The following is a 72,089-nucleotide window of genomic DNA, read 5'->3' as shown; positions in this document are numbered from 1 at the left end:
GAGCATTGGAATCCACGCAGGCACTTAATATGTCGGTGAAATCCACGTTGTATATATACAGTAATGATGTAGTTGAATTTCCAAGCTTCTTCAGAATTTTGTGAATTCTTTATAGTATGAAATTATTATTTAGAGCTGGCATTGCAATATTTTCTTGTAATAGACAGAGGGCAGTCTTGCTTCAGAAATGTTTTAAATAAGAAAATAGTTATTCTGTTAATTCTAAAGGTCTGGTTACACTAATTGCATAATTTCATCAGGACAGCTTAAAAAAATTATGATTTTACCATGTAATATACATTTCGACACCTTGACTGTATGATTGTTGACAAATATTTTACCAGTGTCTTAGAAGTGTGGTGCCAATGAGTGCACTTAAGATGTTGCCGCTTGACTGACTGAGAAATACAATTATAAAGGGCTCAAGGTATTAAAGCCTGTCATGGGAGACCAGGTTATTTACAACTTTTTATAGTGGATATTTGATGGTCCCACTCAAACCTATCCTGTGAAGACTATGTGCTGCCTGGGAGAATTGCGTACAAGAGAAAATTAGTGCAGCGATGCCCTAGAGACAGAGCTCCCTATTTGGCGCACCAAAATCAAGTAAATTGTATCATGTAAATAATTTAAAACATAATATTTAATCTAATTTAATTAAAAGTAATTGGCACTTAAGGTAAAGCAAGTGGGGGAAAAAAACCTAATAAAAATACCAGTTCTAGGTGTTTAACCAATTGACCTGTCTGGTCATTAATTCAAAGTGAGGGATAACCAATCATATTAAGTTAATTAAATAATCCATAATAATACACACAACCAGAGTTAATGTGGGTGTTTCATATGTCTGAGTTAGACCCTATTGAATTGGTAGTTTCCTTTGATATGCACAGGATTAATAGTTCAGGATGATGCTTGGTATGTATAAGCCCGTTAGATGTTAATGAGTCCTGAGTAGACTCAGTGAGGTAAAACACTTTAAGGCAACGCATACAAGTGGGTTTGAAACAGGTGTGACAATCTATAAAACAGTAGCAAGTTTGTATATCAATTGTGTGGCTTGCATAAATGTCTCATTTACGGCATCTCACTCTCTTTAAGTTCTTGCCACATAGATAGTACCATGTATCACTTTAATCCTACGATTTCAACAATAATAGTAACTCTTGTAATTTGTTGAACCCGTATATGTAAAACCCCCCAAGGTAACCATAACAAAAAAGCATTGAACACTCAGTACAGATACACGTGACACAATGGGAGACAAGGTTTAGCAAACCTGCCCCAATAATTGATGTATGCAAAATCTGTTGTGCAATCACAAAAAAATGTCCAGATATACGTACAGTATATGATCTACAAGGAAGATGATTAATCAAGCTATATATCTAAGCATGTCTAATCCCTGCAGCTAATCATCTGTGATGGTATGCAAATGTAACAATAGCAGTGCCACAGAGTCCTGTGTAATCAGCCTTACAAAATGCCACGTTTAAGGCATATCATGACACAACAACAAAATTGTCGGAACCAATATGCCTATTTTGGGGTAAAATACTCGAAGGGCTGAATGATCTAGCTGGATAACATAGCAGGTCTATTCCCTGCAAATAATCATCTGTAGAAGTGTGCAGATATAGTAATAACAATGGCATAAAGTTGCTATGACAACCCGTTTTTTTTTTGTGTATATAGGGGCGGATGCTAGCGCTGATACGCTCACCACAGGAAGAAGGCGTGTCCCATGCCGAAACGTACATAGGGGATAGCGTTCGCGTGAGCCAGTGGAGCAGCACAGAGCTCTGTAATTACTAAGCCAGCTGAAGCACGGTCAGGGCCGTCAACAGAAATCATGGGTCCCAGGACAAATTAAAGGAGCAGGCCCCCCCAACCCATAGTGCACCTACCATGTAAAAAAAAAATTTAGTGCGCAACTTTTACTTAACTGTGTTCTTCTTATTGTAATATGGAAAAAAACATTACAATGCAATCTGTTCATTTTAATATTTTCAACAAAAGACAAAGGGGGCTTTGCACTAAGCACCGCGTTTTTGCAACTGATTGGAAAATGTGTGCTCAGCTGATAAAAAGTGAAGCCAAAAGCGGGATTCACTAACAAGTTCAAGGCATTTTGGCCCGGCCGAGCAAAAATATGCCCGATTGCGCGAACTTCCCCCCTCACCCCCCCTGCTATCGTGCTTAAACTTGTAAAGTGCGATAGCTGATAGGGAAAAAAGCCGCCTGTAAGAACTGCATGAAGATGCTGCGTCTCCATGCACGGCTCTTACAGGCGACCGTAAAGCATAAATACACATTTTAATAATGGTGTACATTTATAGGGGGTGTACATTTATAGGGGGTCTCCTGAGCTGAACCGCATTGGTTTGAGCCTCGGGGACCCCCTGCTTCATGAGATGCAGGCCCTGTTATGGGATGCCGGTATCCCCTGTGCTTTTAAAGCTGCCGCGTCACGTGACCGGGGGATTAAAATCCTGCAGAGGGATACCGGCTATCCGCTAAGGCAATGAAGGGGTAAAGGCACAAAAGCATATTTATTGGGGACAATTGTCCCCAATAAACATTGCAATACACACCCACTGCCTGTGCCCCCAACAACCCTTATACCCCCCTAACATACATTAAATATCTTAATTATTTTTTTTTGCACAGAATTATACTATGGGCTGGCAGTGGCCCTCAGGTAGACTACTAATGATTTGAACTCAGCTGCTCATGGAGTAATACGCTCTATTTTAAAGTTTTTCAAAGTGAAGGGCAACCTTTCGGAGCAAATTGCGGAGTTGACACTGTGGGGCCTATGCTGTAAACAATGATAAGCCCTATCTCGCCAGTTTTTTGGCAAATATGCCTACTGCGATTTAGTAAGGGCCGAAAAGCTGGCGAGATTAGGAAAATCCGCCGGTTTGTTTTGGCGTAAAATAAAATCCGTTGCACGCTTGGCGATAAGCCCTATCTTGCCGCTTCTCACCAGCTTTTCAAACCTGCTGTTCGCCACTCTAGAATGGAAACATTTTCTCAAAAATCGCTCCGCCACAAAAAGTTGGCAAGAAGCAAGGGCTGACTGGTGGGACATAGAAAAAATCAGGCCCTTTCCCTGCCTGGGATTGATGCCGGGGGTCTCTGGAGCTGATAGCCATTAATACCAGCACCGGAGCCCACCAGCATGAATCCGATGCAGGTTAAACGCTTTTACAGGCCACTTCATTACTTTAGCGACTAACCGCTAAGGCAATTAAGGGGTTAACCACCCGTGCAAGTCATTTTGTAGGTAGCGGGGGTGGGTGAAGGGGGTATTTGGCCCTTTGTGGATTTTTAGGCTTTGCGGGCGGGTTGCGGGTGGACTTAACCCCTTCATTACCTTTGCGGGTAATACCGCAACAGTAATGAAGGGTTTAACCCCTCCCGCTACCCACCCGCAAGGTCTAAACACCCACCCTTGGGGCCAATACCCCCTTCACCCACCCCCGATACCCACACTATAAACAATATACACAGTACAGCCCCACTGCCCACCTCCTTGCCCCTCAATAAACATTACTATATCTAATACACTACCCACCTCCTGTGCCCCCAACAACCCCGATATCCCCCTAACATACATTACATATATTTATTTATTTTTAGGCACAGGAATGATACTATAGGCCGGCGGTGGCCCTCGGGTGGTCCTGCAACCTCCCCAACTACCCACCCCGTGAGGCCTAACCACCCTGAACCCTACCCAATGGGAGGCCTACCCAACCTCCCTTGGGGACAATACCCCCAACCTTCACTACCCACAATCAAAACAATACACAACCCCACAATAAACATTACTATATATAATAAACAATACATAACCCACCCACCCCCTGTGCCCCTCCATAAAACATGATTTATTATTTGACATACAGGATTAATACCTCAGGCCCACGGGAGTCCTCGGTGGTCCAACGGGTGTCCGCAGGCCCCACAGTATACCAGTACTCCAGGGTCTGGAGGCCTCCTGGTGGTCCCCGCCAGGTGCCTTGGACCTCCAGGTAGTCCCCGCGGGTCACCGTGGCTCCAAATGGGGTCCACGGGTTGGCCCGCAGGTGTCTGGGGGTCCCCGGGACAGCCCCACAGGTGTCTGAGGCCCTCGGTTGGTTCCCACAGGGGTCTGGGGCCCTTGGGTGGTCCATGCGGGTCTGCGGGGGCCCCACAGCTGTTAGGCCCCCGGTTCTTCCCCGCAGGTGTCCCCCATTTGTGGGTCTGCAGGTGGTACCCGTGGGCGTCCGGGGGTCTTCAGGTGGTCTCCAGAGGTCCCCGCAGACCTAAGGTACCAATCCTGTATGTCAAAAAAATAAACATGGTCCTACATTAAAATAAATCAACCCCCCCCCCCCCCCGCACCATCAAACACACATACAGTACAGTAATGGGCAAAATAACTATTATCCAGATATATGGATAATAGATTATTTGTCCATTATTAAACACATTAATTAGCATAATAAAATGAATACAGTTCTTCTTACCTCAGCAATATGAATTCCCTCTGTCCTCCATTTCCACAAAAATACATTGCAAATAAATTCTGATATCACTTAACCCCTTAATCACCTTATCGGTAAATAACCGCAAAAATAATTAAGGGGTTAAGCCACCCTGCACCCATTCATTTGTACAGTGGCTTCATCATGCATATATATACACACACACACACAAAGAAATGGTTAAGGATATAAATGCACAAATAAAAATATCACATCTCCAAATGACAACATGATGGAAGCCAATCTCAATGCTCTCAACCAAAATAGAGATGAGATGTTGGACGGTAGTCAGGTTTCTTTAAAACGAGGTAAACAAGATAGAATTAAATATGACCTGGATTCCCCTTATTTTATCACTACTTTTAGTAACCAAGCTTATGCGATTAAACGTATAATTAACAAATTTTGGTCCATTCTCAATGTTGATCCTCTTTTGAGAGAGATAACAACAATGACTCCCAAATTTGTCTTTAAAAAACTACCAACATTGGGTAATATCATCTCTCCGAGTGTAATTAAAGTAGACAAAACTCGTTCCAAAAGAGAATTTTTTCCAAAATTGACAGGATCCTATCCTTGCAATCGATGTAAAATATGTCCATATGTAATCAAGACAAGAATTTTTTCTGATATGGAGAATACCAGGTCATATAACATAACTACTTTTAACAATTGCAACACAGATTTTGTTATCTACATCTACATACATAGCCTGCACTCATGGCTATTATTTCACACACAGTCACTCCTACCAAACCCATTGTGGCCAAGCACTGCCATCTACAGCACTTATTCACTCACCTGCTAACTCTGTAAATTTCCCTTAAACCTTAGATTGTAAGCTCTTAAGGGCAGGGATTTCCTTTCCTATTGTCTGATTTTGCTGCACTTATTATTCTATTATAATTCCCTCTACTGTATTCTTTATGAAGTGCTGAGTACATTTTTGACGCTATACATAAATTCATACACTACAATACACTACTATCCAAAGTCATGGACAAAAATGTGTTCACTCCCAATTAAACAATTCCTATACTAAGACAAATGCCCCTAGCCAATTCCAGTCAGGCCTCCACCCCAAACACTATTCTGCTAAAAATATGAAATGCCTTGCATATAATATATACCCTGCTCACTTATGTAACTGTATTTGCAACTATATATCACCTGTCCTTTAACTCCTGTTAGAACATATCCAAAAACGAGAGGTGACTCCCAATGCACCACTTTGGCAAAACATTCTACAAATATTTTAACAATAACTACTGCTTATAATAAAATAGAACACCTATGGAAAAAATAAATGGTTAGAAGTTATAAAATACATCACATATTCATATAATAGTCAAATGCTTTTGTATAGGACTTCACACTAAATTTCTTGTAATATAATCTCTTTGCACAGTGCCGAACACACTGACGGCATTATTTTTTTTTTAAAGACACTCAGAGAAAAATTTCAGAGCTTGTTTATCTTGGGCAATTTGCCAGCCCGGGCGTTTCGCCAAAAAAAAGACCTTGAGTGCAAAGCAGATAACAAAACAGTTTCTCCGTCTTCTAAATATTAATTACTGGATTGAAACTTCAGCTCAAAGTTAAAAATGGAGCTCTCTCCACGGCAATAAAACCGAAAAAATTTATGGCCTCTCAAAAATAAAAATATGGCCTCTCAAAAATAAAAAATATGACCTTTCAAAAATAAAAATATGGCCTCTCAAAAATAAAAATATGACCTTTCAAAAATAAAAATGGGACAATTAACTAAACTGAGGTTAGATCAACTTATGAACACACCCTATATAATTTAAACAATACGTGCGAGCTTAAAATCTCTCCAACATATCCTAATCCTATAGAAATGCAATTGACATGTTTTTACTGGTTTACACACAATACAGAAACCACAATACAGACACACAAAGGACATAAACACAAACTTCTCTCCTACACAGCGAATCAGCTTCTCATATAAATAACCTGCTTTTAAAAGGATTTTTTTTTTAATGCTCCGCAGCTTTTGAGTTTTGAGTTAACTTTTCGTATCTTTTGCACATTCCTTTGGAGAAAAAGGTTTTTTTTTGGCGCGGTCTGTGCTGCTGTAATTCTGATTCTCTTTCTAGTTGTGCCATTAGAACAGAAGGAAAAAGAATATTTTCTGGTTTAAAAGACCCATTCGTGTGGCCAGTACGAACAAACCTTTTAAATTCCATTCTTTTCCGTTCTCTTCTCTCTCTTAGGGCTGCTCTGCAATTACTGGCAACATGTCCTACCTTTTTACACTTATAACACTTTCTGTCCCTTCCAAACACTTTCTGTCCCTTCCAAACAATATATACAGTCTCTAATTGTATCCCAATTTCTGCATATAAACCTTTCATAAAAATAACACTCAATATCTACTTCCTCAACACCATCGTATGCCTTGATTATCTATCGGCAAATTCACTTGCTATTTCTTTATTATTCACTTTCTTTTTCACTTGTTATTATATTAACTTCTGTCCTGGCAATGGTAAAAATTTAATGCAACGGGACCCTTCTGTCCCTCAACATAATTCTTTTGACCCATATTAACGTAAGGTATGTTTCCCTGTGGGATTCAAAAACACACGAGACGGCGCTCCCTGAGCTTATCCATCCCACTGAAAAAGACCCCTCTTTCATTTAAACATTTGCGCAATTAGTTGATAATAGTACAAACAGTGCCATTCACTGGCCAACAAAACATATTTATATTGTCTCTTTTCGTTCTCTGTATTCATTCTTTATTATTTTCGTCTGCAGACACAATCCTTGGAGAATTTTTGGTTTCCCATTATTCCCCTCTTACAGAAATCAAATTTAATTGACCTGTACAATACTTCTTCGGTTACAGAAATCAAATTTAATTGACCTGTACAATACTTCGGCTACAGCAATCAACTGTTAATTGACCTGTACAATTTAGCGTTACAATAATCAGCGCAAGCTATTTACGTACAACTCTTTTGGCATGTTATTGTTCTGAATAGTGTAAATATGCAAATAAGGACCTGTCACAAGACTGTTCCCCAATCACATTTTCTCACCATAACTATACCAAAGAAAAACTTGAATCACTTCAGCGGGTCCAACCCAGTCCTGATAAACCTTATACTTTTATAACATGGATACAGATAAGACTTTCTAACCAGATCTCCATGAATAACTCACTTGGTATGTAAATGACAAAACAGAGCAAATGTACAATCAGGGTCCCGTCCTGCTCAGACAACAAAAATATTTATCACAACCCAGGACGGTCTGAAAACAATCCCTTTAAGCACACAAACACTCACCTTCATCACCAAAACACCAAAACTTTTAACGGGACTCTTACCTTAGCCCCTAACAACTCTTAACAACTCTTATACTTTAAAATGAATACAGGAACAGAGAATAATAAATTCACGTGAAACTGCTAGGGATTCTTACTCGTCACATCAGATAAGACACCGTTCAAAAATCAGCTCCACGCACCACTCAAAACAATTTAATCAGGCTGTTTGTCTAAAAATGCAGGTAGCCTTACCTTGATTCATATGAGCGCTCAGGTTTGAGTGATGGAGGAGTGATTCATCCGGGTGCTCGATTCCGATGATATTGAGTCCCTATTCGGGTGCCATCTGAGAAAAGCGTAAATAAAAAACAGTCTGAGGTTATTTTGAAACAGAATAACACGTGAATTTATTCAAGTCAAGTGCACAACGGAGACAGCTTCAAAACAAAAGCTCTCTACACAATAAACATGGTATGCCATATATTTATACCCTAAATCCTAAAGCTCCACCCCTTTATGGGGGGGGCTTGCACGTCACTAAACATTACCTCATTTTGTAATACATAACAATACTAAAGCTGATGTGATTTTGTAATACATAATAATATTGTATAACTGCCTGTCAGCTAGAAACCATTATGGGGTTAAATGGGATGTGCCTATCCTATCACCTGGCATTTGTGTGAGAACTAGTTTCACTGCAAGAATCTAATTTATCTCATGGGTTCTCATAACCTTTAGCCTGTTTACACTTTCAATTTGAAGCTGATTGGATGAGGAGGGGTCAATAAATTCAGCTAAGAGCGATAACATTCCATTCTCTGCTTCACACATTTGTTTATACAGAAATGTAACACAGAAATTAAGACTCACAAAGACAAGACAAGATGGCGGATTGAAATATTCACACAAAATGGCTTCATCCTAAATGCTGTTATGTTGTTATGCCAGACCCCTAATGTCTCAACTTTGTCAAGGGGGAAGTCTGCCAAGCCGCATCAAAACCGAGAGAATCAAAGAACAAGCACTGTGAAACACCCATATAAAAACTATGACAAGCGAGGAAGCACAGGACAGAGAGGGTATATAAAGCTGGAACAGCCAACCAGGAGAGGGGCGTGCCTGGAGGAGCCCAGGGAGCTTCAGCGCATTGGATGCTGTTCTTAGAGCCCAGATAGAACTCAGCAAGAGTTATGAATCCCAGTGACTTAGAACGGCGCTAGACAACAGTGATAGTGCAAATAATTAATAAAGTGAATTATAAGGTGTAACTGAAATGATTCTCAACCTTACAGGGAATATGTACCATCGCTCCCTTCCTACCGTTGATGCTATAGAACTCAGCAAGAGCCATATTATAACCTTGCGGTGTTTGGGGGCCGAGCCTGAGCAGGGATAAATTCAGGGGCTTTTGTGTGTGCACTGTAAGTCCGAAGTGCGCATGAGAGGAAGCAACGTAGGGTGCGCACATGCGTGCGGAGCGGCGATTCCGCGCCGACAGCATCGGCATAGAGCGTGGAGAAAGTACCTCGTGGAGCGTCCAACAATGCCGAGGGGTAAGTGATGCAGCTGAAGAGGGCTTGCGTGGTTGTAGTGGAAGGGTCTGAGCAGTGTAAAGAGAGAGCCGTGAGCTCCGCCAGTGGCGCTATGTTATCACATTTCTACCACGGCAAATGGAGAACTCCTGGCTATCAAGATGACTTTACAGGAGTGGCGACACCTCCTGGAAGGCTCCCGCGAACCAATTGCTATTTTGACAGATCATAAGAATCTTCTCTATATCGAAGGTGCATGTCGTCTAGGATCTCGTCAAGCCCGTTGGGCACTTTTTTTTCCAAGATTTAATTATACTCTATCGTAAATCCCCGGAACGAAGAACATAAAAGCTGATGCCTTGTCCAGACAATTTTCCCCTGAGGAAAAATCCGAAGAAATCCCAGAAACAATTGTACCTTCGAAATACATAGTCTCCGCCAATTCTTTTGATATTCTTGAAAAGATCGTAGAAGCAGAGTCACAGATTCCGAGTGGTCTAGAGGTACCGGAAGGAACTCTTTATGCCGCCCCCAAGTTTCGTCAGCCGACCATCCCGGCTTCAAGAGAACTTTGGATCTCATTAAGATCACCTTTTCGTGGCCTAATATGGCAAAACTCATTCACGAATTTACACACGCTTGTCCAGTTTGTGCACAGAACAAGACTCTTCATCAAAAACCTTCTGGGTTACTCATGCCTCTTCCAGTACCTGATCGTCCATTGTCACATATTTCAATGGATTTTATTGTAGATCTTCTGCCCTCCAGAGGTATGACTACCATTTTGGCCATAGTAGACCGATTTTCGAAACAGGCCCATTTTGTTCCCCTCAAGGGTCTTCCCTCCTCTCCCACCCTGGCAAATATTTTTACCAAAGAAGTATTTCGTATCCACGGGATCCCTACGTCCATAGTTTCTGACCGAGGATCGCAATTCATATCAAGGTTTTGGCGTGCTTTCTCCAAGAGACTTGGAATGGCCTTATCCTTCTCTTCAGGCTATCACCCCCAAACTAATGGGCAAACTGAGAGATTTAATCAAAGCCTTGAACAGTATCTACGATGCTTTATTTCTGCTACCCAAGATAATTGGGTTGATCTGTTACCATGGGCGGAATTGGCTTCCAATTCTCTCCGTAATGAATCTACGCAAGAATCTCTGTTTTTCGTGAATTTACGACTTTCATCCAAGATGGCTTCCAATCTCCAACACTCCCTCAGGAGTGCCAGCAGCCAATGAACGGGTAACCACGTTACAGAACTCATGGATCAAGATCCAATCCGCACTCCTTAGGGCAGCTCAAAGGTTCAAATCTCAAGCAGATCTTCATCGTCAAAAAGCTCCCAATTACAAGCCAGGGGACCGAGTCTGGCTTTCAGCAAAGAATATAAGACTGAAGACTCCTACACCGAAATTGGCGACTAGGTTTTTGGGGCCTTTCTTGATTCAGGAACAAATTAATCCTGTCACGTTCCGCTTACAGTTGCCTTCATCCATGAACATTCCCAATGCATTCCATATATCCCTGCTCAAGCCTTTCATTCAGAGCAATCGCTACCCTGCAAAATCCCGTAAACCCAACCCTGTTATGGTCCAAGGACACTCTGAATTCGAGGTAAAATCCATTGTGGATTCCCGTATATCCAGGGGAAAAGTACAGTTCCTTGTACATTGGAAGGGCTATGGACCAGAAGAGCATTCCTGGATATCAAGGGAAGACATTCATGCTCCAGCTCTACTCAATCGCTTCCACAAGAAATTTCCACAGAAGCCTTGGATGGATCGTCCTGAGGTTGATCCTGAAGGGGGGGGGGGGGTACTGTAAGGATTCGGGGGCCACGTCCCTTGCGGCGTGACCCCTCTTTACCCACTACCAGTACTGCAGCGGCTGCTGCCCCTGCCCCGTCGCTACCCATGCCGCCGCCCAGTGCATACCTTGAACTCTGCCGCCGCCATCTTGGATTCTGGCACTGGTGTTACAGACTCTCAGCTGTGCTCTACTACTTCCTGGTCTCTCAGCCACTCACGAGCAGCTCCTCGACACGCCTCCGCCATGCCCTTCGTCCGGATTGGTCACTGTCGCTTTAAATATCCTGCTTTGCCTTCACTTCCTTGCTCTGCATAGCTCCTTGCTACCTGTGTTGCCTGGAACCTGTGTCGTGCTCTCTTGTGTTTATTCCTTACAGCTACTGACCCGGCTCGTCTGAATACCCCCTCTGGCTCCTGAACTTGCCTTTCTCACAGACTACTCTAACCTCTAAGACCCTCGGACTCTGCTACGGATTTTGACTACAGAACTTTCTATATCCTCGGACTCGGCAATTACTTGACCATTCTTTATCTACATCCAGGTCTGGTTATGCTACTACGCCACATCCCAGACACGCCCCCTCTGCTGTCGGTGCGTATGCTCTACATCCCACCTCAGTACAGGGGACTGGTCTGGTCTGCGGGCTGCACAGCGTGACAGGTACATGCCTATAACACAAGACAGTCCTTTTTATTAACAATCCCAACAATGATATACAGTTTACTAATGTTCATGTACACAATTATTAACATTTTACTTTGAATTATATGAAATAAAAGAATATAGTATTTTCTTACAAGATGAGAGTCCTTTTGATACATTTACAGCCCAAACACAGAACATTTGGTATTTTAGTTGTATTTGTTCAGTTATAGGCACGTGGTGAACGTATCGGCCTCATTTTCTGAAAGTAAATTGTGAGTCATCTCTGATAAAGGGTTTTAAATTCTCATCTAACATAAGAATAGTCCAATGTTATTGAATAATCTGTGTAATGTCAGAAATACTTTCATTGTAATCCAGAATTAATCTGAAATAATCTTGCATATCTTAATTGGGATAAAAACTGTTAACTTTATTTTGATTACATCTTTAAATTCTTCTTATACTTTATATCAAATAACTCTGAACAGAATTGAATTTGAGGGAAAAGAGGGTGGCAACCTTGCTCAGCTAAAATGATTAGTAGTGAAGGTGGTTCTGCCTAGGATAAGCGTATTGAATGCAAATAGTGTGATTTGTGCAAGCACAATAGGGGAAAATCCTATGATGGTGCACACCTCTAAATTATGAATGACTAGAATATAAAAAGTAACCTTTACTATGTAACATAATGTAGCACTGTCTCCCGCCCCCCGCCCCCTCTGGGAGATTTTGCCTAGGCTACAGGTGCGTGTGGTGCTGGTTACCTGTGAGGGTCCAGGAGAGACGAGCTTCCGCAATGCTGTGGGGAACAGGACAGGCTTTAGGTGATCCTCAGGTTCTTTTCATTTGGTGACAGAGCCTCCAGTCACTGTAGGCTAAAGCAGAACTGCAGGCAGTCCCTATCATTACAGTTCTTTTCTCCTATACTTCTGTCCAGAAGTATATAAAAGGGGTCTTTATTTGATGCAGCCACTGCAGATGGTATAACAGCGTTTGCATATATTGGAGAATGGGTATCAGGCCCTTGGATTGTGCTGGCCAGCACATAATGTTGAGGCCTTGTGCTATGCATAGATCTTGGTTAATCAACCCCAGGAGGGGCTGAACTCCTCTCCCTTCCCCGGGTGGAAAGGCGCTGACTATAATTCGGAAGGCATCCTCCCTAATGCAAAAGGGGAGGGCACAGGGTCTGCACCATTATTGGCTGCAACTCTGACCTAGTGTCACTTCCTCTCTTGCCACTCAAGGAGGCTGTGTGAGGGGGTAAACCCCACAGGATAGCCTGTCACTGCCTGTAGGTACTAGGACTTAAGTGACAGGAGGGCAGAAAGATAGTCTGGACCAGCAATGGCTATACTCTCCCCTAGGTAAGAAAATTGCCATGTCCTCACTGGGATCCAATTTCGTCCCCATCTAGTAACCTGAAGCCTGCAAAACAGAACAGGTTAACATAACCATATACAGCTACACAGACAATTACCTAAATCATCCACTGGTTTACAGCAATGACGAATACGTAGCTTTTCTTCAAACGAGAAGAAAAAGAAAACCCTCACTTATAATATTTAGGGTTGGGGTTCTTTACTACCCACCCATCAAATAACTTGGTCCAGATGTAATACACCTTGGGAGGACTAGGGCACTACCTGTGATGAGTGCTCACCACAAACAAGGCGGGACCGCGAGGCTGAGGTGGGGATGTTGAAAAACCACCGACCAGCAACCGAGCAGCCATGTCTGGTGTGCAGAGTGGAGGTGATGTAGCCAGGTCAGGGTAGGAGAAGTCAGGAAGGTCGGAGGTATTTGCCATAGTCTGGGGTTGGAGAGTGTAGAATCTGTAGCCGTGGTCGAGGAGAGAGTGGAAGTCCAGTAACGAGCTGAGGTCAAGGAAGCCGAGAAGACAGGAGTCCACGAACGAGCTGAGGTCACAACAGGAAGGCAAGACAAGACAAGGCAAAAATCCAATGAGTAGCTTGAGATAAGAACAAGACACATAGACCAATGTTTATGCTCAGTCAGTTTGAGGACTGGCTGGGCATATATAGGACAGGCAGCCAACGATGATGAGGGAGTTGTGACGTCATCAGATGTATGCCGTATGCTGAGAGGCTGGAACGAGATGTGCAGCAGATGAGGAACAGCTGATGTGGATTTTCTCATTGTTGCTGCCCGCGCGGTGTGCGGGTAGTGTGCGACATGCATCACCTTCGCCGCTATGGGATGTGTCATGGGGGTGGAGCCTGGAGTCCGTCCCGCTGGGTTTTCGCTCCATGGTGTGCCCACTGATCCTGATCAACCGCAGCTCCATTTGTTTGTTCTTAAGGCATGAAAACCTTTTAAACCATGTGAGTGTATTTTCCCTTTTGCGTGAGTGATAAACATTTTTTATCAGTATACACTATGTTGTATTTGTCTACTTACCTAAGGAAGGTGACCCGACTCCTGAAGTGCACCATAGATTGAAACAGAGACCAAAAGACAGCACATTACCAATTTTATTGGGACACGCCTATTATTGGTTGGAAATTTGTGAGTACGCACTGCACAGAATACAAGACTCACCCCATGTTCACTGTGTTAACATATTACACTATATTTTGTATGTTTTTTATTTTGCATACACCTGCGCTCCCCATATTTCCTGGACTATTGAGGGGTTATGTAGCTGAAGCCAGGGGAGTCCCAAAATGACGTAGACTGACGGTGTATGAATGGCGTCCAGTTGAATCTTCTCGGTGTGGTTTTCGCCAGTCTGTAGTGTGAAAGGTATGTTTTGCAGGGAAATAAAGGCAGGTTGTAAGGGACAACCATCAATGGCTTCAAGCCTTATGGGGCGATCCTTGTATATCAAGGGAATCTTGTTTCTTTCAGCGAACAAGGTTGTGTAGAAAGCCAGTGCATCAGAAAAAACAAGTCCTGTTTGGCATAATAAACTGAGGTTTAGGATAAACTCCTTCAATGTATGCATATAGCATAACGAAGCCCTAATAGGGTTAGGGGACTAGTACCTAATGCCAGTGGCACCATAAATAAATAGTACAGACCAACGTCCCATATATCAGAGAAAAAAGGGGTACAGCGAACCACAAACTGAACTCACTCAGTTTCTCCTGGAGTATCCAATCTCAGAATCTTCATAGGCGTGCAATCTCCCAGGTGATGGCAGGAACAAGTAGAAAAATAAGGCAGTGCACTGCCCAAAGTAACAGAAGGAGGCTCACGGTTTTAAGCAACAAAAAATAGAGTTATTACATAAAAAGTGGACAAAAGGGTCCCCCCTAGGCCGCAGCAGGGGTCCACCAACTAGTTTCAGGCAAAAATGCCCTTTATCAAGGTGTTCAGAACAACCCAAAAAGCCCCAATTTATAATACAGCACTGATCGTGCTATCACGTGACGTCACGACCAATCAGAAAGCAGCACCTATTAGATGTGTCACATCAATACATTAAACTTTATTAGACCTCACATGTCTGCAAATACAAGGAAATGAGTATGGGCAAACAGGTAGTGCGCTCTGATTGGTGCACTGACTTCTGGAACAATTGTAACTTTATTAAACTGACATTTAAAAACGTCACGTGCATTGTACGATCCAGGACCCAAGTGGGACAACATTGGCAGTTGCTGTGGTTTATTTACACAGATGCCATGCTTCCCCTGGTGTACCTCTGCGCAATGACGTCACGCGCCGGTAGGGGCTATGCATTACTACTGCGCTCACCGATGGGATGACGTCGCAGGTCATGGGTTAAGTGCCCGTGGCACGTGATGTACCCGGAAGTTACCGCAACTGGTCCACGCGGCTCCTGGGTAAGTATAAATCGCACTCCTTTTAGAATTTGTATATTCACCTTGATAAAGGACTGTCTAAGTCCGAAACGCGTTGGTGTGTTTTGTACCATATATTTCTGATCCAATAAATAGCTTTATTTTTGGGAACGTACACCTGGTGGTTTCATTAGCTGTCATTACAGCATTGGATACAGTGCTTCGTTTTTTCTCCCTCCTTTCTCTGAAGATTCTCTATCATCGGATGCACATTCAACCTGGAGGTGCTGGATCCATTGGACTTGCTGTTTATCGTGGATCAAGTTTCCCAAGTGAGTCCGTTCCAGCTTTACCTCTATTATTGTCCAGTATTTAAAGGATCGTTTATCTTCTGGTCATCAACTGGTAATTATCCTTACCTCCGTGCCGATAGCTTATTACCTGACTGATCCATTAGGACATTCATATGCTGAAAGGTTGTCTTCCAATTATATTCACTACTGCCTTACACCTCAGTTTTGTCTTTAGAGCATCACACATTTTTTCTATTGCCCATACTCATTGCCTTGTATTTGCAGACATGTGAGGTCTAATAAAGTTTAGTGTATTGATGTGACACATCTAATAGGTGCTGCTTTCTGATTGGTCGTGACGTCACGTGATAGCTGCGGCCTAGGGGGGACCCTTTTGTCCACTTTTTATGTAATAAATCTATTTTTTGTTGCTAAAAACCATGAGCCTCCTTCTGTTACTTTGGGCAGTGCACTGCCTTATTTTTCTACTTGTTCTTTCAGCGAACCCCTGATGAATGAAGTTCCCATCTGAGCCGGAGTCCAGAAAGGCCCGTGTAGCGGTCCTGAAGGTGTCTCCAAGTAGTGTGACGGGGACAAGCATCCTGGTTGAAAGTTTGGGAGGAGAAGAAGATGTAGTTCCCAGCGTGATCCTCCCGGCTCTCACTGGGATTTGGCAATTCCCGACTTAAGAGTACAAGCGATTACCAGGTGTCTGGAGTTACCGCAGTAAAGACAGAGACTTGCGTGGCGTTTGCGCTGTTTCTCGCCGGCTGGTAATCTGGTGCCTGGCAGCTGCATAGGTTCCTCTACGGCCAGAAAAGGGAGCTCAAAAACTCCTGCAGGGCGAGTAAGAAGCTGTTGTGTACCTTGTTGGCGTCGATTTCTCTCAGTTCTTCTCTCCAGAAGTCTTTGGTCCATCTGGATGCATAAAGCAACGAGCTGTTCTAATGCTGTGGGATGTTCCTGTGCCGCGAGTTCATCTTTGAAGTTTTCCGACAACCCTTGCCAGAATGCTGCAGTCAAGGCCTCGTCATTCCAGCCGGTCTCGAAATTCGACCGCGTACGGGGCCATAGGACGGTTACCCTGGGAAATATTCAGAAGAGAGGAGGCAGCTGTTACCTTGTGTCCTGGGGTATCAAACACTATCTGGAATTCTTGGTGAAGCATATGATGTCGCTGGTAAGGTCCGGCCTTTGTTCCCAGATGGGTGAGACCCATGCCAAAGCATCATCCGTCAGCAAGGACACAATGTATGCTACCTTAGAGCATTGATAGAGAAAGCGGGATGGCAACAGTTACAAGTGAATAGGACCCTTGTTCAAAAAACCCAGAAAGCCCAAGGAGTCCCCTCCAGAGCAGGGTAGGTAGTCATGGCTCTGAAGCTGCAGTCAACGGAATGGGTGTTGGGACAGAAGCCGCTGGTGAATCAGTGTGAGGGGGGTCACGTTGGTTCTGTTCATTAATGGTTTGTACCGAGCGTTGGAGCAGTTCCATTAGCTGGTCATTTTGTGCCAGGTATTTCTCCACTTTGTCGAACATACTGGCGTGTGCATTCAGCAGTCGACTCACCTCAGCAGGGTCTATGTTTGTGGGGCTGAGCATACTGTGATGAGTTCTCACCACAAACAAGGCAGGCTTGAGGTGGGGATGTTGATAGCCACCGACCAGCAACCGAGCAGCCACGTCTGGTGTGCAGAGTGGAGGTGATATAGCCAGGTCAGGATAGGAGAGGTCAGGTAGGTCGAAGGTACTTGCTGTAGTCTGGGGTTGGAGAGTGTAGAACCGTCGTATATCCATAGCCGGGGTCCAGGAGAGGAGAGAGTGGAAGTCCAGTAACGAGCCGAGGTCAAATAAGCCGAGAAGACAGGAGTTCAAGAACGAGCTCAGGTCACAGCAGGAAGGCAAGACAAGACAAGGCAAAAACCAATGAGTAGTTCAGGTAAGCACAAGACACATAAACCAATGTTTATGCTCAGCCAGTTTGAGAGAGGACTGGCTGGGCATATATAGGACAGGCAGCTAATGATGATGAGTGAGTAGTGACGTCATCAGACGTATGCCATACAGTATGCTGATAGGCTGGGACGAGATGTGCAGCAGGTGAGGAACAGCTGATGGGGATTTTCCCATTGTTGGTGCCAACGCGGCGTGCGCGTGCAGGTAGTACTTCGCCCGCGCCGCTAAGGGAGATGTCACGGGGCGGAGCCTGGAGTCCGTCCCCGCTGGGTTCTCCCTCCATGGTGTGCGGCGCCTGCACGTTGGAAGCCGCGTGATGTCACACGGGGGCGGGGCCTAAGCCCGACCCTGACACTACCTAACTTCTACCCTATCCTTGTAGATACATGTACCCTCTAGCCATTCGGCCATAACAGAACATATTTTGGAGTCAGATATAAATCTGTCATCAGAAGTTTTGGTCTTAATGTTTTCTACAACAGCCTGTGTGAGCCACTCCTGACGGTTGTTGTCTATCTCATCCATAAGTAGTTCAGTTACACATGGAAAGGTATATCCATGAGATTGACGGTACCAGTTAAAGATAGCCCTGTCAACTATGCTGAACTTCAGGATTTTACAGTTAGCTCCCTGACCAGGCAGTCCCAAAATTTAGGCTCACCTCCTGATATAATACAGAGGGTCCCTTACGGATTCTCACCCCTAAATTAATCTCACCCACAATCTTACGAAGGGCTTCAGGTATTTCCTCCTGGGACAGTTGACCTTCTTCCCACCAGTGGTCCACGATAGGACCATCATTCAGCAGTAGCCGTGTTCTATTTAATCTGGCAGTAGTAGTAGCCCTGAAACATTGGGTCCCACCACTTAAGGGGTTCCCTGAACTAATGTTCTACGTGTGGACTACTGAACCTTGTGTCCATCTGAGAGGACACACCAGACGTAGCTGCCTGCTGGGACCATGATGATTCCAAAAACGACCTGAATGACCCAGGGGACTTAGCTACCGGTATCCGGTTTGCATAGGGTATTTCTCCCTCAGACTCATCCTCTGACAACCCATCTTTTCCACTAAAGTCCCAGTCCCTCAAGTCCATTGACATACCAGGGGACATGTTATCACTAGGGAACTTCGTTAACACAAAGTGAATGGTAACAGGGGCCGAAATATTGGGATTAGGAGCTAAGGGTCGAGGCCTAGGATGATCCCGGACATAACGGATGGGGTTGGCCTTACACTTACTCCCAGAGGATGGTTTAAAACCAGAGACATAACATAAAACACAGACAAAGCTCAGTTTTTAGCACATCTAGTGAGACTCATACACGGTACAGTGCCTAAATATATATGGATAAATATCTAATAAGTAAATGGTCTTTTAGTTTGACATTTTTGGCCAAAATTGTTGTAAGCCCCTGAGCCAACGCCAAGGCAGACCACATATCAGGGGTCCCTAACGCTAATATAAATTCTTAATAACCTGTTTAATAACAGGAAGAATGATTTATAGTAAATCTGTCAATATTAGCTGCAAAGTTCTGTCTGACTGAAGCTTTTATTAACCTGTACATTACCAGGAAAAGCACTCTGTATTAGAGATGTCACAGCCAAACTGCAAGCAGGCAAGTTCCCCTGAGTGGAAGATGCTATGGAGTGAGCCCATAACCATTTAAATGTGGGAGGGGGTGAGCTTAAATTAAGTAGGAGGTTGCCAACCTCCAATCAGCCATGACTAGCTGGACAAGAATTGCAAAACATACTGGACACCTAACAAGCTCCTATTAAACCCCCAAAATACCCACATACCAGGGGACATGTTATCACTAGGGAACTTCGTTAACACAAAGTGAATGGTAACAGGGGCCGAAATATTGGGATTAGGAGCTAAGGGTTGAGGCCTAGGATGATCCCGGACATAACGGATGGGGTTGGCCTTACACTTACTCCCAGAGGATGGTGTTGGACTGGGTGCAGGGGTTAGTGATGGGGCATGGACAACTGGGGCTGGGGCTGGTGAACTGGTCCTAGCAATGTCCATGACCATGACCAGTCCAGTATGTGTACATTTAGGTCAGCCATGACCTCTAGGGGATGGTACAGGGGCCACGTTGAATGAGCCTCGGATCCGATGACCTCTTCCCCGGAGTGGGATCTGTGGTGGGGCAAAGGCAGAGGAGCACTGTCGGCACTCACCCTAGTCTTTGAGTCAGGTTCCACAGTGGAAACAGTGGCCTTCTTGTTGACATCATCTGAGAGGGCCAAACTCGCGAGAGCCTCAAGCAGGCACAAGTTCGGCAGCAGCGATGACGTCACATACGGCTGCGATAGAAATGCATCACCCCACAGCAAAGCAAACAAGGCTCGGCCTGGCTCCTTGTCTGGCAAGACCGCAGCGGACTCTTGTTGGGCGGAAGAAGATGGCGCCTCACCCAACTGAAGGTAAGAGATGTCATCTGGCTCCACAGCGGGTGGGTCTTTAGCAGAGTCGATATCTTTCTCGGGCGCGGGGCTCTGGCAGCACCACGGCATTCAGGAAGGACGTCACTGATTGGGACTCGACCGCTACATTCTTCAGAAGTGGGACTTCTAGAGTCAAAATCTTTGAAGCCGGCTCGAACCTATTCAGCACAGAGCATCTTTGAATTTGCCAATGTTGGGTTGCTGCTTGGAATCTTCACTTCTGATTGGCTGCAAGGCTCCTTATGGGTTTCAATGTCCCATTCACAAACATCTACAGTCTAAAAGAGCGTGGGAATTCTCCTGCCAGCCAATCACCAATTTTCTGGTATTGTAAAGCCGGATGGGCACTGTAAGGAATCGGTGAGCACGTCTCCCGCTGTGTGCTCCCTCCTTATCTGCTGCTTCGCAGCCTCCCGCGTACCTTACTGTAAGGAATCGGGGAGCGCATCCCCCACAGCATGCTTCCTCCTTATCTGCCGCTTCAAAGCCTCCCACGCACCTTACAGAGTGCGTGCACCCACGGAGGGTTTTCAAAGTTCCTACGGAGCTTGGCTCTGCCCCCGCTTGCGACGCATGGCCGCTCCACGCATCGCGCACAAGTGACGCACGTGCACCGCTCCCCAGCTAAGTGTCAAGACTCATTATCTTGCTCACCTATCTCCTGCACCTCACAGCCTATCCCTGCCTCCGCAGAGGACACTCCTCGCTCAACCCGCTGTCTCATTGGACTCTCTCACACATATATGCTCAGCTCTCTCACTCCTTTGGCTGAGCATAATTCATTGTAGCCTTGCTGTTCCCACGTCCCTGTTCCTGCTGTTTTGCCTTGCCTTGCCTGCCTCTGTGTTTGATCTCTTGTGTACTGACCCAGCAAGTCTTTGGACCCTTCTCTGGATATCAATCCCGGTTTGCCTTTTACCTTCCATTTCTCTCCATCTCTGACCACGGCACACGAACAATGACTATCCTACTGGCTCCAACCTCCTTGACCACAGCACCTGGCTACCGACTACTCTCCTGGCTCCTACCTCTGACCTCGGCAAGTGGCAAGACCATTCTACTATCTCCAACCCTGACCTGGCTAATCTTGAATATCCACTCTCCAGACGTGCCTCCGCTGCTGTGGGTGGTGTGTTCTATACTCTCCCACCACAGTAACGGGGTCCTGCATTGTTCATGGTGAGCGCAACCATTACAGTATGCTCAGCCCAATGAACGTGGACCCCACTAAATGGGGGGCCAAGCCCTGTCTGCCATTGGTGATTGTTTCCATGCCTCCCTACTCCCAACCACTTTTCTGGCGATCCCCATTGGTGTAGAGGTTTTCTCAATCAGTGCAAAATTCAATTTGAACTAACTCCTTCTTGTTTCTCCTCTGCAAGGTCCAAGGTGGCATATATTATCGCTCTTCTTACTGGTGATGCTCTGGCGTGGGCATCTCCCATCTGGGAACAAAGGCCAGATCTTACCCAGGATTTTGCACACTTCGCAAAGGAATTCAAACAAGTCTTTAATACCCCCGGACCATAAGGTTACTGCAGCATCTTCTTTGTTTCATCTTTCTCAGGGGCATCGGCCAGTCGCAAGGTATGCTCTTGAGTTCCGGACCATCGCAGCAAAGACGGGCTGGAATAATGAGGACTTGTCGGCCGCCTTCTTGCAGGGCTTATCGTAGTCCCTCAAGGACGAGCTGGCAGCGCAGGAACGACCTAGCGAGCTAGAAGACCTTATCACGGTATGCATTCGGGTCGACCAGCAGCTCCAGGAGAGAAAAGCCGGACGCTCTCACTGTTGGCTACCTCCAGCCAGAACCCCCACTTTCAATCTTATCTCCACAGATTCCCCGACTCCAGACGATCCTGAACCCATTTAACTGGGAGGTCACTGACTCTCCTTCTCTGAGAGACAACGCCGGAGGGATAGCGGTCTCTGTCTTTACTGTGACCATCCCGGACACCAGGTGCTTCGCTGCCCAATCAAGCCGGGAAATGCCAATGCCCAATGAGGTATAAGGGGATCACATTGGACACAATCTGTCCTTCCCCTTCTACCCAGGAAATCTTACCTACTCGGATCTTGCTTCTGATATTTCTCAAGGGTCCTGACTTCCAAACTGCAGCATCCGCCTTCATTGACTCCAGGTCTGGAGGGAACGTTATAGACCAAGATTTCGCTTTAAGGAACACTATTCCTCTCATTCAAAAGCCTGTGCATGTCGGGCTAGAAGCCATTGATGAACGCCCTCTTCAGCCGGCCCTCATTTCACTGGAGACCTACGTGCTCTCTCTCTCAACGAAGGACGGACACAAGGAGGAGATTTCTCTGGGCGTTATTCATTCACCATCCATAAAGGTAATCTTGGGTCTTCCCCGTCTCCAATGACACAATCGACACTTGTATTGGACTGACAAAAGACCCATACAATGGAGTCCCCTATGTGCTAAATCTTGTATCAAGCCTGTACAGCAGGTCTGTGGTCTAGAAATTACAACGCCAGACAAATCTGTTTTACCCGAAGTTTATGCTGAATTCCAAGATGTCTTTGACAAGGTACGCTCAGAGGTTCTTCCCCCTCATCGCCCTTTTGATTGCCCTATTGACCTCCTGCCTGGTGCTGTTCTCCCTAGAACCATATCTTCCCCTCTTTCTCTTCCTGAGACCAAAGCGATGTCAGAAAATATTCAAGAAAATCTGAAGAAGGGATTTATTCAGAACTCTTCATCCCCAGCTGGGGCAGGTTTTTTCTTTGTCAAGAAGAAGGACGGCTCTCTCCACCCCTGCATAGATTACAGAGGGCTCAATAAGATCACTCTGAAGAACCGTTATCCTCTACCACTCATCTCTGAGCTTTTAATCGCTTGCAAGGGTCCACTATTTATAATAGTCTTATAATCTATTTTATAATCTGATTTTATAATCTGATACGTATACGTCCGGGCGACGAATGAAAGACGGCCTTCAACACACGCGATGGTCATTACGAATATTTAGTCATGCCATTTGGCCTGTGTAACACCCCGGCCGTGTTCCAAGAATTTGTGAATGAGATTTTTCGAGACCTTCTTAATTTGTCATAGTCTATCTTTACGACATCCTTATCTTTTCTAAATCTCTTTCTGAACATATTCATCACACCAAACTGGTCCTGTCTCATCTACGGGAGAACCATCTTTTTGCTAAACTGGAGAAATGCCAGTTTCACCAAACTTCTACATCATTCCTGGTCTATATTATATCGGACTCTGGATTCTCCATGGACCCTGAAAAACTCAAGGCAGTGTTGGAATGGCCACAGCCTACATCTTTTAAAGCGATTCAACGTTTTTTAGGGTTCGCTAATAATTATCGTAAATTTATTCGAAACTTTTCCTCTACAGTAGCTCCGATCACTGTTTTAACTGAGAAAGGAGCAGGTGCTTCTACCTGGCCACCTGCGGCACTTTAAGCCTTCGATTCACTCAAGAAAGCTTTTGTATCTGCCCCTATCTTACACCACCCAGACCCCAAACTACTTTTCACTCTGGAGGTAGATGCTTCTGACGTTGGGGCTGGGGCTATATTGTCTCAGAGGCAATCACCTCAAGCCAAGCTACGCCCTTGTGGTTTTTTCTCTAAAAAAAATTCTTCGGCAGAGCAGAACTATGATGTTGGCAACCGGGAGCTTCTAGCTATCAAGCTTGCACTACAAGAATGGAGACACCTTTTGGAAGGTACCGAAAACCCTATCACAATCCTCACTGATAATAAAAATTTGCTCTATATAGAAAGCACTCGACGCCTTGGTGCCCGTCAGGCCCGTTGTTTTTTTCTCTAGATTCAATTATCTTCTCTTATATTCCTGGGTCAAAAAACCTGAAAGCTGACGCATTGTCCTGCCAATTCGTGGTAGAAGACAAATCTGAAGACATACTGTATCAGAGACTAAAGAAAACAATCCAGAGATTGGAGAGGAGCACAGCTGCGAAAGATGGGGCTAAGTGGGATCATCTATAAGAATGTGAGTATGATCAGACGCAAACCCACTCTTTGATAAAGGACGTTTGCCTGAAACGCGTCAGAGTGTTTACCTGATGTTCTCCGTATACCATGATTATTAAAATATAACTTTTTAATTGTTTTTTGTTGGTCGCCGCAAGGCACCCAACTTCATACCAGGAGACTGAGTGTGGCTTTCTTCAAAAAATATCAGGTTTAAGACACCGACTCTCAAATTGGTTCCAAGATTCCTGGGTCCATTTCCTATCCTGGAGTGAGTCAATCCGGTAGCGTACCGTCTTAAACTTCCTTCTTCCATGAGGATATCTTTTGTCATGTGTCTCTTTTGAAGCCAGTTTTTCAAAGTTCTCAATTTACAGATTCCTCATCACCTTTAATCGGACAAGGACAGGAGGAGTACTACGAGATACAATCCATCATTGACTCCAGATGATCTAGAGGGGCTCTCCAATACTTGGTCCATTGGAAGGGGTTTGGACCAGAAGAGAGTTCCTGGATACCCTACCATCAAGTACATGCCCCCAGTCTTCTAAGGCGGTTTCATGCTAAAAAAAACCTCAAACCATATTGGAATTGTCCCGAGGCCGCTCCTCAAGAGGTGGGTACTGTAAGGAATTGGGGAGCACGTCCCCCGCGGCATGCTCCCTCCTTACCTGCTGCTTCACAGTCTCCTGCACACCTTACTGTAAGGAATCGGAGAGCGCGTCCCCGGTGGCATGCTTCCTCCTTATATGCTGCTTCACAGCCTCTCTCGCGCCTTAAAGAGCGTGCGCACCCATGGAGGGTTTTCAAGGTTCCTACTGAGCTTGGCTCTGCCCCCCGCTTGTGACACACGGCCGCGGAGCGCACAAGTGATGCACGTGCATCGCTCCCCAGCTCTGTGTCAAGTCTCATTATCTTGCTCACCTGTCTCCTGCACCTCACAGCCTATCCCTGCCTCCACAGAGGCCGCTTCTCCACTTCACCCCCCTGTCTCATTGGACTGAAATGCTGTTTCCCAGGCAGGAGACCAGACTACCAGAATTGGGATTTGCTTCTGTGTCAGATCTGTCAAGGGTTTAGCCACGGCACTGTACTGTGGGACAAACTTCCTATAGTACCCAGCGGTGCCTAGAAAAGCCATAACCTGCTTCATAGTCTTGGGGACTGGTCACTGCACTATTGCCTCAACCTTAGCTGGTTCAGGCTTGAGGTGCCCTCCGCCCACCCGGTGCCCTAAGTACAAAACCTCTGCCATACTGTACCTACTAAACACTTGGTGGGTTTCAGGTTGAGTCCTGCTTCCCTAATTCTGCTCAGCACTGCTGCTACATGAACTAGGTGACTGTCCCACATCCTGCTAAATACTGCAATGTCAACCAGGTATGCCCGTGCGAAACCCTGCATCCATTCCAGTAACCTATTGGCCAGGTGTTGGAAGGTAGCCGGGGCATTCTTCATCCCAAATGGCATCACTAGAAATTCATAGAGGCCACTTGGGAGTAATGAAGGCTGACTTCTCCCTCGCCTCCTGGGTCAGCGGGATCTGGCAATACCCTTTGCTCAGATCAATGGTGGTCAGATACTTTGCCCCACGAGCTTATCCAATAACTCGCCCATGCGGGGCATGGGATAAGCATCTGACACTGTTCCCGTATTGAGCTGCGGGTAGTCCACCGAGAAGCGGGTTGTCCCATCCTTCTCAGGTATTAGGACTACTGTACAAGCTCAAGGGCTCTGGGACGGTGGAATTACCCCTAGGGCCAGCATCTCCTCTACTTCCCTCTCTATGCTGCCCTTCACCTCTGCTGATACCCAATAGGCATGCTTATGAAGAGGTCTCAGCTCACCGGTGATCGGTGATATATGTTCTGCCCGGCTTGTCCATGAACAGAACCCTATACTGCTCTAGCATAGGCCTCACCTGTACCTTCTGCTGTGCGCTGAGCTTGGACTCTATCTCTAAGGTGCCCCCCTTCCTAGATTCCCCTAGGAGGTCAGGCACAGCATTGCTCGCCGGGTCCCGAATTGGTGTGCTACAAATAGCCAGCATGGATGCCACACTCGGTGCAAAGTACTCTTTAAGCATATTGATGTGATAGGTCCTATTTCTTTCTGTCTCTCCATTTAACTGTACAATGTAGTTGTACTCATTCATCTTTCTGAAAACTGTGTACGGTCCAGACCAGGCAGCCATTAATTTGTTCTGCCTAGTGGGCTTTAGAACAAGTAATTGCTGTCATGGGATGAATGATCTGCTACGGGCATTCTGGTCATACCAAGCTTTCTGCTTCGTCTGAGCCTCCCTGAGGTTAGCCTGTGCCAACCCCATAAGCATTTATAGCCAGTCTCTGAGATCTACTACATACTGAAGCACAGAAGCATCAGTATTAGTAGTCTCCCCTTCCCATAACTCACGGAATAGGTCAAGATGCCCCCGAAGCCTGCGACCATATAGCAGCTCAAAGGGAGAGAACCCGGTAGATTCTTGTGGTACCTCTCGGTAGGCAAACAGGTGAATCTCCCAGTCCCTCCTTTCAGCTTCTATAAAAGTTTGCAGCATCTGCTTCAGGGTACCATTGAACCTCTCACATAACCCATTGGTCTGGGGGTGGTAAGAGGTTGTGCGCTGGTGCTTCACCCCGCACGCATCCCAGAGACACTGTAGCAATTCACTCATGAATTGCGACACTTGATCAGTTAGAATCTCACTAGGGAAACTTACTCTAGTGGATATAACTAGCAATGCTTTTGCTACTGCCCTAGCATCGATGGTGGCAAGTGCTACAGCCTCAGGGTACCAGGTGGCAAAGTCCACCACTGTGAGTATGTAACGCTTCCCAGAGCAACTGGGGATCATGAGGGGTCCCACTATGTCCATTGCTACCATTGGTTTCCCAATTACCGGTAACGGGTACAGGGGTGCCCTCACATGATCACCTGCTTTACCCAATTGCTGGTAGGCATCACAGGTGCAGCAGAAATCTGCCACAGCACCTGATGCCCCTGGCCAGTTGTAACGCTGAAACAGCTGGGCTCTCATCCGAGTGACCCCCTGATGCCCCGCTAGTGGTATGGAGTGGGCTACCTGTAATAACTGTTGCCTATACTCCCTCAGTACCACTAACAGTTGCCTACCAGTCCAGATCCTATTTAGACCCATAGCCGTCTGCTCTCTATATAAGAGCCCGCGGTGCAATGAGAAACATTCTGACCCACTGCCCGAGTTAGGCTCGGATGCCCAGAGCCTCATGCGCTCCAAGCTGGGATCAGACCCTCACTGCATCCCTAAACTGTGTCCCTAATTATGGCCACCCCATCCTTAGTCTCTAAGGTAAAAGTTAAAGGTAAGTCAGCCACTGTCGCGACAGTCTGGCTTACCTGCCTGGTCTCCTCAAAGACCCCTGGAACTGTTGGTCCCAATTGCAGGGGGATGGCAGATCCTTCAGGTGCAACTCCTAATGACTGACTCCTGGTAATCGCTGCAACAGGAGCCAGCTCTGAAGTAAAAACACATGTTACATACCATTGCCAAGGAGGACTTCAGCATCTAACCCGGGCAATACTCCCACCTCCCAAATGCCATGTCCGGCACCCCAATCAAGATAGACCCGGGCAACCTTGGGGGACTTTGGTCCTCTGTCTGGCATGATCACTTGCATCCCGGTGCTCGGGAGCAAATCCTCTGGCCGGACCATAACAGGTCGGACCAGGGTAACAGCAGCACAGGAGTGGAGCAAGCCGGCTGCTTTGCGAGCTCCGATGGTCACTGGTCACAGATGCCTCTGCCGGACATCGTTGGACTGCATCCCAAATGGTGCAATCTGATTTCCCTCTGCCTCTGCTGCTGGTTCCTGGAGGACAAGTGCAGATCTCTCCATGGAGGTCTCTGGGCTGGTCCGAAGGCTGTACTTGGCTCCTCTGTGTGTGCCTGACACACACGGGCGACCGGCTTGGCAGCTGGAGAGCATTGCCCCTGATGGGGTCCACCAGACCTCGGACGGTCTGGACAGTCTGGCTTTATGTGCCCAGTCTTGTTGTACTGATAGCATCTCCTTTCGTGTCAGAACTCTGCAGTTTTGGGTGGACTTTCATCTACTGCAGGTTTACTCTTCCACTGAGGAGTGCTTTTGGCTCCCTTGGCTGAAGTGGCTGTGTCCTGGGTAGCCCCATTCTTTGGCAACGACACCCAACTGCTGACAAATTCATCAGCCAGCTTTGCAGCATCTGTATAAGTATTTGGCTTGCAGTTAAAGATCCACTCTGGCACGTCCACAGGGCACTGCTGCAAAAACTGTTCCTTATAGATCAAGTCCAGAAGCAAGTGGTACTTTGTAGCACCATAACTCGCCACGCACTGTCCCCCATGCAAAGCCATGCGGGAGGCAAACAGCGTGTAGGTCTCTCAGGGCTGTTTCTTCTTGGATCGGAACATGCCCTGGTACGCTTCTGGGGTGAGGGCATACTGGGCTAACATGGCCGCTCTCCCCCGAACCAGTGCCCCTGCAATGTCCCTGCTGGCACCCGCTCCCTCCCCATGTCCTTCTTCAGCCACCGGGGATGGATTAACCTCCCGCGCTCCTGCCTGAAGGGTTACTACTGCAACTGCAGCTGCAAGCAAATCCTCCTCTGGTAAAGCCATCCGGACTTCGTGAGCTTCCAAGTCCTCTTCCAGTAAGGTCTTTGATTGACCGTCTGTCGGTAGCCCATAGCTTTCACACCGGTCAATCTTTGTTCGGTCCCATGACCGGTACCATCCTGATCGCTTGTCCATGTTCACTCGCAGGCACTAAGATAAGGGATAAAGAGAACCTGTGTGTTCCTTGCCTTGTGAAACGTGTGTAAGTTACTGCTTGTTTTGGGAGCTCGCAATCTTCGAGTTTTCCGCTATGTTATAAGACCCCACAAGATTTTATAACATAGACTAAATCCATCCCACAGCTGCCACCAGCAAATAAGCCTGTCACGGGAGACCAGGTTTATCAACACCTTTTTTATACCAGGATCATTAATTGAGCAAAGCAAGGAGGTAAAATAAATTGTAATTTATTTAAGGAAAAGACATACACACAATGTAACACAATTTACAGGGTTAACACACTTACTGGGAATGGGGTTAATGAATAAATCTATCCTTTAAACGAAATTCACAAAAATGACCTCTGTAGGCGCCCTTTCCAATGACAGGGAGGTACTCACAAAAGTCCTGGGACTGACTTTGGAATGCAATGCAAGACGCGACCGCTACGTTCTTCAGAAGTGGGACTTAGAAGAATTCTTGAATCAAAATCTTTGAAGCCGGCTCACGTCTATTAAATACAGAGCATCTTTGAATTTGCCACTGATGGTTTGGCGCTTGGAATCTGCGCTCCTCATTAGCTGCAAGGTTTCTCATGGGTTTCAGGGTCCCATTCACAAACCTCTACAGCCTATCAGAGCGTGGGAATTTTCCTGTCAGCCAATCACCGATTTGCCGATTTTGTAAAGCCGGATGGATACATTTTTTCACTCTGCAAAGGGGCATGCGTTATCCTGGCACCTCTGCCTCTTTGCATATTGAGCCAACCCACTGTCCCGGCTCCAGAGAGTCTTGGCTCTGGCAAATGGTGGCCGGACAGCCCTGTGTTAGCCCAGGATGCGGGTACTCAAGCAGAACTGCAGTACCCATCCTGTTCTAACATCTTGGCATCCCTGAGGCTTTCAAGTCCGGACTCCACACAGACTCATAGGCACCAAGCTTGGTAGCCATCTGGTCTCTTGGAATCCATGACTTGGAAATCCCACAGTTCATTCACAGATTATCAGTACATATACCTATTAAATATAACTCTTTCATAAAATATACTGTGTCCTGTCTTCTGTGTGATAAAATATATAAGTCCCTGTTCTGGTGTCAGGGATGGAGTGAGAGTATATATTGCCTACACTCACTAGCCTCATACTTGGCACACTTTAGAAATGACTTTTAAAACTTTTACATTCAAGAAATCACTCTCAGCTGTATCACTTAGCTGGAGCATCCCCTGATCTCCTATACCAGGTTCAGGGTACCTGGGCATGTATCTGGGCACCCCTCCCTATACTAGGGCCCCCCGTTTATACTAGGGACCCGTGTATGATTGCAGGTATACATTAACCCCCTCATGCCCGTTTACCTTGTCTGAAAGATGCAACAGCAGGAATCCTGGCGGTGAGACGTAATAGCGCTTTCAGAGTCAGAGTTTGCCTGGAGCAATGTGCTTGGCTGCATCCGAGAATCTCACTCGATTCCCAGATCCAACTCCCGGGGTATCCCCTAACTCTGGAACTCCGATACATAGACACATTCTGTAAAGACTTTCTCCAGCAAACCCACCCTGAAACTTACAGCCTAGAAATCTCCCGGTCCCAGCACCCCAGGAAAGGCAAATCATGAATAAATCTTTAATGTCGCATAATTTGCACACAGTCACAATAATGCATTTAGGACATCTGTGTCCAAGAGCTGACACTCTAGGACCCCAACACACAGATCAGGGGTAACCAAGTGGGCTGAACCTTTATTAGTGAGTCTGGTTAACCCCTTCACCATCACACCTCCCCCCTTATTCACCAACTATTGTTCCTGCAGGTAAAAAAAATAACTCTATTATTATAATCATATAAAATGTCTTTACTCCAAATTATCCCCACCTTGTTCATTAAAATATATACAGATAGTTGAATAATTGTTTATGACTGTGAAGCAGTGCACAACTATGCTAATTTCACCTCTGGAAACCCACCAGTTCCAGAGATTTCAAATCTCAAAGTTTTTGCAAATTTTAGGATTACCCATTTCTATTGTCTGACTGTCCAAATGCCATTTTAATTAGTAATTTTCCCTAATCATTCAAGCTCAATGTCTCTAGAACTGTGATTTTCTCTCAGCAAAACCAGCATTATACTGATTATATTATACATCATTCTGGATCCTCCAGTCCATAATTGTGAAATAAATACTGCACATATCTCATTTGGCAGTGATTGCTATTTTCAACACTGTATCTTATGCACCCAACATTGGCCCTATGGTGTCAGAAAGATCATCTCCAAAAATTTAATTTTTTTTTTTAATAATTTATTATTAATTAGTGATTATAATTTATGGGACTCTCATTAGTACTCTTCTATTAGAAACGATTTCCCCTCACAAACATTTCTATGTTCTCCTTTCAAGAAAATTATTTGTTTTTCTCTATTTTTACAGGCTCCCTTCCTACAGCACCTCCCATCCCCACTACATTAAATCATATGTCCCCTCTCCATCCTTCTCATGAGAAATTATTTAATTTTGTACACGTTTATGGGTTATATTTTCGAACTATCGGACATGAAAAATCACCAGTTTAAATTAAATACACCATCATATAGTAGCAGTATATGATTAATATAACACAAAATAATCAATGTTACACTTTGCATAACATTATTTGTTGACTGTTTCTCAGTTGAAAGAATTTTAAAAAGATATTTGAATGTAGACCAAAAACTGTAACTTCAAAGTTTAAAAATAGATTTTATTAAAAGTTTTCAAAGGCATTTTAGAAAATTCATGATCACGGTTGTTCATTTAATTACCACACAAACTATGTTATACTCCTCTGCAGTCAGTGATTCTGGGAAATGATATGAAAATGAGCATACAGTGTCACCTCTTGCTTCAAATCCATTTTAACATGGAACCCCTATAAGCTTATTACACAGCTTTTCAGTAAAGCCTTTGTTGAAAAGCTATGTAATGCGGCAGGCCTAAGCTTGTAGGGCTCCATGTTAAAACGGATTTGAAGTAAAAGGTGACACGGTGTGCTCCTTTGTATTTTATGTCTCAAAATCCCTGTTGCAGTGGAAGCGCTGTATGCTAGCAGATAACGGTGAAAATCAGTGTTGCAGTCCTGTCTGAGACATGTGATTGTGCTCACAAGTGTTATTTTAATTTGCTGTATGCTGTACAGTGGAGGGTTTTTGTCCCTTTTTTACCCACCTTTTAACCCACCCTAACATTTAATATGTGTGTCACATACGACACCCCTGTGAGCATGTGACCAGCATACAGGACAAAGGTTAATACTCTGCTCACAAGCGGTCCCACTCTTCACCTCCGCAGAGGTCCCTCAAATGGACAATATCTCCCCTAAAGGACAAGGATTATTACACAGCTTGCAAGCTACCCCTCCCTTCACCTTTGCACAGGTCCCTCTGATGGGTAACAGCTGCCCTAAATCTGTCCCCGTTTACCACCTGTCATGAACAGTACACAAGTGAGCACGTGACTTAGATATGCAACCAGGGTTAATACACATGGCTACTCTAGACAACTCACCTTTCGCCTGCGCAATGTACCTCCGATGAGTTAATAGTATCCCCTTACTCAATTACAATCATATCTATACACTTCCACCACCCGAGAAATGCAAATAAGATGTAAAATTACTATTTTCCAGGGCTCAGGTCCCTGTTTATTATAAAAAAAACTATGTACTTTAACACAAAAAAAATCCGTTGTAGCAAAATGTGTCCGAAAACATAAATACTCTCTCCAGAGTGGGTAACAGTTCATTCAGAGTCCAAACCATTACTTATTAAATGTTTTAATATATAAAAAATATAGTGCTTAGGCTACAGAAAAAAGGATGACAAGAACATACAGTTACAATAAATGCAGAACAGTTTCTTAAAATATAAAGGATAACACATCAAATAGGAATCCCTATACATTACATTACCCAAATGTTATAGGTTTTCGCCCAGAAAGGTCACTGGTACAGAAGATGAGATATCACATATTTGATCCCAGATAGACCTTTGTTGAAATCTGATTTTTCATAAAACCTTGCTCCTTTATGTAAATTTTCCCCCCCTTGAAACAACATAAACTCAGCCCCTGTCGTAAATCAGCTGTGAGATTGACAGTTTTCCGACAGAGTAAAAACCTCCTAAAAAAGACATTGAAACTAAACCTTCAGTAGATACATGCTCATAACTTTCCGTAACTAATACTTACACACACGTGAGTCACATCAATAGATGCAGGTGTTGCTCATGGCGGATGCAATGAGACCAAACATGACTGTATAATCGTAAACCTGAGCGATAAATGAATATCAGTCACTATGTATCTGTTAAGATGTGTTGTGAGATGTCAGAACATCACCCTCTGTGACACGATTACAGATTGGTAACTCTTATTATGCAGAGGAGATATGTCACATGATATTCTCATTTTTAATAAACACACTCTTAGGTTGAATACTTTCTTAGCCACACCCCCTGAACCCTTCTGAAAATGCCTTTGAAGCAAGCTCTAAAAGACTCATGTTTAGAAAATTGTCACTGGGGCCATATTTTGTTCCCACATCTGGCCCTTATCTCGAGACTATATCAGCACATGTAACACATATGACACCTTTAGTGGGCCATACAGGATAGGCACCCCTAATTGAGCTCTCTTTGAAGACAAGCACAAACCCAGAAAAAGTCCAGACCTGTTACAAACAAAACATATGGTATTTTTAAAATAAAACTCAATTACATTAGCCCCTGAAGCACCAGATGGATTAAAATACATAATATTTCATGATTTTATCATGACATGTGGTTTATAATCCTCTAAAATTGAAAACTACTAAAGGGTATAACAGTGATAATGTCATTGCAATTAAAAAAAAAGAACGCAAAAGCAATTTTCAAAAGAGAAGTACTTTTTTAAACAGTTAGAGTGGGTTAGAGAGTTTAAAGGTACATTTCCCAGTGCTTGTCGTTTTCAGATCTTATTTTGATAATGTAGCTATTTTATAAAGTGTATTGTGCCTTGTACACTTGTATTTTCCTTTTATTTTTATGTTATACAAATCCTGAGATATCATCCTCCAAAGTCACAGACTTTTGACGTAAATAAAGGAACATAGAATGCTGAGGTAAGTGTATAGCAAATTTTATGTAGCAAAGAGGTAAAATCCAGACTTACAATTGGGTTAAAAAAACATATGCTCCAAGCGATAACATCGGGAGTCCAGCGTGCACAATGATAACTCAGGCAGTCTCACGTTCCCACCAAGCCTTCTCAGTTCAGACTCGATCAGAACAGAAAACAACACCTGGACCAGAAATCAATGTCTCAACAATGACTACAGCTGTATCGGCCGTATTTGTAAAAGATCACGGAGCCATTATCGTTTGCTCTTCTGTATTCCACGCAGTATTCATTTTGCATTCCCGTGTTCATGCCGCATTCACACCGCCCAGCTGATCCACGGTTGGTCTGTTTAATTTAATGGTTTCGGATTTAATTGGGTGCAATTCTTCACGTATCCACCAGGTGGCAGAAATTCATGAATTGTAATGAAATGTAATGTGTGCAGTACTTGTGTACTGTGTCAACTTGCAGGTGTTTAAAAAAACAGATAAAAAACATGTCTACCACAGTGGACCATTATGAATTGACCTTGAAGAAGTTACAGTATCTTTTTTAGGCGTTTCGTAATAAAAACTGTTAAAAACTCAATGCTCTGTGTCTTTTTTTGACATTATTTCTCCTGCACAATTGCTGACTGGACACAATGAGTACACCACTGTATAAAAGACCTGACTGTACGTATGAATTTTTAATTTGTTCTGAAATTAATGCTGCAGCAGATAACATGGCGACTATTACCGAAATGTATGAATATTTCACTTAAAACTATGATTTTTACAAATTTTCACCTGACGCTCGTGTGTGGAAGCGTGCGATAAGAAAAAATTTAAGTAGCGATCCGTGTTTTAATTTTGGTATTGACCCTGCACGCGGAGATAGAAGAGGCTATTGGTGTGTTATACCATATTATTCCATTGTGTTTGAGCATGGAAACTTCAAAAAGAGAAAGTCTGGGTTGAATCCATATAAAATTTGTCAATCCCAATCCAGCAATGCAACAGCGCCAGCAAGAGCGCCTGCACCGGCGCCTTCACAATAACGGTCCGACCATCAGTGAAAACCCGGTGAACGGCAATCCTTGCTATCTGTCCCCACCAGAATACCTGCAAAACTTCTAGCAAGCTTGCATGTACCAAAAAGATTTCCAGCTTCATCAGCTGTCAACCAGAGGTGTATGCAGGCCCGCTGTCACCTGTCAACTACGTGTATAATGAAGACTACGGGACTGACAGTGGCTCATCACCACCTGTTTGGCAAAGTCTATAATGAAGGTAAATTTAATTTACTACAATAACTACATGTATTACACTATACAGTACAGTACTAAGTTTGCAGCTACAGTTCAAGCTGCCGGATTTTTTAAAAAATATACTTTTTTTTAAATACTGTACTGTACGTACAGTATGTGCATCAATACATTATGCACACAGACAAGTGATTAGTTACAGTAAGCTGCAGATCGGTCCGTTCTCCTGTAATCAATCGCTTTGACCAGTGTTATTTAATTCTTGCACAATTATTGAAAATGTAGTCCAGCAATATGTTTGACTGAGCAGTTACTATAGTAGATACAATTGGTGGATAGCTAGGGAGAGGGCGGGGCTCAAGAGCCTATCAGAAGTTGTTTGAACTGTTGCTTTAATTCCCAATGACTTGACGCATGCGCAATACCGGAAATAATAGCATCATGTTATTTTTCCCCAGAAAAGAAACTTTGACATCAAGCGGAAAAAGGCAAAATGAAGGATTTCGATGGACCTACAGTATACTGTAATATCGCTTTTTTGAAACGTTGCTTGCGCATTGTGAATCTAATTTAAAAATCCAAGTACTGTAGGCAACAATTTAGTGACAGTGCAATTTTTATTGATTAGTATAGAATAATTGTGAGCTTTATAGAAAACCTTAAACAGTATGCTGCTGTTTTCATATTCAATACTTTTTTTACATTGTACTGTAATCATCACTACTGTTTGACGTTGCATTTTACAGTATAATTACAATACACTTGCATGTTTAAGTAACTCGTTTAAGAAACCCCAAAAATAAAAATGTATATCTTTTATTCTATGTGTATTACTCAATACTTTCAACTTTTGCTAGGCTTGCTCTTGTTTTCATACTGTTTTTATTTAATGCGCATGCGTGTACAGCCGTGGCCCCTTTTATTCTCCAACATCTCTGAATTTTTTCGTGATTTTTTTCCGAATGCCACGCACTTCACTGCACTTCACCACGTTCATGCCGCATTCTGACCGCATTTATACCGCATTCATGTTGCATTCACACCCGCGGTTGATGAGCGGTTGATGTGTTTATTGATAATGGTTCGGATTTAATTGGTTGCAATTCTTCGCGTATCCGCCAGATGGCAGATATTCATGAATTGTAATGCAAATGCGCTTCAGTAATGTGTCGACTTGGAGGTGTTTAAAAGAATACCACAGTGGTCCATTGTAAATTGGCCTTGGGACTGAAGAAGTTACAATAATGTATCAATTTAGGCTTTTCATATTAAAAAAAGACAAGCACAGTTTCTGGTCTGGTTATTGTCCTGAGAGTCCCGCCATGAGTGCACAACTGCAGTCCGTGTTCCAAAAACCCGACCGAACGTATGCTTATTTAATATGGGCCGCGATTAATGCAACAGAAGATAAGATGGCAACAGTTGTTCAAATTTATCAGTATTTTATCGAAAACTATGACTTTTACAAATTTTCGCCAGATGCTCATGTGTGGAAGCGTGCAATAAGGAAAAAGTTATGTAGCGATCCATGTTTTTTTCGTATTGATCCCAATGTTATTGGAGGGTATTGGTGTGTATCACCGGGATTTTCCCGTATCTATGATCATGGAGACTGCAAAAGGCGAAAGGTCGTGTTAAAACCAACTAAGAAACGTCAGTCGCTGGCAAGCAATGCGACAGCGACAGCTTCCAATAACGGTCCGACCGTCAGTGAAAACCTGTTGACCGGCAACCCTTGCTGTCTGTCCCCGCCAGGATACCTGCAGGCTGAGCCGGATTTCGCGTACAGATTCGAGCAAGCTTGCATGTACCTAAGCGATTTCCAGCCTCATCAGCTGACTACAGGTGTAGTAGTCCCGCTGTCACCTGTCAACGACGTGTATGATGAAGAATACGGGACTGGCAGTGGCTCGGCGCCAGCTGATTGACAAAGTCTATGGTGAGTAATGTTGCCGTATTTTATTCTATTTTTGAAATATCAATGCGATTCAAAAGTCAAGCGATCCTCCTGTAAGCAATATCATTGGCTGAGCAGCTTCTACAGTAGATACTGCACAATTGGTGAAAAGCTAGGCGCATGCACATTGGAACCTTCTTGAAACGCATATGCTTGTCATCACATCAACGGTAGGCGCATGCGCATGTGAACAGGAGACGCCCCCCGAGAAAATTATTGGTGGGACTGACTGTGGGAACTTCTTTAGGGGACTGACTGACCATTACAGTAAAACTTTTACTTTTTTTTTGTTCCTCAGAAAAGAAAACTTTGTCATCTCATGCGGAAAACGGCAAATGGAGGGATTTCGATGGATAATATCGCTTTGTGTTACAATGCCTGCACATTGCTGAATCTGATTTTTTTTTAAATACGTACCGGAGTCTACAGTTTAGTGGCCGTTGTTATTGATTAGGATAAAATACTGTAACTGAGAGCTTCATAGAAAACCTGAAACAGAATGCTGTTGTTTTCAGACCGTATACAATACTTTTTTTTATATATACTGTATAATAAACCCGAAAAATAAAAAGTATGCATTTATTCTACATATATTCCAGTACATATGTGTATTCTATACCCGTACAGCATGTATTGTTTTAATACTCTTGTGATGTACAATACTGAGCATGCCTACAGTATACAGTACAGTATGCCTGGACAGTACTGTACAGTATGTTCTAGAAATACTGTATTTTGTTACAGTATAAAAGGAGACAATGGAACAATTTAAAACAAATCAACATTTTCTTTTATTGGTGGAATAAGTACAAAAACATTTATTTACAAATACAATGTACTGTAAAAACATTTTAAGTGTACAGCAATTCAAAACATCAACAGGTGTATGGTTTACTGCTAGTGAAAACATTTATGTACAGAAAGTCAAAACATTTACAGTCAGTCAGGCCTGCACAACTCCAGTCCTCGAAGGCCGCAAACAGCCCTGGTTTTAAGGATAACCTTGAAAAACGGGCCTGTTTGCGGCCCTCGGGGACTGGAATTGTGCAGGTCCTGTGTACAGTAAGGAAAAACATTTAGTTATTAATACAAGTTAAAACACGCAACATCTCCTATATTAAAGTACAGAAAGTCAAAACATGTACAGCACAACAGTATGGTGTTATTAAAAAAAATTCTTTATTCATAAAATTTTAAAAACGCAACATCTCCTTTATTAAAGTACAGAAAGTCAAAACATTTACAGTAGGATGGTGTACAGAACAGTCAGTCAGGCCTGCACAACTCCAGTCCTCGAGGGCCGCAAACAGCCCCGGTTTTAAGGATAACCTTGAAAACCGGGCCTGTTTGCGGCCCTCGGGGACTGGAATTGTGCAGGTCCTGTGTACAGTAAGGAAAAACATTTCGTTATTAATACAAGTTAAAACACGCAACATCTCCTTTATTAAAGTACAGAAAGTCAAAACATTTACAAAAACATTTACAAAAAATAAACAACAGTTGAACAGTCACGCAAATTCGATCCCCACCAGATTGTCCTTCCAGGGCCGATGCCTTGTATGGCGCAAAATGCCATTAATGGAGTCTTGAATGATTTTCATTAAAGGATCTGAAATTGAAAAATAGCGAGCAATTCCTCCACAATAGTCCTTCTTAAATTTTCAGGAAGCGCCCTTTTTTCGTGATTTCCTTTGTAGTTTACATTGTAGACCCACCCGCAGTACACCAAGTAGGACACGTGGTGCTTAAAAATTAACATGGCATACTTCTGGGGTAAACCAGCACTCATCACCCTATACTTCTCCCTGAGTGCCGGTGCCAGCTCGCGCAGGATGATGTCGGGCACCGTATCGATGCAAGCATATGTAGGTTGGGTTCTGGGAGCGGGTGTTCTTCTGGGAGCGGGTGTGCTTGTGGCGGCGGGCGAGGGTAGGTTGTCTGGGAGGAAGCTTTCCTCCTGTCTTGGTCGCCATGTTGTCTCCTGGCGTGGTCTTGACGGGGTTGTCATGTTATCCTCCTCCTCAACGGCATACATGTACACAAACTCTTCTGGTGGAGGGGGTGCGCTTGGTGTTGGAAGGTGGTCGAAGGTCCCATTCATCACATCCATGCCACCCTCCTGCTCCGGCGTCGGGGATAAAGGGGCATGAACACTGAGCAAATTATGTATCCCCGCTATGTCAGTCTCTATCTTCTCCATCCGTCGATCCATCTTCTGCATCCGTTGATCCATATTTAGCATGGTCTCTAAAAGCAAATCTATCTTTACCAGCACAGTAGAGTTCCCGGGGATATCCACACTTAACCCATTCAGCATGCGGTCTAACGAGCTGGTTCTTGTGCATGGCGTGCTGTGGACATCTGGGTGGATGGGTGCTACGGAGGATGAGATTGGGGTTTCATGGAGAGAAGCGGAAGCGTCGTCGAAGAAGGATGGAGGAGGTGACCTGTAGATTTCAGTGAGAGAAGTGGCAGCGTCGTCTAAGCGTAATGGAGAAAGTGACCCGTGGATTTCAGGGGCACCAGCGGCAGCGGCATCGAAAAGCAGTGGTGAAGATGGGCTATGGATTTCCGGGAGAGCGGCGGCAGCGTCGTGGACGAGTAGTGGAGAAGATAGGCTGTAGATTTCCGTGAGATCGGCATAAACGAGGAAGTGGCCTGTGGGTTCGATGGGTTGGCTGCCATTTGTTTTGCGTTGAGTGTACATCACCAAATGACTTCTTGACATAATAAGGCTTACGTGTATTAAAACCCTTAGCCTTTGGGGTCAGCAAAAGGTTTTCTTTATTAGCCTTAGCCTGTCGCTTTGGCCTTGGCTTGGAAAAGGCTGTTGCCTTTTGCTTTCTCTGTGTGATAGGCACGGCAGAGGCAAGTGGCTTCTTGCATCCGTAGAATCGGGGTTGATTCATGGAAGTAGATGGCACAATGCAGTATCTGGACAAGGGCAAGTTCAGATACAGATCATCGAGTGGGAGGCTATGCAAAGTGTGTAACCTTTTATGCATGGCGACGAGGTACAGGTGTTAAAAGTGGGCGTACTCTAATGTGAGTCATTAACATATAAATACACCATCCATTTTATGGATTCACTGCACATTGAATACACATCGACTATACATTCTTGTGTTTGTATTTCTTTCTACTCGCAGCAATGCCTGTTAAAAAGATTTCAAAGGATCTCAGCATGAGAATTAAGGAGATGTACACGAGCGGACACCGTATTGCAGATAGCCAACGCTGGTTAGCTGCTTCTGGCCTCGTTGTGCCATCGACCACCGTGTGCTATCATGCACACAGAAAAACCAAACAACGCACGAGGACACCAACGGTAACTAACGCGTAAGTATATTTATATAACTATATAATACAGTATATCTATTATTGTTTATATTGCTGCATATTAATAGAACTATATATTGTGTAGATCTATCTCATTTTATACTATTTTTACTGTAAATGATGTGCTGTACTTGTGGCCTACTGCACTGTAACTTACCGGATTGTTGTTTTTCTGTACATTGTAGGGAGACAACTTTTCTGGTTGACAAAATAAGTGAAGAGAATGACGAGAAGAGTGCCTTAAGGGTCAAATACACTCTGCAGCAAAATCACAATCTCACTGTATCCGAGACCAGCATAAAGAATATGAGACGCAGAATTGAATGGAAATATTGACGTGTGAGGTTAGTACTGGACAGTACAGGAGGTTAAAGTGTTGAAAATGTGCATATAAGGGGGGACTCCATTTTGATTGCTGGATAACCATTTTTCTATAACTATTCTGTACTAACATTTAAGTCTCAGGAACTAACCACATGCTATATGCCATACGTAATTGTGCTGTCCAGGCAGTCTGAGAAAGTGACCTGACCTATCACCTACTTATCGCTAGCTGAACTGTATTTGTTCAGACTTATTTTGCCCTATAGAAAACAGGAACTTGTCTTCAGCCATATTGGGCATAAGTTACACAAGAATGCATTACACAACATGCTGACATTTCCTTAACGGCCTCCTAACTCTGTATTGAGCCCCTTTCCCAGACCATAAACTGTCTAACTGTCATTTTGCTGAGATAGACAGACTGTGAAGTAAAAGGGGAAGTATGTTCTCATATGTGTGTTTTTTCTATGCTCAAGTTTGCTATATAAACTGGCTGTATACCCTTCAATAAACAGGAGAACAGTTTTTGACAAAGCTTCACTGTCTGACTCAATTACTGCTTTCCTCCGAGCTCGTCCACCATTTTGTTTTCCCAGAACATCAGCGCTATAAGAGTGGGTTAAATCCTCCGGAGGTGTGAAGTCATCCCGAGTCGGCAGACGGTGTATTTTCACGCTAAGACGTTGGAGAATACAAGGGCACATTTTCATGGTGTCAGATTTGGGACAGAAGCCACATTCGGGGTAAGCATACAAGATATATATTTTATCTGTATATTATCCGTCTGTGTCTCCTTGCCCAAAGAGCCCATAAGGTTTTAAAGTTTAGAAGTTTTTTAGAGTTACCGCTGCACCGGATGATTCAAGGTTAAGGAAAAACCATAGAGACACTTGAGTAAAGGACTCAAAGTGAAGTCAGGATTACATGAATCCTTGACAGAAGTATATACACAGGGTTATAGTCCCTGTTGAGAGATAGCAACAAGCGATATAGTTGGGTATCTGCTTGAAAAACTCTTAAAGTGTCTGTGGGAAAAGTGTATTTTTTTTAAGGGGGGAGGAGGATTGTACGGGATTTTTAAGGGATTTTTTTTCTTTTTTCTGTATTATTGTGCATGGGCATGTCGTTATATATATAAAATAAGATATATAAGACATATAAAGTGCTAAGTATATATAAGTGCATAAGTATATAAGTGCTGAGTATATCTGTGCGTAAGACATATACGTGATAAGTATATCAGTGCGTAGGATATATAAGTGCTGAGTATATAAGTGCTAAGTATATAAGTGCTAAGTATATAAGTGCATGATATCACGCTGTGTTGCTCATATATTTTTACAGTGCAGTGCTTGCTTGATTTTGGTTATTTTAATCAAGTGTGTATTGTATTGTCTAAATGATGGGAAGGTAGTTTTGCCGCATTTCATATGACAATGATAAAAGGATTATGTTTGGGTGGAGATCCTGAATGGCTATGGTTTCAGCCTGATCCCGAGTGGGACATGCATTATATAGCATTATGTGGCCGCATTTGGGTAAAAGTTGCACCTCACATTGATGAGGCTAAACAAAATAATAACCCAAAATTTGAGGAGCCAATTTGGCCACCCCCGCCTGATAATCTCACTACAATGTATTCCCAAGCCCCTAATGCACCCCCACAGGAGTTTTTACCTCCAGATATTTTACCCCCAACACCGCCGCCTTCTGTGATGTTACAAATACCCCCGTATAGTCCTATCACACCTGTGCCACTATTTTCCAAGTTTTGATCCTAACATGTTGGCAGCGTTATCACACTATGCTGCAAGTCATCACCCCAAACCTCCTGCATCCGTACGCAGGGAGGAGAGTAATGGCATTTGCCCACAGCCCTCTCTACCCACCTATGTGGAGTTGAGAGACGATGCAGAATCAGAGGTGGCACACCTATCTGAATCTGAGCATCATAAGTCGTCCTGGAAAGAAAGCCCAAACAGAAAGCTTCCCAATGCCGTAAGCTCCACAAAAGTTTCATCTCTCGTTTCACCCCCTGTCTCCAGGGAGAGTGAATGGGAAGACGATACTTCAGATTCGTCTCATTCCGATATACCATCACCCCGTAACCAATTGCCTTTAAGGAAACTTAAAGAAACCACTGCTTCAGCAGGTTCTGTGACGTCTGAGTCATCTGCAGGAGCCAGCAATCATAGAGTTAAGGATTTTTGTGCTTCTGTAAGGGAACTAGCTGAGGAATTTAAAGAGGTATTGACTGATTCATGTGCTGTAACATTAACTCCCGCACATAGTAATGCCAAACCTGTCCTAGTTACACCGCAATCATCTGTTTTCTTACCTAAAAATACTACTAGGAACGATTTGATTCGCACTGCTAAAAAAACGCGAATATGAATCATTGTTAGCTGACACACAGGATTGTGCTGAAGCAGAGGTTGATTTTAGCATTATTAAAACTGATACGGAATGCGCTGCAGCCTGTGTCAAAATTGCATCTTTTAAGTGCTGTCAACTGAATTTTTTTTATATATATATAACTCTCAAAATGCATATTTGCCCCCTGCCCCTATGGCATCAGGACAATTACCATTTCCATAGGTAGCCCCAATTTACCCCAGTGTCCCTGTTCTAAAAAAAAAAAAAAACCCTGATCCCTTAACCTTTCCTTGGTCACAGGCTCTGAGGCAGTCTCCGATAAAGAAGTTCTTATGGCTTCATGGGGAACCCGAAGCAATAGGCTCCCTAGACCACTCCCTATTGATATGCCTGCCAGGCAGATCGGTACGGATGGGGAAGAGACGGACTCTAGGCAGGAATTAACCCCTGTCAGGGACCGTTCATGGGACAGGGAAAAGTCACAGGATGAATCAGAATCAGATACTGACACTGTGGCACAGTTTTATGCAGGTCTGTCAAACAACGCTAAAAAAAAAAAAAAAATGTGTTATAACTCCAAACTGCTGTATTTATATTTAACATAACGTAAGAAGGAAAAAAAAAAAGAGCAGAGAAGCTAAGAAAGCAAGGGAAAAGAAAGGACAGGAAGTGCTATGATTGTAAAGAGACAAGATATTTTTCCAGTAATTGCAAACCAGCCCCTAAGAAGGGAACCAGAGAATTTTTTTTAGTAGAATATTTTTGTCTAAATTCAGACGGGTCTTTCCCGCCGGTATTGAGATTCTCAAGTATTGTAAATCTTAGTGGAAAATATGTTTTGTGTGTAAATTCAAGGTAGGAAAATTAGTTTTTCCCCAGAATGTTTTATTAAATTTTATAAATATGGTAAAAAGGTTGATTGAGTAATCCCTGTGTGCTTGTATAATCTGAGTGAATCCTAACTATGTGAAAGTTTTATGTGCATTGAATAATATGAATGTCGGTTTATTGTATATATACAATTTTATCTAGGTACTTGCAATTGTTTCTGAAATAAGAACATAATTAATTGCTCATGTTAAGTGTAAATTTTAAAGGTAAGAAACACCCGCACTATAACACAAACTAATCAATAATGGGAAAGGGAGAGTTTGACTGGTTATAGAGAAAAGGACAAAAAGATGGGCAAATGTCAGAAAAAAGAAAAAAATATATATAATTCAGCCCAGTCACTGGTATATTTTGAGGATTTATTCGTTCTGGCCAGACGATGATTTCTTAAAAACCAGAAAGACATCCTTTTCCAACTTCTCTATTTCCATGTCGAGAGAGAGAGGGAGAGAGAGAATCAGAATAGCAGCCCAGACAATCTAAAATAATTAGCCCCCCTTCTCCAGTTGAAAAAAATGTGCGGAGATACATTTGAGACACGAAAATTAACCGAAGCTCTGTACTGCTGCGGCACAGTTTATTCGAGCATTTGCCCGTTCTGTGCCGCAGCAGTAGCCTGGCGCGCGCCCGAGTGTGACGGGCGCGCGCCGAAGCAGCGGAAGAGCGCCCTCCGATCGGGGCGCTCTCTCTACCGCTGCCGGGTCCGCCGGGTCCCCCGGAACCCCCTGCCGCTGTCCCGCGATCGCGGGACACCAGGGCTCCCTCGGGGAGCCCCTGGACACGCGTGCGGGGGGCGCACGCTCCCGATGACGCGTGACCGCGCGTCTATGACGCGCGGCACGCCAAGGGGCGGCCACTAGCAAGCCGGGAGATTTCCCGGCTTGCGGTACCGACCACACTTCAATAAAGTGTGTCGGTAGTGTAGCTACAAATTAGGTTTAACTGTTTTATTAATATAGTTTGCGAGCAGGATCAAACAGTTTTTGCATTGCCTTGTCTTGGTAATTTTTGTTGTATTATTTTTGTTTCTTTTGTGTGTCACATTTTATTCTCTTATCAGGCCGTGTGAGGAGCTGCATTTTTAGATGTCCCAAATTATATTGTAATGTAATTAACAGTTTTTTTTTCTTATCTATTTTGTTCCAAGGTTTTGGCAGGATGCCCAGAAAGCTATTTCAAGCTTGTTCCAATCCGAGAAAAAAAAAAAAAAAGTTTTTAAATCTGTGTCTATAATTTCTTATATTACAGGATGTTTCTGTCAGAAGACAATAGTTGCTTATATTTATATTCAGTAGTGTTTTCAGTGTTTTTAATGCAAATTTTATACCCAAAGGATTCAAGTTAGTTTAGCTACAGATCAAACAACAATAGTTAGTTATGTTTTGAATGCTGTTATCCTTTCTGTAATATTGTTCATATATAAAATTATGTGAACAAAGGAGGGGTATTATTGCTGTTTATCATATAGCTGTCTATGCCCAGAAGTTAGATGGGTTAGTGCCCGGGATGAACGAAATCTGAAATTATTAGATGGGTTAGTGCCCGGGATGAACGAAATCTGAAATTATCATTTATTTATTTTTAAGAATAATGCTGAGTGCCTTTTAAGGTTGGCAGTGTGCTCGGCACTTTTCAAAGAAATTATATTACAAGTAATTAGTTTGGAGTTCTATACAGAATTATTTTAGTCATTTTTTTTCTTTTGGTTTGGCAATAGCTGAGGCACCAATTTGAATGAATTTATATTGTAGCAAAGTCAAGACCACAGTGACTGTGTAGTAAAACAATTAGTAAGTATTTTATGCAACTGATATATTTTTGAGTCTCTCTAGGCACATGTCAAAGTTGAAAGTGCACCTACGAGAGATGGGTTAATGGTCAAGCATTTCCTACGCAAGAACGTTCTTCATCCCAGATGAAAGGGCGCTACTACTACTATTAAAAGTACTACTCATCACCACTACAGCAAATAAAGTGGCAGAGGTCTCTTTTTGGATCCACGTTACGCATATGAAACTTATCCCAGCACCACCCACAGTTGCTTCAATCTGCACCGTATCCAAAGTGGAAAAGCCTAGAGACACAGCCAAAATTCCAGGCCTCAACATATGAACTTTGAACTTTTTAATAATCTTTTTTCTTTACAGGTTTTGTTATTTTAATTATAAATGTATAGTCTATTAGGTTTGTGTAAATAAGTGTGCACACAAAGACGATAGGGTAGGAACAGGTATATTTTGTTTAGTAATTGTTATTTTGTTTTTATTGATTTGTGTATAGCATATATGCACACCTTTTGTCACACAATGGAATCCTAGTAAACAAAGCCCATATTTTATGTATAATATAATCCAATATACTATCTATATTCAATAGGTTGCACCCCAGGAAAAATGAGTGTTATATTTAACCCCTTGAGAAAAAATCAATATGAAATAAGACATTTATAGAACCATCTATAAGAAATTGGTTACGAAGGGTGTAGAAATAAGAGTTTGCCCTAGGGAAGTTATTGACTCTGTGATAGGAGGACAGATAGAACATTACCCTGCAACTAGAATAGTTTATGTTATTTGGGGAAAATAGTCCAGTGTTTAAAGGTAGAGATGACGGATGGGATTTGTTGGGACTTGGTGGTTGGATTAGTTCTCTGGAAGCGAAGCTATTGGATGCTTTTGTGCTTGTGTCTGTCCTACTCATCACTCTCTATGTATGTGTCATATGCAGTAAACTTTGATCCAGAAGTGCGTTGCACCCCCACCGACGCTATGCCTCTTTTCGGTGATGTCAGCAGTCCCCCAGAAGAAGAGACCGAGAAGAAATCAACTGTGCCGATATAATGGCCGAAAAAGAATGACAAGGCACAATTGGACAATCTCCTGGTCCAGCAGGACTATGCAATGGTTAACTGTTCTTTAAATAGACTGTCTCTAAAGAATAAGAGGGGACTAAGAAGATTGGATATGAGGCTATGAGGACAGTGGGAGGTCACCCAGAGGCGTGTGTCAGCCACAAGGAAAGGATCATAAGTCAGCCATTTTTTACCATAGCAGCCATTTTTCTGTTTTGCCATTCTGAATAAATGCAGTATGAAAGATGCGTGCAAGATGTATATTTGTGCAATCGCTCCCAGTAGAAATTAGCCCCCACCAATTTTCACAAGTTTTAGCCGCCATAATGTGCTAATAGTTACAGAAGAGCAGTGTGAATAGTAATTTAGAAATTGGTAATAGTTTTTGTAGTAATAGTCAACCTGGTAAACAGAAAAGATATCATACCAGCCACACCGATATATATCTCTCTACAAACAAGAACTCCTGTGGCCATATACAGCTAAACCCCGTTATAACGCGGGTCTCGGGGTCCACCCCGAGACCACCGCGTTACTAACGGGGTCGCGAGAAAAAAAAATGGCCGCCGCGCTTTAGCGCATATTCATCCCGCGGGACAGGAGATGGGAGCGGGCATGTCCCTCCGCTCCCCGCTTCCCCCTGTCACCGCGGGACAGGCCGCGGGGCAGGAGATGGGAGCGGGGATGTCTCTCCTGTCCCCGCTTCCCCCTGTCACCTCGGGACAGGCCGCGGGGCAGGAGATGGGAGCGGGGATGTCCCTCCTGTCCCCGCTTCCCCCTGTCACCTCGGGACAGGCCGCGGGGCAGGAGATGGGAGCGGGGATGTCTCTCCTGTCCCCGCTTCCCCCTGTCACCTCGGGACAGGCCGCGGGGCAGGAGATGGGAGCGGGGATGTCCCTCCTGTCCCCGCTTCCCCCTGTCACCTCGGGACAGGCCGCGGGGCAGGAGATGGGAGCGGGGATGTCCCTCCTGTCCCCGCTTCCCCCTGTCACCTCGGGACAGGCCGCGGGGCAGGAGATGGGAGCGGGGATGTCCCTCCTGTCCCCGCTTCCCCCTGTCACCGCGGGACAGGCCGCGGGGCAGGAGATGGGAGCGGGGATGTCCCTCCTGTCCCCGCTTCCCCCTGTCACCTCGGGACAGGCCGCGGGGCAGGAGATGGGAGCGGGGATGTCCCTCCTGTCCCCGCTTACCTCAGAACCATGCTGCCTGCATGGAGGTTGTAGCGGGGGGTTTCTTCTCCCCACCGCTGTCCCCGGTGCTCCCGCTGCCTGCGCGGGAGGAGGGGGGGGAGCGGGTGGTGGTGCTGGTCGCGGCCCGTCTGTGTAGAGTGAGAGAGTGTGTGTGTATGTATATATGGGAGAGAAAGTGTGTGTGTGTATATGGGTGTGTGAGTGTGGGTAAGTGTCTGAGTGTGTGTGTAAGTGTGTGTAAGTGTGTGTGAGTGTGTGTGAGTGTCTGTGAGTGTGTAAGTGTGTGTGAGTGTGTGTGAGTGTGTGTGAGTGTGTGTGAGTGTGTGTGAGTGTCTGTGAGTGTCTGTGAGTGTCTAAGTGTGTGTGAGTGTGTGTGAGTGTGTGTGAGTGTGTGTCTGTGAGTGTCTAAGTGTGTGTAAGTGTGTGTAAGTGTGTGTGAGTGTGTGTGAGTGTCTAAGTGTGTGTAAGTGTGTGTGTGTGTGTGTGTGTGTGTGTGAGTGTGTGTGAGTGTCTGTAAGTGTGCGTAAGTGTGCGTGAGTGTGCGTAAGTGTGTGTGAGTGTGCGTGAGTGTGGTCAGTGTGTGTGCAGTGTGTCAGTGTGAGCAATGAGCAGTGTGTGTGCAGTGTGCAGTGTGTGTGCAGTGTGGCAGTGAGCAATGAGCAGTGTGTGTGCAGTGAGTGTGTGCAGTGTGTCAGTGTGAGCAATGAGCAGTGTGTGTGCAGTGTGCAGTGTGTGTGCAGTGTGGCAGTGTGAGCAATGAGCAGTGTGTGTGCAGTGAGTGTGTGCAGTGTGCAAAAAAAAAAATGTAAAAAATTTTTTTTAAAAAAAATTTTTTTTTTTTTTTTTTTTTTTTTTTAAAAAACGGGAGCCACGGGAAAACCGCGTTATAACCGAATCGCGGTATAACGAGGCGCGTTATAACGGGGTTTAGCTGTATATATATATATATATTTTTATTTTCTTCGGACCCCCAAAACCTGCACCACTATTTCAGTACGACAAAATATATCAACAATATCAAAAACAATATAGTAGTTGTTAGGTTATGGACCCACGACAAAATAAGGGAAAGAGAATTGTTATGGGACTGATATTTATCGTTTGCATATTTGTAGTATTAGTTGTTATTATTTCATGTTACAAATTTATGTGTTTATCTTTATGTAAAATGATTATGCCTTTTGGTAAGTCAATTGATCACACATATGCATCACTGGACGTTAATGCCCCCATTCACAGTTTCCCAAATATGATACATGACTCTGGACCTACTGCCACTAGAGTCCAGATACCTTTGATGGATTATGATAATATTCAAATCCAATACGAGACCCCCATATCCTAGAGGTTAATTGTCATTTAGTCATGACAAAAGGGGGGATTGAAAATGTGCATATAAGGGGGGACTCCATTTTGATTGCTGGATAACCATTTTTCTATAACTATTCTGTACTAACATTTAAGTCTCAGGAACTAACCACATGCTATATGCCATACATAATTGTGCTGTCCAGGCAGTCTGAGAAAGTGACCTGACCTATCACCTACTTATCGCTAGCTGTTCTGTATTTGTTCAGACTTATTTTGCCCTATAGAAAACAGGAACTTGTCTTCAGCCATATTGGGCATAAGTTACACAAGAATGCATTACACAACATGCTGACATTTCCTTAACGGCCTCCTAACTCTGTATTGAGCCACTTTCCCAGACCATAAACTGTCTAACTGTCATTTTGCTGAGATAGACAGACTGTGAAGTAAAAGGGGAAGTATGTTCTCATATGTGTGTTTTTTCTATGCTCAAGTTTGCTATATAAACTGGCTGTATACCCTTCAATAAACAGGAGAACAGTTTTTGACAAAGCTTCACTGTCTGACTCAATTACTGCTTTCCTCCGAGCTCGTCCACCATTTTGTTTTCCCAGATCATCAGCGCTATAAGAGTGGGTTAAATCCTCCGGAGGTGTGAAGTCATCCCGAGTCGGCAGACGGTGTATTTTCACGCTAAGACGTTGGAGAATACAAGGGCACATTTTCAAGTGTTGTTTAAGAAACTGTACTGTACCTATAAAATTATTCTTTGTCATAACAGAGCGTAGCCTATGATAAGGGACGTTAACAAGATCAAGAAAGTGGTCCAGGCCCAGGCATGGATCGACAGTGGAGAAACGTTCCAGGATTGCATCTTCACTGACGAGTCTACTGTTTCGCTGGAGAGATTTGCCACCTTTGCATTCCACAAAAAAGGTTGCATATCTATGAAGCCGCGTCCAAAACACCCAGTGAAGATGCATGTGTGGGGTGCCATCTCTAGGCGTGGACCAGGATGCATCGTCATCTTTGAAGGTACAGTAAAATGTATGTCACACGCTTTTGCCTTATGCACTGTACTGTACTAGTGTGCAGTTTTTTTAGCACTTTTCTTTTCTTGTTATACTGTAGGTATCATGAATAAAGCTTTCTTCCAAGAGAAAATTGTGCCTGAGATTGTGGAATACATCACACGTGAGTTCCCGGATGGTCACCGTTTCTACCAGGACAACGATCCGAAGCACACCGCGTCAACAGCGCATATCCTTGAGCGCGGTATCAACTGGGTGAAGACGCCAGCGGAGTAAGTGCGGTAACCGTGTCTCATTTTTTCCCACTGTTTTTACTGTGTACTGTATCTCTTTAACTAATTGTCCTTTTTTTCCCCCTCCAATGACAGATCGCCAGACTTTAATCCTATCGAAATGGTCTGGCATCAGCAGAAGGACCATATCCAAAAAGTCGTGAAACCCTCCAAAAAGGATGAGTTGGCGCAAGGCATAATGAGTTTTTGGAACGATGTACTCACCGTGGAACGACGCAATAAATATATTGACCATATTGCCATTGTGATCACGCGTAATGGGCAAGAATCAGGAAGTAGTATGATATAGTACTGTAGTATTGTAAGTGCAGTATGATACAGGTAAGTATGGCACAGATTTTTTTTCCCCTGAGAGAGCAGCACCAGCCATCTGGTTACAAAGTTTTTAACAGTAGTCACATTATACAGTAGTTCCAGTATAGACTAGTTTGACAGTACTAACTGCATACTGTTGTCCAATATGGAATAGCTATACAGTACACAATGCCATAATACAGTATGCACCTAACTGCTCAATTTTTTTCTTTCCTGAGAGAGCAGCACCAGCCATCTGGTTACAAAGTATTTAACAGTAGTCACAGTATACAGTAGTTCCAGTATAGACTAGTTTGACAGTACTATACAGCACACCATGCCCTAATACAGTATGCACATAACTGCACTATTTTTTTGTTTTCTTGTCATTTCAGAAAAAAAGGATGGACTTGGGGAGAGGGGGGGTATCGTGTAAAGTTTGTGAACTGTTTGTACAGTTAAGTGTACAGTATCTAAACTGCAGTCATGATGTACACAAAACCTCTCCTCTCTCAATGAACTACTGTACTGTACACAGAATGAGGAAGAAGATAAAGACGGAAAAAAATATATTATTATATATTATTATATATTATCAATTAATATTATTATCAATGTGCATTATTCATGATTATCCACCGGCCCTCAATTTTCATCTGACAGAAGAACTGAATAAAGACTGCATTTTGTATTATTCATGATTATTTGTATATTTGTATTTTTTGTTCCTGATAAAATAAAATAAATATTTCTTTCCATTCATGATAATCATAATCATTGAAACCCCCCCCCCCCCACACCTACACCAAAGAAAAAGAAAGAATGACCAAAAAGTGGTAATTTACTGCATCAACAACATGAATCAGATAATGGTTTTTTAAACTCTCAATTTCACAGTGCTGTGCTGTGCAAATCAGATTTACATATCAAATTCGAGAAGGGATTATCAAAAGCGTTACCGTAAACAAAGCCTCAAAGGGTTGGGGGGCGCATGTGTGTATGTCTCATTGGAACCTTGTTGAAACGCATATGCGTGTCATCACATTTAGGCGCATGCGTGTATGTCTCATTGGAATTTAAATTTCAAGTTACTGTAAAAAAGGTAAAAAAACGAGATATCCCTTTTTGAAGGACGGATTTAAAGAAACCATAATGTGAACCATGTTTTCTTTGGGGGTGGGGTGTTTCAATGATTCTCGTTAATTTAAAGAAGATTTTTTTTTTATTTCATCTGGATAATCATGGAAGAATGAAAAATACAAATTATCTTGAATAATACAGATTTGCAGTCTTTATCTTCTTAGTAATGGCTGCATTGCATTCTGTCTGTAGTTCTTACTGTAGTTCTTTTGTCATTGAGAGTGGGAGGGTTTGTGTAAATTAAAGACTACTACAATATACACACAGTCCAATACATTTACACATGACCCCCACCCCTTCCTTTTATAGTGCAGCCGCCAGCTCTGAAAAGAAAAAAATAGCGCATTAAAAGGCATTTACTGTAAGCATTGCATATATCACTATATTGGAGCACAGTGTCTTACCTGCCAGTATTGGGGGTGTGGGGGGAGGGGGGAAATTCCTGCACTTTATCTTCGCCCACCTCCAGACATGCACATGCAATACAGAAATATAAATAAATGATTATACATGCATACCAAAGTATGTAGAAGAAGGAAGGAGCACAGCCATCCACATCCAAAGTGCAAAAAATGAATATGGGCAACTCCAAGTGAAATAAAATAGTGATACTTTATTAAATCAGCTTGGCAATGAGGTAGGAGAACACACCAACGCGTTTCGTCTCGCAGGACTTTCTCAACGTGTGGGGACACATATAACAGCATACTATTAAACAGAGAATTTTCACGCCAAAATAGGCCCGTAGTGACGTCATCACTGCGCGTCCCGGAACTGAGTCGCATCATCACTGCGCGTCAGGCCTGAGCCGCATCAGTGAGGGGTGAATCACATAGGGAATAGGATTGGCTGACATAGAATAACATTGAATAAAAAACTTTAATCAAAACAAACACAGACAAACAATAAAAATCTATGTAACATGGAAAATGAAAAACTAAATATGAACTGTGAAGGATATATACTGCTAACATAAACCTAATGGAACTACAAGACATAATATAACTAGAAAAGTATGAATATATATAAATATATATATATAATACACCAGATACCACAGACACCTATGGACAAAAATTAATGAAATAAAGGGTAGTATTAAATCTCTCAGTCATATTAGGTGTATGTTAGCACTGGTGTACAACACATACATTAATTATTGTCAAGATCCACTAAAGGTATAATAACCCTCTATCCTACATAAACAAGGGAGGTATATATGTGTCTATATATAAAGACAAACTAGACTGGGTTCTAAAGATCATAAATTGTCCAGTTATATACAGCTAAACCCCGTTATAACACGGGTCTCGGGGTCCACCCCGAGACCACCGCGTTACTAACGGGGTCGCGAGAAAAAAAAATGGCCGCCGCGCTTTAGCGCATATTCATCCCGCGGGACAGGAGATGGGAGCGGGCATGTCCCTCCACTCCCCGCTTCCCCCTGTCACCGCGGGACAGGCCGCGGGGCAGGAGATGGGAGCGGGGATGTCCCTCCTGTCCCCGCTTCCCCCTGTCGCCGCGGGACAGGCCGCGGGGCAGGAGATGGGAGCGGGGATGTCCCTCCTGTCCCCGCTTCCCCCTGTCACCGCGGGACAGGCCGCGGGGCAGGAGATGGGAGCGGGGATGTCCCTCCTGTCCCCGCTTCCCCCTGTCACCGCGGGACAGGCCGCGGGGCAGGAGATGGGAGCGGGGATGTCGCTCAGGTCGCCGCTTACCTCAGATCCCGCTGCCTGCATGGAGGTGGTAGCGGGGGGTTTCTTCTCCCCACCGCTGTCCCTGGCGCTCCCGCTGCCTGCGCGGGAGGAGGGGGGGAGCGGGTGGTGGTGCTGGTCGCGGCCTTTCCTCTGCTCCGACCCCACCCCCGTCTGTGTAGAGTGAGAGAGTGTGTGTGTGTATGTATATATGGGAGAGAAAGTGTGTGTGTGTATATGGGTGTGTGTATGTGGGTGTGAGTGTGTGTAAGTGTCTGTGAGTGTGTGTAAGTGTCTGAGTGTGTGTGTAAGTGTGTGTAAGTGTGTGTAAGTGTGTGTGTGTCTGTGAGTGTCTAAGTGTGTCTAAGTGTGTGTAAGTGTGTGTAAGTGTGTGTAAGTGTGTGTGAGTGTCTGTGAGTGTGCGTAAGTGTGCGTGAGTGTGCGTAAGTGTGCGTAAGTGTGCATGGGTGTGTGTGAGTGTGTGTGAGTGTGCGTGAGTGTGCGTAAGTGTGTGTGAGTGTCTGTGAGTGTCTGTAAGTGTGTGTGAGTGTGTGTGCAGTGTGCAGTGTGTGTGCAGTGTGAGCAATGAGCAGTGTGTGTGCAGTGTGTCAGTGTGTGCAGTGTGAGCAATGAGCAGTGTGTGTGCAGTGTGCAGTGTGTGTGCAGTGTGTCCAATGAGCAGTGTGCAGTGTGTGTGCAGTGTGTGTGCAGTGTCAGTGTGTGCAGTGTGAGCAATGAGCAGTGTGTGTGCAGTGTGCAGTGTGTGTGCAGTGTGAGCAATGAGCAGTGTGTGTGCAGTGTGCAGTGTGTGTGCAGTGTGCAGTGTGTGTGCAGTGTCAGTGTGTGCAGTGTGAGCAATGAGCAGTGTGTGTGCAGTGTGTGTGCAGTGTCAGTGTGTGCAGTGTGCAGTGAGTGTGCAGTGTGTGTGCAGTGTGTGTGCAGTGTGTCAGTGTGTCAGTGTGAGCAATGAGCAGTGTGTGTGCAGTGTGCAGTGTGTGTGCAGTGTGGCAGTGTGAGCAATGAGCAGTGTGTGTGCAGTGAGTGTGTGCAGTGTGTGCAGTGTGCAAAAAAAAAATTAAAAAAAAAAAAAAATTTAATTTTTTTTTTTTTTTTTTTTAAACGGGAGCCACGGGAAAACCGCGTTATAACCGAATCGCGGTATAACGAGGCGCGTTATAACGGGGTTTAGCTGTATATATAACAATACTTAAACACACATATAACTATCCTATGCAGAAACTGCACAAAGAGTTAATATTTAGAATGAGTTTAAAAATTCATAAAAATGGAAACAAAGGATAAACAGATAGGAATGAATTCAATCTAGTTCAAAATCACAATCATGAATCACAATAAGGAATATCCTAATCAGAACATCTAATATCTATAATAGAATCCTAAATGACATAAACAAATCATGTATCCTATTGTATACACAAAGAACCTGTGAGGATTAATATAAATGGGCACATTTATTGAATCATGACATGTACAGAACTATCTATATACAAAATGTATATGCACATATCTACCCATTATCAAAAAAAATAAAAAATGGGTAAGATCCCATTCAATGTTCATCCCATGAGGCACCCTGGTCCTCAAAGTGAAGATTCAGAATGCCTCACGTCGATCCAACTGCAGGGTCCTTTTACCACCCCTTAATAGGGGTGCAACAAATTCAATACCCTGAAATTAAAAATTGTTAGGACCCCCTTTCGAACAATTGGAAAAAGGTTTCGAAACCAGATGATTGAGATCTCCACTTGATATAAGTCTAAAGTACTCCATCATTCTTATTTTCAAACATCTGGTAGTCCGACCAACGTATTCACATCCACATCCACATGTAATCAAGTAAATAACAAACGAAGAGTTGCAATTAATAAATGACAATACTCTATGTGTAGTCCTGGTTACAGTGGAGGTGAATGTCCTGCATTGATTCATTCTGTTACACATTTTACATTTGTTGCATTTAAACGATCCTTTAGGGAAAGTAGATCTATCATTAGTAACTGTTCTGAATAAACTAGGTGAAAGTGAACTAGCCACTGTCCTAGCTTTTTTGAAAACTACTTTAGGACCCATGGAGACTATAGATTTAAGAACAGGGTCCAGAGACATAATGGACCAATGTTTTCTTAATATCTTTTGATCTGTTCTCCTTGATTACTATAAGAAGTTATGAACAGAGGGCAATCATTCAGTGAAGATTTTTTGGGGGACCGTTTGAGAAGCTCTCCTCCATCCATAGCAGAGACCTCCTGAATGGATCGAATAAGGTTACCATGATCGTAACCTCGCTCAATAAATCGATCATAAAAGTCTTTTACTTGAATGTTATACATCTCTTCCGTAGAGCAATTGCGCCTCAGGCATATCAATTGCCCCTTTGGTATACCCTTAATTAGGGATTTGGGGTGGCAGCTGTTTGCACGCAAAAAAGCATTCCATGAATTTGGTTTGCGATAAACATCCGTATGGATATTTAGTCAATTATCAATATATAAGTATAAGTATAAGTAATGTATATGGGGATAATTAAAAGTGTATGTGAAGTGAAGATTAAAGTCATTAATATTAAGTGCATTAATAAAAGATAACAATGTGGGAACATCACCCTCCCAGATAAATAATGTCATCAATAAAACGTCCATAAAATAAAATGTGCTCCCTATAAATGTTCATATCTCCAAACAATTGGAATGACTCCCACTACCCCATAAAGAGGTTGGCGTATGAGGGAGCAAAGCTCGTACCCATTGCCGTTCCACGTGTCTGGAGATAATGAACCCCATCAAACAAAAAATAATTGTGAGTAAGGAGAAACCAAATAGAGTCCAAAATAAAAGCAACTTGTGCAGGTGATAAATCAGAGCGAGAAAGAAAATAGCGAACAGCTGCCACCCCTTGGGAATGGGATATCATAGTATAGAGTGAGGTTACATCAAGTGTAACCCATAGACAATTCTTTTTCCATATAATACCATCAATTTGTTTAAGAATGTCTCCACTGTCAAGGATATGAGAAGGCAATGCTCGCACAATTGGCTGTAAGAAGCGATCCACGTACCGTGAGACACTATCCCCCAAAGACTCAATGCTGGAAATAATCGTTCTCCCTGGGGGGGAGATCAACGATTTGTGAATCTTTGGGAGATGGTGAAACACGGCCATGGTGGGAGTAGCGTTATATAAGAATTCAATTTTTTTCTTTCCTGAGAGAGCAGCACCAGCCATCTGGTTACAAAGTATTTAACAGTAGTCACAGTATACAGTAGTTCCAGTATAGACTAGTTTGACAGTACTATACAGCACACCATGCCCTAATACAGTATGCACATAACTGCACTAATTTTTTGTTTTCTTGTCATTTCAGAAAAAAAGGATGGACTTGGGGAGAGGGGGGGTATCGTGTAAAGTTTGTGAACTGTTTGTACAGTTAAGTGTACAGTATCTAAACTGCAGTCATGATGTACACAAAACCTCTCCTCTCTCAATGAACTACTGTACTGTACACAGAATGAGGAAGAAGATAAAGACGGAAAAAAATATATTATTATATATTATTATATATTATCAATTAATATTATTATCAATGTGCATTATTCATGATTATCCACCGGCCCTCAATTTTCATCTGACAGAAGAACTGAATAAAGACTGCATTTTGTATTATTCATGATTATTTGTATATTTGTATTTTTTGTTCCTGATAAAATAAAATAAATATTTCTTTACATTCATGATAATCATAATCATTGAAACCCCCCCCCCCCCACACCTACACCAAAGAAAAAGAAAGAATGACCAAAAAGTGGTAATTTACTGCATCAACAACATGAATCAGATAATGGTTTTTTAAACTCTCAATTTCACAGTGCTGTGCTGTGCAAATCAGATTTACATATCAAATTCGAGAAGGGATTATCAAAAGCGTTACCGTAAACAAAGCCTCAAAGGGTTGGGGGGGTGGATGGGTGAGTCATGCGCAGTAATCATCAGCTAGCTCCCTTCCCAAAGAGGATTACAGAGAGGTTACTCAAAACCAGCAATAGGAAAATTAGGCATGCAGGCGCAGAGAGGTGATGCTCAGCTAGGGACGGACGATCAAAAACACAATGGCAAGCTTTAGAAACGGAATGGTTCTGGAGAGGTGTCTGTCGATAAGAGGTTCAAATCCTTGAGCGAGCCTTGTGTGTGCGTGGGGGAGGGGGGTACAGGGTACAGCTGCATGAAGGATTAGCTGTACTGCAGTTCAAAGAAATGGCATATTTTGAAAAGGCAGGTCATCATAATAATATGATCCCTACACCCCCAAATACATAAAAAGCACACAAATCAACCATGTGCAGTCAAACGCACAGTGTCGCAGTCAAAAGCTACAGCACAGATTGAAACTCTTGAACGTCGCAAGCAAGCAGTGGTGAACTTACAGACGCATGCGCAGTAATCATCAGCTATCAAGCAGGAATGTGATTGAAACCAGAAAGACACACATTCAAAGGAATGGTGTGGGAGAGGTGTACTGTACTGTAGATAAGATAAGAAGTTGAAATACTGCAGTGCAGTAAATTATCCTGTGTGTGTGCGGGGGCGAGCGAGGGGAGAGCGCTGAATATGTCGAAATGTGATACTGTTACAGCACACGGCTATGCGTTTCAACAATTTTCAAATGAGACATACAGCACTGCACATGCATGTATAAATATGCAAATTTACAATTACTGCGCGCGCACACGCAGACTGTGTACTGACGTAGGTTGAACTGCTAAAGTATTAGACTTCGAAGACAACAGCTCGCGAATGCCCCCCTGAGTTTTTAGACGGTATTGCAGTATTGCAGACTGTGCTAATAAAATGCTAATATTATGAGCGCTAAAATACCACAATACACTCCGGAAAAGAAAAAAAACATTCTGCATCTGCCCGCGGTTATCAGAGTTGCACCGCTACGGCCGCACAAGGGTAAAGGCGGCCGCCACTGTATGTCTCATTGGAACCTTGTTGAAACGCATATGCGTGTCATCACATTTAGGCGCATGTGTGTATGTCTCATTGGAACCTTGTTGAAACGCATATGCGTGTCATCACATTTAGGCGCATGCGTGTATGTCTCATTGGAATTTAAATTTCAAGTTACTGTAAAAAAGGTAAAAAACGAGATATCTCTTTTTGAAGGACGGATTTAAAGACCATAATGTGAACCATGTTTTCTTTGGGGGGTGGGGGTGTTTCAATGATTCTCGTTAATTTAAAGAAGATTTTTTTTTTATTTCATCTGGATAATCATGGAAGAATGAAAAATACAAATTATCTTGAATAATACAGATTTGCAGTCTTTATCTTCTTAGTAATGGCTGCATTGCATTCTGTCTGTAGTTCTTACTGTAGTTCTTTTGTCATTGAGAGTGGGAGGGTTTGTGTAAATTAAAGACTACTACAATATACACACAGTCCAATACATTTACACATGACCCCCACCCCTTCCTTTTATAGTGCAGCCGCCAGCTCTGAAAAGAAAAAAATAGTGCATTAAAAGGCATTTACTGTAAGGCATTGCATATATCACTATATTGGAGCACAGTGTCTTACCTGCCAGTATTGGGGGTGTGGGGGGAGGGGGGAAATTCCTGCACTTTATCTTCGCCCACCTCCAGACATGCACATGCAATACAGAAATATAAATAAATGATTATACATGCATATCAAAGTATGTAGAAGAAGGAAGGAGCACAGCCATCCACATCCAAAGTGCAAAAAATGAATATGGGCAACTCCAAGTGAAATAAAATAGTGATACTTTATTAAATCAGCTTGGCAATGAGGTAGGAGAACACACCAACGCGTTTCATCTCGCAGGACTTTCTCAACGTGTGGGGACACATATAACAGCATACTATTAAACAGAGAATTTTCACGCCAAAATAGGCCCGTAGTGACGTCATCACTGCGCGTCCCGGAACTGAGTCGCATCATCACTGCGCGTCAGGCCTGAGCCGCATCAGTGAGGGGTGAATCACATAGGGCAATAGGATTGGCTGACATAGAATAACATTGAATAAAAAACTTTAATCAAAACAAACACAGACAAACAATAAAAATCTATGTAACATGGAAAATGAAAAACTAAATATGAACTGTGAAGGATATATACTGCTAACATAAACCTAATGGAACTACAAGACATAATATAACTAGAAAAGTATGAATATATATAAATATATATATATAATACACCAGATACCACAGACACCTATGGACAAAAATTAATGAAATAAAGGGTAGTATTAAATCTCTCAGTCACATTAGGTGTATGTTAGCACTGGTGTACAACACATACATTAATTATTGTCAAGATCCACTAAAGGTATAATAACCCTCTATCCTACTGCACCGACACACTTTATTCGAGCAAATGCCCAGTATGTACCTGGCAGATACCTGGAATGCACCGCTCCTCACCTCTGACAAGCCCCGTTGCGTTTGCCTTCCCAGCCTGGGTTCATGCCTGGCTGACGGGCGGCTAATCTTTTAAATGATAATGATTAGGATTTAATAGGCTGCAATGCTTAGCGTGTCTACCAGATGGCATAAATTCATGAATTGTAATGCAGTATATATATATATACTGTGCAGTATTGCAGCCAGCGGGAATAAAATGCTTCAATCCCTGACTGAAAAATACCTCAATGCACTCGGGCAGAAAACAGTCACAAACCTCAATACACCTGGGTATACCCGAATTCGTGGGACTAGCCGAGCTCGAATAAAGTGTGTCGCCAGTGTACATAAACAAGGGAGGTATATATGTGTCTATATATAAAGACAAACTAGACTGGGTTATAAAGATCATAAATTGTCCAGTTATATACAGCTAAACCCCGTTATAACTCGGGTCTCGGGGTCCACCCCGAGACCACCGCGTTACTAACGGGGTTGCGAGAAAAAAAATGGCCGCCGCGCTTTAGCGCATATTCATCCTGCGGGACAGGAGATGGGAGCGGGCATGTCCCTCCGCTCCCCGCTTCCCCCTGTCACCGCGGGACAGGCCGCGGGGCAGGAGATGGGAGCGGGGATGTCCCTCCTGTCCCCGCTTCCCCCTGTCGCCGCGGGACAGGCCGCGGGGCAGGAGATGGGAGCGGGGATGTCCCTCCTGTCCCCGCTTCCCCCTGTCACCGCGGGACAGGCCACGGGGCAGGAGATGGGAGCGGGGATGTCCCTCCTGTCCCCGCTTCCCCCTGTCACCGCGGGACAGGCCGCGGGGCAGGAGATGGGAGCGGGGATGTCCCTCAGGTCGCCGCTTACCTCAGATCCCGCTGCCTGCATGGAGGTGGTAGCGGGGGGTTTCTTCTCCCCACCGCTGTCCCTGGTGCTCCCGCTGCCTGCGCGGGAGGAGGGGGGGGAGCGGGTGGTGGTGCTGGTCGCGGCCTTTCCTCTGCTCTGACCCCACCCCCCATCTGTGTAGAGTGAGAGAGTGTGTGTGTGTATGTATATATGGGAGAGAAAGTGTGTGTGTGTGTATATGGGTGTGTGTATGTGGGTGTGAGTGTGTGTTAGTGTCTGTGAGTGTGTGTAAGTGTCTGAGTGTGTGTGTAAGTGTGTGTAAGTGTGTGTAAGTGTGTGTGTGTCTGTGAGTGTCTAAGTGTGTCTAAGTGTGTGTAAGTGTGTGTAAGTGTGTGTAAGCGTGTGTGAGTGTCTGTGAGTGTGCGTGAGTGTGCGTGAGTGTGCGTAAGTGTGCGTGGGTGTGTGTGAGTGTGTGTGAGTGTGCGTGAGTGTGTGTAAGTGTGTGTGAGTGTCTGTGAGTGTCTGTAAGTGTGTGTGAGTGTGTGTTTAGTGTGTCAGTGTGTGCAGTGTGAGCAATGAGCAGTGTGTGTGCAGTGTGCAGTGTGTGTGCAGTGTGTCCAATGAGCAGTGTGCAGTGTGTGTGCAGTGTCAGTGTGTGCAGTGTGAGCAATGAGCAGTGTGTGTGCAGTGTGCAGTGTGTGTGCAGTGTGAGCAATGAGCAGTGTGTGTGCAGTGTGCAGTGTGTGTGCAGTGTGTCAGTGTGTGCAGTGTGAGCAATGAGCAGTGTGTGTGAAGTGTGTGTGCAGTGTCAGTGTGTGCAGTGTCAGTGTGTGCAGTGTGCAGTGTGTGTGCAGTGTGTGTGCAGTGTGTGTGCAGTGTGTCAGTGTGTGCAGTGTGAGCAATGAGCAGTGTGTGTGCAGTGTGCAGTGTGTGTGCAGTGTGCAGTTTGTGTGCAGTGTGTCAGTGTGAGCAATGAGCAGTGTGTGTGCAGTGTGCAGTGTGTGTGCAGTGTGGCAGTGTGAGCAATGAGCAGTGTGTGTGCAGTGAGTGTGTGCAGTGTGTGCAGTGTGCAAAAAAAAAATGAAAAAAAAAAAATTTAATTTTTTTTTTTTTTTTAAACGGGAGCCACGGGAAAACCGCGTTATAACCGAATCGCGGTATAACGAGGCGCGTTATAACGGGGTTTAGCTGTATATATAACAATACTTAAACACACATATAACTATCCTATGCAGAAACTGCACAAAGAGTTAATATTTAGAATGAGTTTAAAAATTCATAAAAATGGAAACAAAGGATAAACAGATAGGAATGAATTCAATCTAGTTCAAAATCACAATCATGAATCACAATAAGGATTATCCTAATCAGAACATCTAATATCTATAATAGAATCCTAAATGACATAAACAAATCATGTATCCTATTGTATACACAAAGAACCTGTGAGGATTAATATAAATGGGCACATTTATTGAATCATGACATGTACAGAATTATCTATATACAAAATGTATATGCACATATCTACCCATTATCAAAAAAAATAAAAAATGGGTAAGATCCCATTCAATGTTCATCCCATGAGGCACCCTGGTCCTCAAAGTGAAGATTCAGAATGCCTCACGTCGATCCAACTGCAGGGTCCTTTTACCACCCCTTAATAGGGGTGCAACAAATTCAATACCCTGAAATTAAAAATTGTTAGGACCCCCTTTCAAACAATTGGAAAAAGGTTTCGAAACCAGATGATTGAGATCTCCACTTGATATATGTCTAAAGTACTCCATCATTCTTATTTTCAAACATCTGGTAGTCTGACCAACGTATTCACATCCACATCCACATGTAATCAAGTAAATAACAAACGAAGAGTTGCAATTCGAAGTTTTTATAAGAAAGTTATGAACAGAGGGCAATCATTTAGTGAAGATTTTTTGGGGGACCGTTTGAGAAGCTCTCCTCCATCCATAGCAGAGACCTCCTGAATGGATCGAATAAGGTTACCATGATCGTAACCTCGCTCAATAAATCGATCATAAAGGTCTTTTACTTGAATGTTATACATCTCTTCCATAGAGCAATTGCGCCTCAGGCATATCAATTGCCCCTTTGGTATACCCTTAATTAGGGATTTGGGGTGGCAGCTGTTTGCACGCAAAAAAGCATTCCGTGAATTTGGTTTGCGATAAACATCCGTATGGATATTTAGTCAATTATCAATATATAAGTATAAGTATAAGTAATGTATATGGGGATAATTAAAAGTGTATGTGAAGTGAAGATTAAAGTCATTAATATTAAGTGCATTAATAAAAGATAACAATGTGGGAACATCACCCTCCCAGATAAATAATGTCATCAATAAAACGTCCATAAAATAAAATGTGCTCCCTATAAATGTTCATATCTCCAAACAATTGGTATGACTCCCACTACCCCATAAAGAGGTTGGCGTATGAGGGAGCAAAGCTCGTACCCATTGCCGTTCCACGTGTCTGGAGATAATGAACCCCATCAAACAAAAAATAATTGTGAGTAAGGAGAAACCAAATAGAGTCCAAAATAAAAGCAACTTGTGCAGGTGATAAATCAGAGCGAGATAGAAAATAGCGAACAGCTGCCACCCCTTGGGAATGGGATATCATAGTATAGAGTGAGGTTACATCAAGTGTAACCCATAGACAATTCTTTTTCCATATAATACCATCAATTTGTTTAAGAATGTCTCCACTGTCAAGGATATGAGAAGGCAATGCTCGCACAATTGGCTGTAAGAAGCGATCCACGTACCGTGAGACACTATCCCCCAAAGACTCAATGCTGGAAATAATCGTTCTCCCTGGGGGGGAGATCAATGATTTGTGAATCTTTGGGAGATGGTGAAACACGGCCATGGTGGGAGTAGCGTTATATAAGAATTCCATATCATTATCATTAAGGACGCCTAGCATGGAGTCCTCATCAAGGAGTTCCCTAAGTTCAGCAAGGAATCTTGGGGTTGGGTCAGATTGCAGTACAGCATAGGAACAAGCATCACAGAGCCTCCCTGTGGTAGTCGTCCCTATGCTGCACTACAACCGTCCCCCCCCCCCTTATCCGCATTTTTAATGACAAGAGAAGTATTAGCCTTGAGATTCCTAAGTGCCTGGCGCTCTCCCACAGTCAGATTATTCCTATAATTAGTATGTCTAGGGAAATTAAATGTAAATCCTCTATGTAGAAGAATGAGATCTCGCTCAACAAGACTCTCAAAAGTTGATTACAATTTACTCTTAACAAATGAGGGAAAGAAGTGGGATCTCTTCTTCAGACCCGAATCTCTCCTACCAAGGAATGTACTGGGATCATGATCCTCAGAATCAAACCCACTAAGTTCCTCCATGTCTTTGATAGTACAATATTCTCTAAAAGAAAAAGTATTAGCCCCATCATCTATCAATTTACATTATCATCTTCTAAAGCCACAGATTGATCAGAAGTAGATGTATCTTTGTTATTAAAAAAAAAATTAAGAGTGCATTTCCTGACAAATTTATGTAGATCCACTATTGTATTAAATATTTGAAAATCAGTATCAGGGGCGAATTTCAACCCTTTATTAAGCAGTGAAAACTCATCCCCTTTCAGCTCAATGTTAGAGATGTTTATAACTCCATCATCAATCAAAAGTTCATCTTTCACTTCTTAGTGGATCCCTGGCTTCGATCTTTTGTTGCCCTTTCTGTATTGGTATGCACCAATTTACCACATTATACATGCATACCAAGCATTAAAAACATGAAACAATGTAACAATTTAAAACAATCAACTTTTTGTTTTTGATGAGTAAAAACATTTTTCGATAACTTTTGAACTACAGTACAGTACAGTGCAATCAAACAGCAAAGTCATTCCCAAATGGGCTGGCCTTCCAGCGACGAGCCCTTATATGCCTCAAAAGGCCATTGATGTTGTCTCTCCAGTTCTCATAACATGATCGTTAACAGTAAAATAACGCTGCACTTCCTCCAAAATGGCTTTCCTTAAATTTTCTGGCAGAGCCTTCTTGATTTTATTCCCTTCATAATTTACGTTGTGGGTCCACCCGCTGTACATCTCAAAACTGACGTGATGTTTAAAGATGGATAGGGCAAATTTGTGGGCTACACCACCACTTTCGATCTTGTATTTCTCCCGGACTTGCATGGACAGGTTGCTCAAGATGATGTCTGGCAGTGTTACAATGGGAGCGGGTGTGCTTCTGGGAGCGGGTGTGCTTCTGGGAGTGGGTGTGCTTTTGGGAGCGGATGTGCGTCTGGAAGCAGGCGAGGGTAGGTGGTCTGGGAGGATGCTTTCCTCCTGTCGTGGCCTTATCGGGGTTGTCATCTCTTGCCGTGGCCTTATCGGGTTTGTCATCTCTTGTTGTGGCCTTATCGGGGTTGTCATCTCTTGTCGTGGCCTTATCGGGGTTGTCATCTCATCCTCTTCAAGGGCACACAGGTACACATATTCTGCAGACGGAGGTGGCGAGCGTGGGGGGGGAGGGGCAAATTCTGCTCCTGCGTTGGATATACAGGTACAGGGTCAGAGACAACAAGCAAAGAATAGATCCCCGCGATGTTCCTCTCCATCTTCTCCATACGCCTATCCATATTCAACATGGTCTCCAAAAGAAGATCAATCTTTTGCACCGTAGAGTTGTCAGGGATTTCGACACAACTTAAACCATTCAGCATGCAGGCGAATGAGCTGTATCTTGTGCAAGGAGTGCTGTTGACATCTGCGTAGATGGGTGCAGGAGCAGGTGACCTGGGGGTTCCCGGTAGAACAGTGTCGTGGATGGGTGCAGGAGCAGGTGACCTGGGGGTTCCCGATAGAGCAGCATCGTGGATGGGTGCTGGAACAGGTGAGCTGGCGGTTCCCGGTAGAGCAGCGTCGTGGATGGGTGCTGGAACAGGTGATCTGGGGGTTCCCAGAAGATCAGTGTTGTAGATGGGTGTCTGCCATTTGTTTTGCTTTGTGTACATGTCAGTGAGTTTCTTCTTCACATAATAAGGCCCAGGCTTGTTAGCCTTTGGAGTCTTCGGAATGTTTTCTTTATTCTCCTTTGCCTTTCGCTTTGGCTTGGAAACAGCTATTGCCTTTCGCTTTGTCGTGGTCGGCACGGCAGAAGCAAGCAAGTTCCTGCGTCCGTAGAATTGGTGGTGATTCATGGAAGCAGATGGCATAATGCACAATGCAGTATCTGGACAAGGGCAAGTTCAGATACAGATCAGTGTGTGGGAGGCTAAGCAATTTGTGTCACCTTTTATACACTAAGTCCCTATTTTAATTTTTTTTTCCGCGGGCATAGACACGAGGTGCAGGTGTTAAAAGTGGGTGTACTGTGTACTAACCAACACTTAGTGACAAAAGTGCTCAAACGCCGGATCCTTTCAGTGCAATAATGTATGCAATATACAGATGTGCAGGATAGGACAAGGGGATTGACGAAATCAATGCTGTAGTAAAAGTCCCCAGACAGACCAATAGTCCCTGAAGGGTAAGATAAGTAGTCATAAACCACAATCAAACCCTCATTGGGATGTTTCCTGGACTCCTAATAAACGTTCATTGAAAATGAAGAATAATACTCACAGATGCCCCCGTCCTATGTATCCTGATGGTCGTGCAGATGACACACATATGCTTTTCAACAAGGTTCCAATGAGACATACACGCATGTGCATTAAATAAAAACAGTATGAAGACAAGAGCAAGCCTAGCAAAAGTATTGATTTATAAATAATACATATAGAAATGTGATGACACGCATATACGTTTCAACAAGGTTCCAATTAGACATACTGTACACGAATGAGCGGAAAAAATATTTTACATTCGAAAGAAGACGCGACGTTGAATTTTCCCTTTATTATCCTGTATACTGTACAGTACTGGTATGCCTCCTCATATTTTTTAATCTGTGTATGGCTAAAAAGCCTCAGACTATACAGTATGAACTTGTAACGTTAATCTCTGCTTCAAATATAAATCTTCAAATTACAATTACTGTACACACACACACACACACACACACACACACACACACACACACACACACACACACACACACACACAGACTTGCAGAACTGTACGGCTGTACTGTGTAGGTTGAATTGCTATTAGATTTTTAAGACAACAACTCATGATTGCCCACTTGAGTTTCTAGATGATATTGCAGACAACGCTGAAATGCAATTTTCTGCACCCGATACAAACCCAAGTCAATGGCAGCACGGTTGAAAACATCACGCGCCATTACAGGGGTATTCTAAGAGGTACACCAGGCGAAATTTTAAAATAACGGCCGCTGCAGCTGTACGTGTTTCACACATCAACTGCTTTGTCAGGGTCTCAGAGGACCTAAATAAAGACGGTTACCATTTTCATTGAGTTAGTCAATTAGATAATTGTTTTAGCATTTCTTATCATTATTATTGCATATTTTTAGGAGTATTTCAATATTATGTGTTTTCCTCAAAAATGTAAACTATTCCATTTTAGGGAAGTGCATTTTTAATTCATCGATATCGCACACATTCTTTTTGGGAGTATATTTAGACTGAAGGTTCCAGAACAGCATGACTACTCTTTTAATTTAGGGAAATGAACAAGCTCTTACAATCTTAACCCCGTTATTCTCCCCTTTTTCATAATTACTCAATCTATTGCTAAGGCAATCATAAGAAAGAACAAAAGGTATACTCACCAGACACAAGTTACACTAATAGTGTATTCATCAAGCCTTCACCCTGGGTAACCAGTAATCAGTGATATCACAATGTGCAGCAATGACATCACAAAGATAGGTCACATCACTGTGTCAGATTAGCTAATCACATGGTGCTGGCCTATACAATCACATGTCCAATTATACCTACTTCTCAGCCCACTACCTACTCCAGTGTCAGTCTTGGGTATATTGTACCCACCATGTAGGTTCATAGTTATATATATTGCAGGCCTAGTGTGGACACCTTTTCTTTATCTTCTTCTTCATCTGGTGATCCAATCGAGAGGTGTGGCTCCATCAGCTCTGTGGCATCAAATGAGACTACACAGGCTTTTCTAGGCCTGTGACAACACATTTGAGATGTTATGGTTCCCACGCCTTTGATTGGCTGGGATAACCATGTGCTTTTTTTTTTTTAATTGACGTCATCAAAAGGGAGTGAAGCCAGCCAATCAGAAAGGCTCAGCTTCTTTTCCCTTTAAGATGATGTCACAGAACCCAGAATGCCTGGCCAAAGGGTTAAACTAAATGACCCTTTTTCAAGAGAATATATAGGTATTGCACTGTGTATTTTTGTCACATTGGAAGTAGCTTTGGGCATTTTTGTCTGTTTTTTGTTGTATACATTTAGCCACGCCCACTACCACTCCTTTTGACACTTATATACACACATATATATATATATATATATATATATATATATATATACATATATATATATATATATATATATATATATATATATGTATGTATAATATATATATATATAGGAAACCAGGTGTCCCACCATGGAGACAAAAAACAGCACTCAAAGTATATTGCAAAAGTGTATTTGAAAAAAAGCAGGCACATATAAATCCAACGTTTCGGTCCTGTATAGGACCTTCCTCAGGGGCGTGCTGGAGAACACTGCCCAAGGAAAACATATATACCCATCACCCACCTGTGTGCATAATCAAGAACCAGCTGATTGTAATTAAAAACGGGAGTACTGTAGGCGCATTGGAGCCCTGTCATCACTGTGCAGCAGCTCAGCCTCACCACTCCTCTGTTTACACTTAGCTATCAATGCCAGACACACCGCACATGTGCGCCTGCGGGTGGAGCCAGTGAGCACACCAGTCATTCTAAGGCATCCCCCGACATGTGCGGTGTGTCTGGCATTGATAGCTAAGTGTAAACAGAGGAGTGGTGAGGCTGAGCTGCTGCACAGTGATGACAGGGCTCCCATGCGCCTACAGTACTCCCGTTTTTAATTACAATCAGCTGGTTCTTGATTATGCACACAGGTGGGTGATGGTTATATATGTTTTCCTTGGGCAGTGTTCTCCAGCACGCCCCTGAGGAAGGTCCTATACAGGACCGAAACGTTGGATTTATATGTGCCTGCTTTTTTTCAAATACAGTTTTGCAATATACCTTGAGTGCTGTTTTTTGTCTCCTTGGTGGGACACCTGATTTCCTGTTATTTTTGTTGAACAACCACCTATTTCTTTGGAGCCTTTGAAGTGCCTGCTGTTATCTTTATATATATATATATATATATATATATATATATATATATATATATATATACTATGTGGTAATGGTAGGGGTTTCGCAGAGCTTGTTGGGTTTCTGTGTGTTTAAGTTTTAAATAATTTTGTGAGTGCAGAATCAGGAGGGACATATGTATTTCTTTGTAACTTGTATAAATGCAATTCCCTTTCTAGCACCTTGACTTTCAATTGGGCTGAGTGAACCCTGTATGGACTGTATATATTTTGTATACTCGCACACTTGTTTAAAAAAGATCCTCAGACCTTTTTCAAGTGGATTAACATCCAGCAGTGCAAACCTGTGAATATATTAAATGATGTAACTCTGACTATACTATTGAATTTGTCCACCATATGCAAGTTATGTGATGTGATTATTGCCGTGCACATACTGACGTATCTCTCGGGCTAGTTGTAAACAAACCTACAAATGTGCTACAATTTAGATGCAATGTATAACATACTTCTTAATCACAGCAATATCATAATAATGATTGTATATATTCCATGGTCCTGTTACATAATTAAATACATTTAATATCCGCAACCTTAATCATGCTAGTGTTTCTACAGGACATAAAATCTTCTCTACTGTCACCATGTGTAAGTATCATAATATGAAAAAATCTGTCGATATGCAATGAAACAAAGATACACAAACATAAAATCAATTTGTGGCATATTCCATGAAAGTAAATATGTAACAGAACTGCAACACCATTATTATGATAGTCATATCTAAATTAACATTTAAAATAACACATTTATAGCATTTGGTCAATCAATATTTTTTTATTCTGTTATATTGGCTTCTTGTAATGCGTAGCTCACCACAAACCAGACGCGACCATGAGGCTGAGGTAGGGAATTGTATAAACGCCAACCCACAACCGCGAGGGCACGCCTAGAGTGTAGATTGATCTTACAAGCTGGGTCAGGAGTATAGAAGTTAGAGTAGTCATTTATACTTGCCGGGTCTGGATTGGAGAGAAGCGGATCGTTGGGGTACTTTTCCAAGGTCAGGATTGGAGAGTGGAGAGTAGTCGTTGTGAGGATAGCCGAGGTCAGGAGTAGAGAGTTCAGAATGGTCGTACATAAGCCGGGTCAGGAGAGGAGAGATACGGAGTCCAATACGTAGCAGGGGTCAGGCAGCAGCAGGACTAAGGCAGGATGCAGCAAGGCACAAGGCAGGAATGTAGCAAGGCACAGCGTCACACAAGGTTATGCTCAGCAAGGAATGAATGAGCAAGGCAGGTATTTAAGGAGCCATCAACCAATGAAGAGCCAGGGCAGAGCAGAAGAGGGGAATCCTATATGCTGCTGGGTCACACAGGTGTGCCCTATGACACAGCCAAATTAGAAGCGGAGGCGGAGCTCCGTGTCGCGCGCGTCACCGACGTGGAAGACTGGCGACCTGGTCGCGCGTCACTTGCGCACTGCACATGTCCCTCTGCCGAGCGTGCTCGAGTCTTGGAGGCGGTACAGAGCGCGCGCTGATCCGTGCGCGTCACTGGGGTCAGAGGGCGGAGTCCGGTGCACACGTCACTCCCGTGCCGGACCTGCCTGTTACAGGAGCATGGGCGGAGACTGGGAAGGTTGTTAGAGGGGAGGCTGGGCGAATGAGCTTGCCGCACACCTGTGCGGAGGCAGGACCTGGAGATGGAGCCCGCGGGAGGACAGACTGTCCGTGCGTATTTCGCACGCGCGTGTGCCAGGACCATGAGATAGCGCATCCTGGACGTCTGTCATGGCAGGGGTTCTCAAGTGAGGAGACGGTCTCTAGCCGCCAGAATGGCGAATCCTTACACTTCTTCACCAAAGCTTATCACATCTTCCTTTTAATTTTGAATTAGGATGATTTTATTTAACACGAATATGTGCAATCTGTAGGTATATCCACAGAGGCATTTAAAAAGTATATATTTAGAAAAAATGCAATGTTTAATATTCTGTATATATATATTATATGGTATTTAGTTAATATATAACACTTTCCCAGCTTTTATCGTTGGTGAATTTTCATGTGGTTGTTTAAATTCCACCTTTTTCCATAGGGGTCGAGATCAGCCCACCCATTGAAATATACGCAGTATACCTCCATTTTTTACAGATTGTCCGAGCTTACATTGATTCTCTTAATTATGCGTTGTACCCAAAATTAGGCACACCATACAAATAAATATGTTAATTCTACGTATGTATGCTTCCATGGACTAAATCCTGTGTACGTTGATGCACCACCAGACACTAGGACTGCCCCCAACAGGAGGCGCCCAAACATTGTGTCTGGATATACAGTCACATTACAGTTCCCCTGAGTTAGATCCCAATCCAGGATATCATGTAATTT

This window comes from Ascaphus truei, chromosome 2 (assembly GCF_040206685.1).
Source record: "Ascaphus truei isolate aAscTru1 chromosome 2, aAscTru1.hap1, whole genome shotgun sequence".
Taxonomy (NCBI): Eukaryota; Metazoa; Chordata; class Amphibia; order Anura; family Ascaphidae; genus Ascaphus; species Ascaphus truei.
This window is presented reverse-complemented; position numbering follows the sequence as displayed.